Source organism: Petromyzon marinus, chromosome 79 (genome assembly GCF_048934315.1).
Source record: "Petromyzon marinus isolate PM22_M1 ecotype Great Lakes invasive population chromosome 79, UKy_Petmar_22M1.pri1.0, whole genome shotgun sequence".
Lineage (NCBI taxonomy): Eukaryota > Metazoa > Chordata > Hyperoartia > Petromyzontiformes > Petromyzontidae > Petromyzon > Petromyzon marinus.
Genome location: NC_133745.1, coordinates 4,207,851 through 4,279,939, shown reverse-complemented (window position 1 = coordinate 4,279,939; position 72,089 = coordinate 4,207,851).

Here is a 72,089-nt window from a genome sequence, read left to right as displayed (position 1 = left end):
AGAGATTGGCTGATGGTGTCTGGAGCTGGTTTTGATATACAGAGAGGTGAAGCAGAGGAATGTTCCAGAGAGATGGTGTCTTGTGATGTTATAGATTCATGATAAGGCTATATGATGGTCTATTTAATTGGTGGTGGTGTGGTGAGAAAGGTAATGTGGAGAGATGGTGTGCCAGTTTTGTAGATAATGTGTATTTGACCCCCACAGACCCCATACACACCTTTGGGGAGCGATGCTTGTAACCTTGGCCTGGGAAAGGGTCCACTTTATCCATAATGTCACCCCAGGTGGTCGACTGGCGCGACGATTCCCGGCCTGCGAAGAGCAGACAGGTAATTCAAAGGACGAGTAATGAATTAGAGAACGAAGAACATGGAGTTTCACAGAACGAATTTTAAGATCCCTGTAATTAGCTCTTTCCACACAACAGGAGCTGCTATTGAGAAATATTCATCACATGGCAGTAAAACTTTACAAGCCATGTTTTTGTGGGCATGCTGAGACCATTAATTCCATAAGCTTGAGACCCCAGTTTAAACAAAAATGGCTGAAATTCAGATATAAACCCATCGTTTCTGGAACACTCGATCATTACGTCTTCCCATCACAACCAAGCCATGTCTTCTCAAAGTAATTGATAAAGGAGCCTCCTTCTCTGTATATAAGCCACGTGATGCAGGTATCTGGGACTTACCCTCATAGTCATCCACAATCTCAGCCCACTTGATATGGCTATCCATGTTGTTGGGAAAGAGTAGATTCTGCGTGAAGTTGGATGGCCTGTGGAGTTTGGAACAACGCTAAGATTTAGCAACAATTTGAATCACTCATCCTCTAAAATATTACATATTTGGCCACTCACTGTACCAATCCCATCACTTCCATGCCTGTTGCTTTCAAGCCAACGCCCGCACTTGTTTGCCACTCATACGTGCTTCTGATCACTCACTCATCGATCCACACAAACATGTTTATTCCACCAGCCTATTACATTAAACATAATCGCCAAACTTAATGATATTTAATCCACACATGCATGTTAATGTACAGCCCATTTGCATTAATCGAATTCTTGATAAACACCCCCCCCCCTATGCCTTGTAGGTCATGAGGGTCATATGACCTTACTTAAATTATTTGTTATAAACCGAGCATGACGTCGTGGGTCACGTGATGTCAGAGACACCACCCATGTGGCTGTGACATCACAGATTAGAGACAACTGTGGCAGCAGCTGGGGTCTGAACAAGAAGGCAGACTCCTCCCCAATCTTGAATAACATTCAATACATAAAATGTAGGGCACAATTGTGCCAGCAATCAGAAAACAATAATTGGAGACATGTTATTCATACACTGAGATTTAAACAAGTTAGTTATTAATTTTAAAATGCTGACTCGCTTATGTCTAAACAGTGACAGTAAAAGCAACATATCAGGGCATGCCAAGTAACCTATCTAGCAGTCCTAATTTGATTGCAGAAAATAAAAATACCAACATATCAACAATAATGAGGCTTTAATTTGCGGTCAAAATGTAAAATAAAGATAAACAACACTCATAGTCAACAGGGACGCTCACCTCGTTGAGGATTCGCTCTCCAACGTCGTCTGCAGCTGCTCCCTCGTGCGCATTCCTCTCGACTGGCGGTGGAGGCGTGGCTATGACGTACCAGAAATGACGTCACTTCCGCGAGGCTCCGCCCCCACGCGCACAGCTGCCGCACCACGTGGTGCAGTGCGGGTGGTGGCCGTGGGTGGTGATGATGATGGGTGATGATGATGGGTGGTGGTGGTTGATGATGGTGGGTGGTGATGATGGTTATAGATGACGATGGGTGGTGATTATGATGGGTGCTGATGGCTGTTGATGATGATGGTTGATGGGTGATGATGTGTGTTGATGATGGTCGGTGGTGGTGGTGTTGATAGGTGGTTGATGATGATCGGTGGTGATGATTGTGATAGATGGTGATAATGATGGTTGGTGATGATGGTGGGTGTTCATGCTGATAATTGGTGTTAATGATGTAAGGTGGTGATCACGATGGGTGGTGATTATGATGGGTGATGATGCTGATTTGTGGTGAGGATAATGATGGGTGATGGTGATGTTGGGTGGTTGGTGGCAATGATGATGATGGTGGTCCGTGATAATGGGTGGTGGTGATGATTAGTCATGGTGATGATCATGGTTTATGGGTGGTGGTTATGATAGGTAAAAGTGATGATGGGTGGTGCTGATGATTGGTCATGGTGATAATGATGGTTGATTGGTGGTGGTTTTGATAGTTGGAAGTGATGAAGGGTGGTAGTGATGAAGGGTGGTGATCATGATGGGTGGTGATGATGGGTGATGATGATGATTGGTGGTGATTGGTGGTGATTGGAGATTGGTGGTGATTGGAGATTGGTGGTGATTGGAGATTGGTGGTGATTAGTGGTGATTGGTGATTGTTGTGATTGGTGGTGATTGGTGATGATTGGTGATTGGTGGTGATTTGTGATTGGTGGTGATTGGTGATTGGTGGTGAAAGGTGATTGGAGATTGGTGGTTATGGATGGTGTTTGGTGGTGATTGATGGTGATTGGTGATTCATGGTGATTGGTGGTGATTGATGGTGATTGGTGATTCATGATGAGTGGTGGTGATTGGTGATTGTTTTTGATTGGTGATTCGTGGTGAATGTTTGTTATTGGTGTTTGGAGATTGGTGTTGTTTGGTGGTGATTGGTGATTAACAGTGATTGGTGGTGATTGGTGTTTGGCGGTTGGTGGTTATTGGTTGTGATTGGTGATTAACGGTGATTGGTAATTTGTGGTATTTAGCGATTAGTGGTGATTGGTGGTTCTTGGGTGGCGGTTGTGGTTGCTTGGGGGTGGTGGTGGGTGGTGGTGGTTGGAGGGTGGTGGTGGGTGGGTGGTTGTGGGTGAGTGGTTGTGGGTGGTGGTGGTGGTTGGTGGTGGTGGTTGGTGATATTGGGTGATTGATCATGATGGGTGGTGGTGATGATGGGTCTGTGGTGGTGGTGATGATAGGTGATGGGTGGTTGTGATGAAGGATGCTGGTCATGATGGGTGGTGATGTGTGACGATGATGTTGGGTGGCGATGATGATGGATGATGATGATGGATGATGATTATGTGATGATGAGGGGAGGTGGTGGTTGTGGTTGGTGGTGGTTGTAGTTGCTGGTGGTTGTGGTTGGATGAGTTGGTCGTTGGTTGTGGATGGTGGTGGTTGGTGGTGATTGGTTGTGGGTGGTGGGTGGGGGTGGGTGGTGGTGGGGATGGGTGGTGGTGGGTGGTGGTGGGTGGTGGTGGTTGGTGGGTGGGGATGGGTGGTGGTGGGTGGTGGTGGTTGGTGGGTGGTGGTGGTGGTAGTGTTTGGTGGGTGGTGGTGGTTGGTGGTAGGTGGTAGTTGGTGGGTGTTTGTGGGTAGTGGTGGTTATGGTGGTTGGTGGGTGGTGGTTTGTGGGTGGTGGTTTGTGGGTGGTATTGGTGGATGGTAGTGGTTGGTGGGTGGTGCTGGTGGGTGGTGGTGGTGGTTGGTGGTAGGTGGTAGTTGGTGGGTGTTTGTGGGTAGTGGTGGTTATGGTGGTTGGTGGGTGGTGGTTTGTGGGTGGTGGTTTGTGGGTGGTGGTTGGTGGATGGTAGTGGTTGGTGGGTGGTGGTGGTGGTTGGTGGGTGATGTAGGTGGTTGGAGGGTGGTGGTGGTTTGTGGGTGGTGGTTGGTGGATGGTAGTGGTTGGTGGGTGGTTGTGGTGGTTGGTGGGTGGTGGAGGTGGTAGTGGGTGGTGGTGGGTGGTTGGTGGATGTGGGTGGTTGGTGGTTTGGTGGTGGTGGGCGGTGGGTGGTTGGTGGAGATCGGTGGTGGGTGATGGTGGGTGGTGGGTGATGGTGGGTGGTGGGTGGTGATGCGTGGTGGTGGGTGGTGCTGGGTGGTGCGTGGTGCTAGGTGGTGGTGGATGGTGGTGGGTAGTGGTGGGTGGTGGGTGGTCGTGGGTGGTGGTTAGTGGTGGTGGGTGGTGGGTGGCGGGTGGTGGTGGAGGTGCGTGGTTGGTAGTGGGTTGTCGTGGCTCGTGGTTGGTGGTGGGTGGTGGTGGGTGGTGGCTAGTGGTTGGTGGGTAGTGGGTGGTGGTGGTGGTTGGTGGTGAGTGGTGGATGGTGGAGGTGAGTGGTGGTGGGTGGTGTTGGGTGGTGGTGGGTGGTTGGTGATGATGATTTATAATTTGTGCTGTTGATGATAATGATGATTGGTGCTGGTGATGATGATTGCTGCTGGTGATGATGATGATTGGTGCTGGTGCTGGTCATAACGCTGATTCGTGCTGGTGCTGGTGATAATGATGATGATTGGTGCTGGTGATGACGACTGATGATTGGTGATGACAATGATGATTATTGGTGATGCTGGTGATGATGATTGGTGCTGGTGATGATGATTGGTAATGAAGATGATGATTGTTGCTGGTGATGATGATTGGTGCTGGTGATGAGCATGATGATGAGTGCTGGTGCTGGTTATGATGATGATGATGATGATTCGTGCTGGTGAAGATGATCATGATTGGTGCTGGTGATGATGATTATTTGTGCTGGTCATGATGATGATGGTTCGTGCTGGTCATGGTGATGATGATGATTGGTCCTGGTGCTGGGGATGATGATGATGATTGGTGCTGGCCATGATGATGATTATTGGTGCTGGTTATGATGATAATGGTTCGTGCTGGTGCTGGTGATGATTGGTGCTGGTGATGATGATTGGTAATGAAGATGATGATTGTTGCTGGTGATGATGATTGGTGCTGGTGATGAGCATGATGATGAGTGCTGGTGCTGGTTATGATGATGATGATGATGATTCGTGCTGGTGAAGATGATCATGATTGGTGCTGGTGATGATGATTATTTGTGCTGGTCATGATGATGATGGTTCGTGCTGGTCATGGTGATGATGATGATTGGTCCTGGTGCTGGGGATGATGATGATGATTGGTGCTGGCCATGATGATGATTATTGGTGCTGGTTATGATGATAATGGTTCGTGCTGGTGCTGGTGATGATTATTGGTGCTGGTGATAATGAAAGGTTGGGTTCATAATTGCCCGGTAGAATGAGTATATAATGGCCAGGTAGGGTGTGGTCACTCACCAACTCATCCACTCATCTTGTGTGTGGTGATCCACCAACCCCCGCCTAGATTTCAGGCGCCTTCCCAAAACCGCAATTCAATCACTCACACACCCACTCCTTTACTCACCCACCCCCTCATTCACTCACCCACGCACTCATTCACTCGCCCATGCACTCATCAACGTACACACCCACTCATTCACTCACCCATACACTCATCAACTTACAGACCCACTCATTCACTCGCCCACGAACTCATTCACTCACTCACCCACTCATTAACTCACCCACCCACTCATTCACTCACCCACCCACTCACTCATTCACTCACCCATACACTCATCAACTTATCCACCTACTATTTCCCTCACCCACTACTCATCCACTCACTCACCAACTCGTTCACTCACCCATTAATCATTAACTCACCCACCCACTCATTCACCCCCCCCCCCACTCATTCGCTCACCCACCCACCCACACATTCACTCACCCAACTATTCATTCACTCACCTACCCACTAATTCACTAACTCAACCACTCACCCACCCACTCATTCACTCACCCACCCACTCACTTATTCACCAACCCATCCACTCATTCACACAACTGCCCTTCTGTTCACTAACCCACCCTATCCACTCATTCACTCACCCACCCATTCACTCACCCACCCTTTCACTCACACACCCATCTACTCATTCACCATCACATCTACTCATTAACTCAACCACCCACCCATTCACTCACCCAACCACTCATCCACTCACTCATTCACCCACCCACTCATTCCTCGACATCAGGAGGAAACAAGGAGGTGGAAAGGTGCTGATGCAGGCCGTTTTAAAAGTCTTTGACGACCGCTTTTGTTGCAATCGAAACGTCGTAGTTTTTTGTTATTTTTTGCTACTTTCTCTGAACCTATCTACGTGGTGACTTCACCGAAAGACCCAAGAATACAAATACAACTTATTGGGTAGTCAGAATTCATCAGCACCAACCTGTATGTTGAACCTCTTTCGCACCGTACGTAGCCAACCGTGCAAATCTGTAGGTCTCTCTGGGTGTCTATAATGAGTGACCCATTGTTACTTAAAACAATTTTGGCAATGAAGTGATACGTGATATAATTGAATAGATTTTAAGCACTACAATTTTGAAAAAAAAAATATTGAATAAATTAAAAATAAAGAATAAAAGTAAGTACATGGTAATAAAAGCAACAGTTAAAATGTGTTGGATTTAGTAATAGCATGCCAAATTATGAGTTATTTAGCCTGAAAAATAGTGCAAATACAAATAGATTTTACAAGGAAAAGTGATTTATATTTACTAAATGTCTGAGCAATGGTAATTTAGATTTACTAAATATTTGGAGGAATCTGATTAATATTTATTAATGATCTGGCTGAAATTGATTTACATGTACTAATTGCCTGGGTGAAATTGATATAAGCTTACTAAATATCTGGTTCAATGATTTGGATTTACTAAATAAAATACTTATATTGAATGTCTGTTGCCATAACATTTATATTTCTAATCCACCCAATAGCATGCCTTCATGGTGCCACAATTCACTTACGTTAAGTCAACCGAGCACCATCAAAAAGATAAGAACTATGAAAAGGAACAGCAGATTGACATGTATTTGTGCAATTTTGTCTCAACATGTTTATCCAACATATTACAAGTACAAAAGAAAGAGGGGCTATGAAAAAACAAAGACAGAAACCATGTATCTGTACAATAGGGATACAATACCTGAAGTCTATTAATAATTTGTGGGCATTACAGGCACAGATTCCTTTTTTGGATGTGATTCAAGGTTTTAGTCTTGTTAGTGCATTTAAATTACGACAATTAAAAAAAAATATGTAAAGATACTTTCATAATATTTCTTTCTTATGTGCGCAAATTGAAATCCTAAGGGCCAATATGTTTATAAAACAGCTAAAAGAGATTAAAACATCACGTGAATTGATCCACAATCCAGGTGGACCTATCTTTTTTAACATGCACAATTACAAGCATGGCTTCCTAACAAGTAAACTAGCACAGCCTTCAGATGTTCCATGCATCTTACATCTATTCCTTTCGAAACGTCGTGAGAATTTTTATTGTTTTATATATATTTATTATTTTATTGTTTCGCTTCAACGTGACTTTACCGAAAGAGCTAAGAATATGAATTACTGCAGTCACGAAAGCTTTAAATGAAAATTTTACCGCCTCTACGGGGAGGGTTTCCACGTCACTTTAAGATCCTTCAACAAACTCCGGGATAAGAAGGCTCAGCTGATCGAGTCTCTCACCTTTCTGAAGAGATGCCGCGACTCTGGGGTAATTCCAATCGCATTTACACTGACCTCTGCTGCTGTAACTTCTTCTAATGCGAAACGAATTCTTTTCAAAACTAGCTTAGCTCTTATCTCAGAGAAAATCAGACTTATACGCACCGAACTAGATCAGTTAGACAAGACACTCTACAAATCACACTTATCATTGACGGCAACAATGTCCAGGTGACCGTCCCTCCCGCCTCTACATGGTGTGTGCGTGCATTCGTGCGAGGGGGGCGCCGCGTCAGTGCCGTCACTCCCAAGTGGCGGCGTCACGGCGGTGGGCACGGCCCCGACGGAGAGGCTCCGCTGCGGCAGCACCACAACTGTGTAGAGGCTAAACAGCGGACGTCTGCGAGAGCACCGGCCTCGGGAGAGTGGCGGGAAATCGGAGGCACCGGTGGCGGCGTCACGGCGGTGGGTATGGCCCCGACGGAGTGGCTCAGCTGTGGCAGCACCACACAGCCCCCCGAGGTGTCAGTCCTCGTCCCGGGTTGACTGGAGCACCTCGCCTGGGTTGCCCCTACAAGGTAGCGCCGCGGGGTCCGCGGGACTCGTCCGGCTCTCGTGGCTGGCCTTGGCGGTGGTGGCTCCACCTCTCAGGGTTCCGGCGGCGGTCTCCTCCTCCACTCCAGTGGTTCTCACCGGTCCTGGGTACGTGCGAGCTGGAAGACAAACTCGGTAGCGGTAGGGTGCAGGGGCCATCGTACCCGTTTCTCCTGGCTCGGGTCGGGACCCCCTGGGGCCCGGGGCTCCGTGGGGCCCATACACTGTGCAAGGCCCCCGGGTATGGGGGGGGGGGGGGTGTGGGGACCCCGGGGTATCGGGGTCCTCGAACGGCGGGGTTCTCCCTCGCTGGGGCCGCCCTCCATGGTTTTATTCGCCGGACATTGACCACCATCTCCCGGCCTCTCTCCCCCCCTTGAATCAGTACCGTCCAGGGGGAGATCTGTCGCCCCACGGTCCAGGGTCCCCGCCAGTAGGTGGTTAGCTTCCCCATCTGTCCGGCCCCGACGCGAGGGGTGTGCAGCCACACCTTGGAGCCCGCCGAGTAGAAGGGGGCTCCATCCGGGGTCGGGCGCCCTGCTCCTGCCGCTGGTGTGCGGCCTCGCCTTGCAGGTAGGCCCGGACCCTAGCTCCGCATAGGGTCGAACTCACTACCCTGGTCAGTAATGACTCGTTCGGGGATCCCGTGCTTAAGTACGTAGTGTTCCACGAATGTTCGGGCCACTATGAGGGTTGTCTTATCGGGGATGGTCACCGCTATGGGATAGCGTGTGAAGTACAACACCGCTACAAGAATATATCGGTTGCCCCGGTGGGATCGCGGGAATGGCCCCTGCAGGTCGATCCCAACCAGCTGATTCATCCGACTGACGCAGAACGGTCTCAGGGGGACCTGGTATCGCGCTGGTTTGGGCCCGCATTACTGACACGCGCGGCAGCCCTGCACCCAGGCGGCCACGTCTTGTGCTAACTTGGGCCAGAGATATTGGCGATGCAGGGTCTCCCCGTCGTGGCCCCCGAGCAGGTGGTCATGCACTAGTCTTAGCAGCTGGGGTCGCACCTGGGCGGGAACACAGATGCACCCAGGCTGGCCGGCTTCGGTGAGCTCCCGTACCACCCCGTTCTGCATGCACACCCGGGCGTACAAACCACGCCAGGGTCCTGGTAGGGTGTCCCTCTTCTCCCGTAGGGCCGCTTCCACCGCCGCCAGATCTGGATCCTCGCAGCTGGGTCCGTCTCAGCTACTCGTCGTCCAGGCCTGGGAAGGCGCAGCCGATGTTCTCCTGGATCCGATTGAGTGGGGTTAAGCGACCCGTTGGGCCCCGGGGCGTGGGCTCCGCGTCCGCCGGGTGGTCCCCCGGTTCCCTGGTTCCCCCTGCCGGGGTTTCTGTGGCACATATTGCACTCTCCCCCGCGAGGGGGGGTTTTAGTTTCGGCGCGCCCTCGGTGGTCCGCTGTTTGCTGGCAGCGTCCCCCCGTGAAGCACGGGCAGACTTCCTCCGCCCTTGTCTCGGCGCACACCGCGGGTCGCCTCGACAAGGCGTCCGCGTTTGCATGTGTACGCCCAGCTCTGTACTCGATTTGCAATTTGTACTCATGCAACTCCGCTAACCATCGGGCCATCTGCCCCCGTGGTTCCTTGAACGTAAGGAGGAAATGCAGGGCATGATGGTCGGTGCGCACCCGACATTTCCTGCCATACATATACGGTCGGAACTGTTTACACGCGAAGATCACGGCATACAGTTCTTGACGGGTCACGCAATAATTCAGCTCGGCCCCACTCAGGGTCCGACTGGCATATGCGATGACCCGCTCCGTCCCACCCTGCACCTGCGACAGCACCGCGCTCAGCCCACTGCTGCAGGCATCGGTGTCTAAAATAAAATTAGTGGTGAAATTGGGGAAAGCTAGAGTGGGGGTGTGGGCAAGGTGGTCTTTGAGGGTGGTGAAGGCCGTCTGGCAGGCCTCCGTCCACTGATAGGGTTTCTTAGGGGAGGTGAGTTGGGTGAGGGGGCATGCAATCTCGCTGAATCCCTTTACAGATCGACGATAATAGGTGGCGAGCCCCAAGAATGATCTCCGTCAGGTTCCTTGGCCGTGGCCATTCCACTACGGCGCGTACCTTCTCCGGATCGGTGCACACCCCGCCTCGCTGACTCGGTGTCCGAGGTATGCCACCTCGCACTGCGCAATGTAGCACTTACGCGGCTTGAGCTTGAGATGGGCTGCTCGCAATCGCTGGAACACCTCTCGCAGCCTGGACAAGTGTTCCGACAGATCTACTGAACACTGTCACCTCGTCCAGGTAAATCAGGCACTGTTCCCACTGCAAGCCCCGCATCACCAACTCCATCAATCGCTGGAACGTTGCGGGCGCGTTAGTGAGTCCGAACGGAAGCACTCGAAACTCGAACAGTCCAATTGGGGTGGTGAATGCGGTTTTTGGCCGATCCTCCTCTGCCATCTCCACCTGCCAGTACCCGGACCCCAGATCGAGGGTGGAAAAATACTGTGCTATTGCGAGGCTGTCAGAGGTGTCGTCGATGCACGGTATGGGGAAGGCGTCGCCGAGGGTGACTGCGTTCAACTTTCGGTAATCAACACAGAATCGGGTCGACCCATCCTTTTTCGTCACTAGCACTACCGGGGAAGACCAGGGGCTCGCCGAGGGCTGGATTATGTTATCACGTAGCATATCCGCGACTGCCTCTTTGATCTGGGTCCGATCAGGCGCGCCCACTCGGTATGCGGGGAGTTTGATGGGTCGGGCTGCACCTGTGTTAATTTGGTGCTTAACAAGGTCTGTCCGGCCCATATCTGAATCGTGCTCACTAAACACGTTGGCGTGCTCCTGCAACAATCCGCACAGTTGATCGGCCTCCCCCTTAGGTAAATCTGCCCAAGGCACATGTAACGCATCATGCAAGGGAACGATCTCGGCTCGGGGGGTCGGGCCGACTCGCCAGGCCAGATCCTGGTTGTCCTCGGGGCAGCCAGGGTCTTCCGCCCAGAGTGCAAACACCGAGTCGTTAGAATGACGCGCGTGCAGGGGGTGTATGGTGGCTACCGTGGTGCGTCGTCGTAGAATTTCCGGGGTACTGTGTGGGTTAAACACCCGCATAAACAGTCGGCCCTCATCTGCGTTTACCAGTGTGGCTGACCCCACAACTCCGTACCGGTCCGCCAGCTCCGGGTGAGGAGTTAGCATTACCTCGCCCGATGGTCGGTGTGTGGGGTCGGCGGAGGGTGTTGCTACGGGCACCAGCATCTCGGCAAGCGGGCCGATGGTGACGGCCGACACCAGGGTGGCGGCCATGGGTGTGAAGTGAGGGCGATTCCGTTCTTGTCCCAGGAGCGGGATCCTCTCCCCGCTGTCCTCCACGGTGGCGCATCGCTGGCCTGGCTAGTCGTTGAGCCCCAGTTTCTCCAGGAGGTCCGTACCCGCAATACACTCATGGCACAACACACTCGAGACATAGAATTCCTGTGTACACACCTGGTGTCCGAGACGGACCTCGAGGGAGATCCTTCCCAGCAACCCCATCCCGGCTCTGCTCGCTGTGTGCCTGCAGGCGGCTCACGTCAACCCCGAGCACGCTGCAGTGTGTGGCGCTCACGAGTGAAGCCACTGCCCCCGTGTCGAGTAGGATCCAGGTGCGCTGCCCGTTCACCTGTCCTACCAGTGATGTGGCCCCCGTGATCGCCGCCACCAGCTCCCATAGCCAGTCACCTGTCCTCACCGCGTCCTTGGGTGTTGTGGTCGGAATCTGTGCGGGGGTCACTCGCTCACCATTATTACTATCGTTGTTTTGTTTTTGGACCTCGTCGATTGCACCCTTAGGTGGTCCACTCTCTAGGGGGCGTTGGCGTTTAACCCTGGCGCCTGTCTAGTGCGGGCGATTTGAGGACAGTCTCTCACGAGGTGCCCGCGGCGGTCGCACAGGTAACACGCTCGGGGAAGGGCGGTGGCCCCGTAGGAGCTTCCCCGCACGCTCCCTCTTTCCCCTCCCGTACGCCGCTGCCCAGACTCTGCCTCTAGTCGGGCCACCCTCCCGGCTAGCCCCCCTACCGTGGAGCGCATTTCCCCCATTTCCGACTGAATGGTCTCCACTGTGGACTGTAGTTTGGTGATATGGCCACCAACTTGGGTCACCTGGCCGACTATATCACCCATGCCGGTCTGTAGCCCTGCTACCCATCCCGGGGTTGTCTCGCGGGCTACCGGGGGCTCCCTTTCCCGACCCCTTACCGTCGTGGCGAGCTCCTGTTCCTCCTCTTCCTACTCTAACGACAGGCTTGCGATGGTGCGCTCTCTTCCCAGCCCCCGGAGCTGCGCGCGTTCGCTGGAAATTCCTTCACATTTACGCGCGCGCTCGACAAGGGCGTTAAAGGGGAGACGTGTATAGCTCATGTCTGGCTGCCACCACGACGTGCGAGTCAAGTATCGCTGGATCTTCTCAGCGGCAAGCTCCTCAATCATCTCTGTCGTGTATCCCAGGTGTGCGATCTTTGTTAGCTCGCGCACATCCTCGGCATAATCACGCAGGTCCTCGCCGGGTTGGCGGTAGCGTGCCTCTAAGGCTGCTTTTGCCTACTCCTCATCACGCGTACCGAAACGCAGATCAAGTCGGCGCATCAGTTCCTCTAGCTGTGTCTGCGCGCTTGTGGGTAGGGCTTCCACAAAATTGGCTGCCCGCCCATCCAGGTTCATAATAAGTTGGCGTAACGCCTGCGCGTCCGTCCACCCATTAATCTCTTTAGCCCCTATGACGTTGCGGGCGAATGCCTTCCCGGCTGGAAAATATATGCCATATTTTTACGTGGGGTAACGCGGGGGTTCGTACCGCTTCTGACGCCAAACTGTGGGGGCTGCCGTCCCCCGCCATCACTGAATTGTCGGGGCCGTTGCCCCCTGACTCCCCCATTACATTTGTACTACTACCACCTGGCAGTTCTGTAGGGTTCGGGTTAGCGACCTCCAACTCCTCGCCCCCCGGGGCCCCTGACTTTGTTACCGACCGCGTTGGCATGGCTCAATTAGTGGGCTTGTACGCTTTACTCTTGCGGCGCGCTACGCGGGTTCAGTGGCGGCGTGCTGCGGTGAGCGCGCTCGCGAAGCAAGACTCTGTCCCGTACGTAAAAAAATGGGTACCGCGCACTGATGCGTGACTCACGTACGTAAACAAATGGGTACGGTGCGCCGACGCGTGATTTCAGTACGTAAACAAATGGGTACGGTATGCTGACGCATGACTCCCTCACACACACGCTCTACGCACCTAGGCAATAACAAACCCAACACCGCTACCTGCCCTGCCCCATACACCAATCACACGCGAGGGAGTTGGGTTCGGGGGTGAGAGGGCAGGGGTGTCTGCCATGCTCGCGCCGCTTATTGGAGGGAGTCACTCCGCTCTGATTTAAAAGGGCCGTTTAAACAGCCGCGCGTGTACGCGCACACCAGGCGCTTAGCTCTCTGCTTCACTAGAAACAACCGCGCATGCACGCGACCGCAAGACACTCCCGTAAATAGTCGCCCAGGTATGCGAACGCTAAGCACTCCCGTAAACAGTCGCACAGGTACGCAAGCGCTAAGCACTCCCGTAAACAATCGCCCAGGTACGTGAACGCTAAGCGCTCCCGTAAACAGCCGCACGGGCACGCGAATGCTAAGCACTCCCGTAAACAGTCGCCCAGGTACGCGAACGCTAAGCACTCCCGTAAACAGTCGCCCAGGCACGCGAACGCTAAGCACTCCCGTAAACAGTCGCCCAGGTACGCGAACGCTAAGCACTCCGGTAAACAGTCGCCCAGGTACGCAAACGCTAAGCACTCCCGTAAACAGTCGCCCAGGTACGCAAACGCTAAGCACTCCGGTAAACAGCCGCACGGGCACGCGAACGCTAAGCACTCCCGTAAACAGTCGCCCAGATACGCAAACGCTAAGCACTCCGGTAAACAGCCGCACGGGCACGCGAATGCTAAGCACTCCGCCTTCCTCTTCACACTCACAAAGACCACACGACACAGTTTATCCCCCTACTAGCTATTTTATTCACCGCGAGTAACCCGCTAAACTACTCGTGATTGTGTGGGTCAGCAGACTTTAGCTTATCCCTCGGGGATCCTGGGCTGAACTTATCCTGCCTGCCTCTCCGCTTTCTTCCCTCTGATCAATTAGCCCGCACTCACCTTAGTCCCAATCTGATGCTGCAGAAGCTGTGGAACGGTGATGTTCCCGCACCCCGTGCCCCCCTGTCCAATCAGAGGTCTGGATTTTCCCGCCCTCGGATCACCGCTCTGGTGACGTCACCGCAGTGGTTTATTGGACGTCCGCTTTCCGTTCTTCCAGCTATCTGCCCACTGACTCGTGTTTGTGTGTGTGTGGTTCCACTCGCGGTGGCTAAACAGCCCCTGCCATGACCATGCCATTACAATCCCAGGTCACAGCACCGCGGTGCTCTTCAGCCTCGGGGGTAGGTCGCCCAATTTCCCGGCTGCAGGAAACCATGAAGCTTGATCTCATTAGGGGTTTCTGGATAAAAACCTGTTGGCCAGGTGACCTTCCCTTCCGGCTCTACGTGGGGTGTGTGTGCATTCGTGTGATGGGCGCGCCACGTCGGCGCCGTCACTCCCCGGTGGCTGCGTCACGGCGGTGGGCACGGCCCCGATGGAGCGGCTCCGCTGCCGCGGCACCACAACCTCTGGGTCACTGAGCCGCTTCCAAACACCCCCCATGTCAAATACATAAGCAGGAACCTGTATCGTGAGCAGCAGCATTATTTGAATACTCTGCCAAAACAATTTGAATTGTGGAGTGGTGGCACAATTCCGCAATAGCTTTATCATATCTCTGGTGATAGGAAGAATTTCTACAAGACCGAGTTCTAGAGAACCCCTTTACGCGATGTTTTGGTCTACTCTTCCACACTGGGCGGATGTTTCAGTAGAGGAAGGAGTACCCACAATTTAACGCACCACATCCACGGCCCCTCTCCTAAGTGGGCGTCCCCAGCCCGAATGCTCGCAGGAAGCCCTCCCAGCCTCCCTGCTCGACGAACCAGGCCCCGCACACGTTCACCAACAAGGCGGCCACCACGTCCGTCACGGCCGACTTCTCCGCGTCGCTCAGACGTACGCAGTCCACCAGCCTCTTCGCGAGGGAGGAGCGAGCAGAGCACCACCAGGACCACCACGCGGCCCCAGCTCGCAGAGCCATCGCGGATGACTTCCCAGGCCACGTCCATGAGCAGCCGGCGGTGCCCTCGGTGCTCCACCCACTCCGTGTGAGGAACAGGTCCCCCAGGCAGTTGACCACCTCCTGCACCAGCTGTGCTGGCTAAACCTTCTGCAGCTGCTGGACCTGCAGCTGCTCCTGCACCTGCAGCTACTCCGTCTGTGTCACCAGGTGAGCCATGTAGCCGACGATCAGATCCGCTGTCAAGACGGTCAGCAGCTGCAGCACCTCCTTTTCCTCCCCCTCATCTTCTTCCTCCTCCTGCCCGTGTCTCATTCCTCCTCCCCGTGTCCCACTCCCTCCCCCTGTCTCCCTCCACCTCCCTGTGTCTCCCTCCTACTGTAATGTTTTGCTTTTGCAAAACACGTACTAATTTGTCAGTTACTCCCGAGATATATGGTATTTTAATTGTTTTAACAATCTTATCGATTTCAGCATTGTTGCTTTGCCATCGTGATTTGGCATTCAATGCTCTGTTAATTTGAGCATTATTGTAGCCATTCTGTCGTAGTGCTTCTTTAACGTGTTTAATCTCTCTCACGAGACTTTCACCATCTGACACTGCTTTAACCTGATATATCAGCGTCTTGATAAGAGAGGATGTCTGAGCTGGGTGATGATGTGATTCTGCATTCAAATAGCATCAGTGTGTGCGTTCGCTTTCTGTAAACGCTGTGTGCTATTTTACCATTTAGGCCATGTCCAAGCAAAATATCTAGGAACGGGAATGTGTTATTCACCTCCATTTCCATGGTGAACTGGATGGCCGGGTTTTGTGCATTGAGATGATTTAGAAAATCATTAAGTGTATCTTTACCATGTGGCCAGGCAACCAAAGTGTCATCCACATATCTAAACCAAAAACATGGTTTCAATGTGCTCGAGACAAGTGCTCTTGTTTCAGAGTTTTCCATGTGCATATTTGCTATAGCCGGAGATAAAGGAGAGCCCATTGCTGCTCCTTCCTTTTGTTTAAATAAATCACCTCCAAAAGAAGTAAGTGTTATTTAAACAATGATGAGCCAGTTTCAGAATATATTTTGGTAAACCTGTATTCTTTACTAGTGTATCAAGTAATTTAAGTGACTCGTTCACTGGAACCTTAGTGAATAGAGAAATCACATCAAAACTCACCAGAATATCATTAGGGTAAAGTTTAATATCTTTATTCACATTCACAAGATGTTCTGAATTTCTTATGTATGAAGATGTCCTCCCGATGTAGGGATGTAATTGTTTAGTTATATGTTTTGCTAATTTATATGTGGCAGAGCGAATTGTACTGACTATGGGTCGTAATGGGATGCCGATTTCATGAATCTTTGGTAGCCCATACAGTCTAGATGGTTTTGAGGCCTTGGAATTATTCGGTATTGCTCATTCTTAGGGATTAATGAATTTGCAATTATTGCAGTAGTCTGACGTTCTAAAGTATTAATAGGATCTCGTTTAATTTTAATGTGGGTACTTTTCTCTAGTAAATCTTTAATTGTATTATCATAATTGGCTCGTGGCATCACCACAGTAGTGCGGCCTTCATCAGCTGCCAGGATTTTAAAATCTTTATTTAAATGAATCTCTCTTAAGGCTTTTGCTTCGTTCGAGCTAATATTTATTTTTGGTACTTTGCTATTTTCAATTATTTTGGCAACCTCGTGTCTAGTCATCTCTGCCTCATTATGTGGAAGGAGTCTAACTGCTGATTCTACCTCAGCAATTATCTCATCCACTGGAATTGTGCGTGGGGTAACGGCAAATTTAAGGCCTTTAGAAAGGACAGAGATCATGTCACTGGTTAAAACAGTGTTAGTCAAGTTCATTACGGGTTTGTTTTTAAATTGTTCGTTTTTAGTGGGTATTTGTTTATTATGAAGTCTAGATAATTTATTCATTTGGCTAGTTTTGGTTAGATTAAACACATTATCAGCCGATTGTTGTGTTATGGTCTCGATTATATTCCAATAATGCATTGATCTACTTGCTTATATCTAAGTGCAACTGCCTTAGAGATTCTGAAATGTAAGATAATTCACTCCTGTTGTGCTGTATTCTCTCTATTAATAATCATTTGCTAGCTTTGTGTAGTATTTGGTTAGCTTTAGCAGACTTTGTGATGTGTTATTTTAACTGCGTTTGGTATTAACTTCGAATCTCTGCACCTTTTGAGGAACGTCAGTGAAGATATCAATTCCATCCGCTTGATGCGGAGCTTCTCCAACTTTCTGGTTTTAAGAAAAGTATCCTCCCCATAGAGGTTAGTCAGTTTAACACGTAGGCTTTCGCGACCAATATTATTCATAATAAACGTGTTTGGGTTAGATCGCGTTATTAATAAATGTGTCGTAACCCTCCACCACCCGACACGGCCAATCAGTAAAAAAGTGTCATGTTGACAAAAGACAAAATAGTTCACTACTTTAGCCCACTGGTGTGTTGAAGAGTGAATCCACAACATTTACAATTTTTTAGTATGATGTTTCGCTGGTAATTACATCCAGCATCATCGGGCAATTCGCCAGAATGGTGAAGCCCTCACTCACTCGCGGTCTTAAATAGAGCAGCAGGGTGACATCATTTAACTCATTCAGGTGCAGTGATTTGAGGCGGAGTGGGGGGTATTTTAATTATATAATAGATTAGTAATCAGTCAAATGTTATGATCAGTAATAAGTTGTAGATTAGTAATTAGGTGTAATGTGTATTATTGTAATTATATACTACGTTAGTAATCAGTTAATTAGTATGTTTCCCCACAACGAGGGTATACAGCTGCTCTGACATGGGACGACCCTGTCGTACACCTCTTCTGAAGCTGACAGGGGCAGTGAGCGTACCGTTGACTTTGATTAGACACTGGACTTCAGTGTAGAGCAGGCGGTTCAGTCCCAGGAAGCTGGTCCCAAAACCAAACGCCCTCGGTGGTCCCATTAGGTACCCGTGGTCAAACGCCTTCTCTTGGTCGAGGGAGAGAAGCGCGAGTGGGAGCCCCCTTTCTCTCGAAGAGGGTGCTGAGGTCTCTGACGAGGAAGACGCCATCATGAATTGTTCTCACTGGGACCGTGTGGGCCTGGTCACTGCCCACCACCTGAGCCAATACAGTCTTCATCTTGGAGAATAGCGCTTTGGCCAGAATTCTTCTCTCCTTATAAACGTCTATGCCTGCCCAAGATGAAATCTGGAGAGACCTACCGCGCAGTCAGGGCCGCAGTCGCGACAGCAGCTCCCTGCGTCCCGGGAGCCGGTGCGGGTTGCCGGACCGCGTCACCGGCGCCGTTCGGAGCGCCGCGGGCGCTGTGTCGGGCGGAGTGGCGCAGCGCGTGCCCGTGGTGCCGTCGCCGGGCATTGCGCGCAAGCAGCATCACGTGTCGTGCAGTCAGGGCGGCATGGGTCGGTGGGTGGGTGTGTGGGTCGGTTTGGGTGGGTGGGTCGGTTTGGGTGGGTGGGTCGGTTTGGGTCAGTGGGTGGATGGGTGGGTCGGTGTGGGTGGGTGGGTTGGTTTGGGTCGGTTGGTGGGTTGGTCGGTCGGTGTGTGGGTCGGTGGGTGGGTGGGTCGGTCGATGGGTGGGTGGCCACTCACATTGATTGACAAACATAGAAGCTGCAACCAATATCGGTGACTCTCATGTGGCCGGCCTGAGAGAGCATCACGTTGTCCTGGACGCACACGGGGAGGCAAGGGGAGGTCACGCTCAGAGGCTGCCCTGTGAGCGGTCAGCCAGCAGTGGATCGACCCACGAACAACGACAATTACAAAGGTCCCCTCGTGTAGCCGCTAGCAGGCTGTAGGGCCAAGTGCTGTTAGAAGTAGCTAGTAGCAGCACTGCCTATGCAAGCTGACAATGTGGCACACACAGAGGGAGTGGGTGGCCAGTACCACGGCCGGCCGCCTTTGTCTCCCCCATTGGGCGATGTTTACTACACACCACCGCTACAACAGGAGCGAGCGCGAGTGCGTCGTGGGCAGCGTGCGCGCCCCCAGAGTGCCCTCCGCTATCACCGGCTTTGATGACCGCGTGGACGATGCCGCGGGACTTGGTCTGGGCCAGGAAGCGGACGATTCCACTGGTGTATGACCTCAACGCGGCGTCGTTGATGCGCCAGATCACCGCTCGCTTGCTCAAGTCGTAGAGGCAATCCCGGCGGCGGCAGCAGCAGCAACGACGACGATAGAGATGATGACGGTAATGAAGATGATGATGACGATGATGATAATGACGATAATGATGACAATGACGATGGTGATAATCACGATGACGATGGTGATGATGACGATAGTGATAATGACGATAATGATGACGATAATAACAATGGTGATGATGCGTACTTCAACAGCTGCAGCACGAGGCAGTTGTGTCCGCGGAAGTGGAACGAGTGCAGGACGCGGATGACGCCGTGCAGCTCAGCACTGCCCTCCCCTGCAGCTCCGTGATCAGCTTCAGCTCCATCCTCTGCATCTCCATCTTGGTAGGGCTGCGTGCACACAGCAAGTCTGTGGGTCTCTGGGTCTCTGTGGGTCTCTGTGGGTTTCTACGTGTGTCTATGGATCTCTATGGGTGTTTGGGGGTCATAGTAGTTTTACGGAGGTTATTATTATTTTTTACTATTTTACTCATTATTTTGTAACCATGTATTTACTTCCATTATCTATTATTTTCTTCATTTATAATTATTACGACTGCGGCCGCTTTGTTAAGACCACCACCACCCACACCATTTCCAACCACACCAAAACACCACCACCCACCCACACCACCATCCCCATCACCCCTGCAACAACCCACTTGATGGGCAGTGCCAGCATCTTCACAGCCACCAGGAATCCCATCTTGTGGTCCACACACCGCAGCACTACTCCCTGCCCTTCCTCGCCAAATTATTCTCTCGCACCTCGAAGTGGTATTGGAGCTGCTCCTGGGGAATATAAAATGGAGCAGATGAGGCAGCAGCGCCGCCACAAGCCAGTCAGTCACAATCACGATGTGAATGTTTAACGCTTAGTGGTAGGAGCAGCAGTGGTAGTAGTGGTTAGTAGTAGCAGTAGTGTGTGTGTGTGTCTGTATGTGCGAGTCTCACAGGGATATAGTTGTGGGTCTCTGTGGGTGTCTCTGTGTCTGTGCGTCTCACTGGGATGTAGCTGTGGGTCTCTATTGGTGCCTCTTTGAGTCTCAATGGGTATCTGTAGATCTCTATGGGTGTCTGTGAGTCTCACAGGGATGTAGTTGTGGGTCGTTATGGGTGTATCTATGGGTGTCTCAATGGGTGTCTCAATGAGTGTGTCTATGAGTGTCTGTCTTTGTGAGCCTCACAGGGATATATTTGTGTTCTTGGTTGTCGTAGCCATCGTTGTTGATGCAACCGCGGGATTTGTCCTCGTCCATAGAGACAAAACAAACTTGACAGACGTCGGCCAGCTCCTCCTGTCGCTCGGTCAGGCGAGGCAGGAAGAGTGCCAGGATCACTGCACACCTGACAACAACTATGGGTTTTTTTTCTTTACCGACAGAACCAGAGTGTTTCTTACACACCAATAAGCCCTGTAAATTGGCACAGTAGGGGGCACAGGTGGTGCATCAGCCACTCGTCTCAGTCGGTCGACCCGTGGCACCTGTTGGGTCTGCCCCGTGACCTCCTGCCAGCGGGAGTTCGACACTTCACTTGGCTTAAAAGTGCACATAGCCTGGCACAAGCGTCGTTATGATGTCACCGCCACATAGTGGCGAATGGCGGTTGTTGTGTGTGTGTGTATATTCAATCAGGCCAAGAATGTGTGCACCACAGAGTGAATCTCACTGCGGTACAGTGGACAGGCCATGCCGCGCCGCTGCAACTCGAAGATGCAGCGGCGGCACGTGGCAAGGTGGCCGCCGTCGCCGTGAACCAACGTGCAGCTACGCGGCTCACACTGGCACACCACGCACCCACCCACAACACCACCACTACCCACACCACAACCACCACCCACAACACCACCACCACCCACAACACCACGCACCCACCCACAAGACCACCACCATCAGCCACACCAACACCACCCACACCACCAACACCACCAACCACACTTCCAGCACCACCACCCATGCCACCACCACCTATACCAACACCCGCACCAAAACCACCCACACCACCAGCACCACCCACAACAACACCACCACCCACAACACCACCACCACCCACACCACCACCCACACCAACGCCACCCGCACCACCAACACCACCAACCACACTACCAGCAGCACTACCCAGGCCACAACCACCCATGCCACCACTACCTACATCACCACCACCCACACCACCACCACCAACCACACCACCACCACCACCCACACCACGCACCCACCCACAACACCACCACCCACACCATCACCACCACCCACACCACCACCGCTACCGGCTGGAGTGTAAGAAGGAGAGGCAGTGGTGGAGGTGGTGTTGACGCTGGCACCTGCTCGCCTGTTGTCGGCTGTCACTACGGAGAATATCTTCATGAGCAGCGCTAATACTGAGTGTCTGAGATCTCTGAGTGAGAATCCCTCCACACCAAACACCTCCCCCAGGGGGTCCCCCGCCACACCTCACCAGGTACTGCCTCTCTTCATCGTAAAGTCGCCTCCGCTTGATGTACTGTTCCACGTAGTGGAACACCTGCTCCACAGTGAATGTGTCGCCCTCGGCACCGACCGACTGCAGCAGTGGAAGCATCCGAGTCACCGGCTTCAGGAGTGTTCCTCCGAGCTTGTCAGAGACATGGACAATTCCATGCACTGTATGTGTTCTGTATTTGTACGTGGATAGTAACGACAGTGGATGTACATTCACTCCGAGTCTTTACTGGGTCGTTAAACAGCATGGGGTACACAATGACGTGAAACTTAACATCTACCCTACCTCCGTGCTCCATGCCGAAAAGCCACTGCAGTGGTAATAAAACTGCAACGTATTTTATTCATCAACCTGCATTTTCTTATTTTTCCCAAATTTTAACCCGGGTTGGGCTGTCGCCATCCTGCCCTGGAACCAATTATTCATTCGTGTCTCTAGCAGACCATTGCAAGCCTTGTGTTAGAGAATGGCTCACTGAAGCTGATATCACAGAGCTACTTCTGAGTACCCTTCAAGTGCCCTCTGGTCCACAGTAAAGAGCAGCACCCTCCCACCTGTCCTTTAAGTAGGAGTAACGTTGGTCATAACAATGTTCTTTTCGTTGAAATTTATCCAAATTAAGTGCAGAACCACATTGCAGCAATGTGATGGTTTATTTTGTGCTGTCAATGACGACAAGGCTGAGATAATTTACTCGCTAGACTTGAGAACCCGTTTTAATCACTTGCGGGTGCCTGTATTCAAACCCAAGTACTCCGTGGTGCCAGTTCCGTGCTATGACCTCTTGGCCACTGGGCCGCCTCTAAACACCCCCCATGTCAAATACATAAGCAGCAACCTGTACCGTGAGCAGCAGCATTCTTTGAATACTCTGCCAAAATAATTTTTATCGTGGAGTGCTGACACAATTCCTCTCCTCAGTGGGCGTCCCCAGCCCAAATGCTCGCAGGAAGCGCCCCCAGCCTCCCTGCTCGACGAGCCAGTTCCCGCACGCGTTCACCAGCAGGGCGGCCACCGCGTCCGTCACGGCCGACGTCTCCTCCGCGTTGCTCAGACGTACGCATTCCACCAGCCTCTTCGCGAGGGAGGAGCGAGCAGACCACCGCCAGGACCACCACGCGGCCCCAGCTCGCGGAGCCATCGCGGAGGACCTCCCAGGCCACGTCCACGAGCAGCCGGCGGGGCCCTCGGTGCTCCACCCGCTCCTCCGTGTAGCTCACCAAGTCCAGAACGGAGTCTCTGAACCGCGCGAGGGACAGGTCTCCCAGGCAGTTGACCACCTCCTGCACCAGCTGCGTTGGCTGAACCTCCTGCAGCTGCTGAACCTTCTGCACCTTCTGCAGCTGCTCCTGCACCTGCAGCCACTCCGTCTGTGTCGCTAGGTGAGCCATGAAGCCGGCGACCAGATTCGCTGGCAAGACGGTCAGCAGCTGCAGCGCCTCCTTCTCTTCCTCCCCCTCGTCTTCCTCCTCCACCTCATCATCTTCCTCCTCCCCCTCCTTAGACTCCTTCTCCTCTGTCTCCCTCTAACTCCCTGTGTGACCCTCCTCCCCCGGTCTCCTTCCTCGTCCCCGTGCGTCCCTCCTCCTTCCCCCGTCTCCCTCTTCCCTGTGTCTCCCTCTTTTTTCTTTTTGCTGATGAAGTTTTTTTTTTATTTCCACAAGGTGTAAACGCCGTATCCCTTATTTTGTAATTGTAATTCTGGGCCAAAGAGGTCCCACAAACGTAAACGTTTTGTATTTAAAATATAACACAACAACAATGAATGGCTTAGTGGGTAAAGTAAGACGCACGCCAAAACGGGTGAGTTAAATAAATCCAATCTCTCCTACCGGATTATAGGACGCAAACCAAACTTTGTTGTAACAAGAACATAAAAAAACTGATTCTCTTAATCAGGTGAATACGGTAAAGGGGCTGAGTCTGTGGTTGCCGGTGTGGTGAGTCTGTGGGTCTCTGTGTGGTGACGATGTCTATGGGTCTCTGTGGTGATGGCAATGTCGGGTGGTGGCGGGTTTAACCACACAACATTTATATATTCACGCGATCTAACCCAAACAAAACCTGTACTACGGAGTCAACAACAACGACGTGAGGGCTCTCCGACGCGCGTCTCGGTTGGGGTGAGGGTGCTTTCTGTTGTATATGTAGGTTATGAAAATTTGATGTAAATAATAAAAATTAAATGAAATTTGCATAATAATCCGACATTATGCTAATTGATGTAAGTGCATAGACTATGCTAATTCGAGAGATAATCGTATTAATTTTTGCTAGTGTATGTGTGATTATGCTACTGCGAGCCGTTATGATAATTAGACCCCGCCTCGTTGACGAGGGTCGTTTATCAATCGGGATAATGCAATTAATCGTATGCAGTTATGCAGGTACTGTGAGCATGTCACATTAAACTCGGCTGTGTTGTTTAACTTCGTATTATCGATGGGTATAATACAATTATTCTCGCTTTAACATTTACTGAGTATGTGTTAGTGTGTTCAGCCAGGTCTCCAAGTTCAGATCTCAGCACAGAATACAGTTCTTATGCATAAATTTCAGGAAAGAACACACAACACTTCCGTGTTAATAAATTTTAATGACGATAGTGATAATGACGATAATGATGACGATGGTGATAATGATGACGATGGTGATAATGATGACGATAATAACAATGGTGATGATGCGTACTTCAACAGCTCCAGCACGAGACAGTTGTGTCCGCGGAAGTGGAACGAGTACAGGACGCGGATGACGCCGTGCAGCTCAGCACTGCCCTCCCCCTGCAGCTCCGTGATCACCTTCAGCTCCATCCTCTGCATCTCCATCTTGGTAGGGCTGCGTGCACACAGCAATTCTTTGGGTCAGTTTAACACGTAGGCTTTCGCGACCAATATCATTCATAATAAAGGTTTTGGGTTAGATCGCGTTTATTTATAAATGTGTCGCAACCCTCCACCACCCGACACGGCCAATCAGCAAAAAAGTGTCACGTTGACAAAAGACAAACAATTCACTACTTCAGCCCACCGGTGTGTTGAAGAGTCAATCCACATTTACAGTTTGAGTACGACGTTTCGCTGGTAAATACATCCAGCATCATCAATTGCTTGATGATGGTAAATACATCCAGCATCATCAATTGCTTGATCATCAATTGCTTGATGATGCTGGATGTATTTACCAGCGAAACGTCGTACTCAAACTGTAAATGTGGATTGACTCTTAAACACACCGGTGGGCTGAAGTAGTGAATTGTTTGTCTTTTGTCAACGTGACACTTTTTTGCTGATTGGCCGTGTCGGGTGGTGGAGGGTTGCGACACATTTATAAATAAACGCGATCTAACCCAAACACCTTTATTATGAATTATTTGGGTCTCTGTGGGTCTCTATGAGTGTCTAAGGGTGTCTATGGATCTCTATGGTTGTCTCTAGTTTATAGTAGTCTTAAGAGGGTTTTTATTTTAGTGAGATAGTTTCAGTTTATATTTAGAGAGTTTTACGGAGGTTATTATCATTGCTGTTTACTATTATACTCATTATTTTGTAACCATGTTGTATTTACTACCATTTATGATCTATTATTATTTTATTCATGTATAATTATTACGACTGCTCCCACTGTGTTAAGACCACCACCACCCACACCATTTCCAACCACGCCACATCACCACTACCCACCCACCCCCCCACCAACCCCATCACCCCTGCCCCAACCCACTTTCCGTGCAGTACCAGCATCTTGACAGCCACCAGGAATCCCATCTTGTGGTCCACGCACTGCAGCACCACACCCTGCCCTCTCTAGCCAATCTTCTCTTGCACCTCGAAGCCCTATTGGTGCTGATCCTGGGGTATCTAAAAAGCAGCCGAAGCAGCAGCAGCGCCGCCACAGCCAGTCAGAGTCACAATCACGATGGGAATATTTAACGCTTAGTGGTAGGAGCAGCAGTGGTCGTAGTGGTTAGTAGTTAGTAGTAGCAGTAGTGCCTGTGTGTCTGTGTGCCTTTGTGTGTGTGCCTGTGTTTGTGTGTCTGTCTGTGCGAGTCTCACAGGGATATAGTTGTGGGTCTCTGTGGGTATCTCTGTGTCTGTGCATCTCACTGATATATAGCTGTGGGTCTCGATTGGTGCCTCTGTGAGTCTCTATGAGTGTCTCTGTGGATCTCTATGGGTGTCTGAATGGGCTCTGTGGGTGTCTCTGTGAGCCTCACAGGGATGTAGTTTTGGGTCGTTATGGGTGTTATCTATGGGTCTCTATAGGTGTCTCGATGGGTGTATCTATGGATGTCTGGGTCTCTGTGAGCCTCACAGGGATGTATTTGTTTTCTTGGTCGTCGTAGCCATCGTTGCAGATGCCACCGCGGGATTTGCCCTCGTACATAGAGAAAAACCAAACTTGACAGACGTCGGCCAGCTCCTCCTCCTGGCGCTCGGTCAGGCGAGGCTCGAAGAGAGCCAGGATCGCTGCAGACGTGACAACAACAACTTAAATCATTAACTATGTTTTTTTTCTTTACCGAAACAACCAAAGAGTGTTTTTACACACACCAAAAAGCCCAGCAAGTTGGCGGTTGTTGTGTGTCTGTGTGTGTGTCTGTGTGTGTGTTCTGTAGCGGTTAGCGCGCTGCGCTATGAACCTGGCGACCCGGGTTTGATTCCCGCTCACGGCCAACACCAGTGACGATTTTCTGAACCGGTCCCGGGCTTCCCCTAGGTCGACTCAGCCTCAAATGAGTACCTGGTGCGGTGTGTAAACATTGCCACTGGGGAGACAAAGGCGGTCGGGCGTGGTGCTGGCCACCCACCCCCTCGTGTACCGTTCCGGCCTTCATAGGTGCTCGCTAACAGCACTTGCCCCTACAGTCTGTTAAGGCTATATGGGGATCTTTATCTTTGTGTTCTGTCAGAACAGGAATGTGTGCACCACAGAGTGAATCTCCCTGCGGCACAGGGGACAGGCCATGCCGCGCCGCTGCAACTCGAAGACGCAGTGGCGGCATGTGGCAAGGTTTTCGCTGTCGCCGTGAACCAACGTGCAGCTACGTGGCTCACACCGGCACACCACGCACCCACCCACAACACCACCACCACCCACAACACCACCCACAACACCACCAGCAACCACCACCCATGCCACCACTACCTACACCACCACCAACCACACCACCCACACCATCACCATCCACCACCGCTACCGGCTGGAGTGTAAGAAGGAGAGGCAGTGGTGGAGGTGGTGTTGACGCTGGCACCGGCTCGCCTGTTGTCGGCCGTCACTACGGAGAATAACTTAATGAGCAGCGCTGCCACCGAGTGTCTGAGATCTCTGAGTGAGAATCCCTCCAGACAAAACACCTCCTCCAGGGGGTCCCTGCCACACCTCACCAGGTACTGCCTCTCTTCATCGTAAAGTCGCCTCCGCTTGATGTACTGTTCCACGTAGTGGAACACCTGTACCACCGTGAATGTGTCGCCCTAGGCACCGACCGAATGCAGCAGAGGAATCATCCGAGGCACCGGCTTCAGGAGAATGTTCCTGCGAGCTTGTCAGAGACATGGACAATTCCATGCACTGTATGTGTTCTGTATTTGTACGTGGATAGTAACGAGAGTGGATGTGCATTCACTCCGAGTCTTTACTGTGTCGTTAAACAGCATGGGGTACACAATGACGTGAAACTTTACATCTACCCTACCTCTGTGCTCCATGCCGAAAAGCCACTGCAGTGGTAATAAAACTGCAACGCATTTTATTCATCAACCTGCATTTTCTTATTTTTCCCAAATTTTAACCTGGGTTGGGCTGTCGCCATCCTGCCCTGGAACCAATTATTAATTCGTGTCTCTAGCAGACCATTGCAGGCCTTGTGTTAGAGAATGGCTCACTGAAGCTGATATCACAGAGCTACTTCTAATTACCCTTCAAACGCCCTCTGGTCCACAGTAAAGAGCAGCACCCTCCCACCTGTCCTTTAAGTAGGAGTAACGTTGGTCATAACAACGTTCTTTTCGATGAAATTTATCCAAATTAAGTGCAGAACCACATTTCAGCCATGTAATGGTTTATTTTGTGCTGTCAATGACGACTGGGCTGAGATCATTAGCTCGCTAGAATTGAGAACCTGCTTTGATCACAGGCGGTGTGGATTCAAACCCAAGTACTCCGTGGTGCCTGGTCAGTGCTATGACCTCTGGGTCACTTAGCCGCCTCCAAACACCCCCCATGTCAAATACATAAGCAGCAACCTGTATCGTGGGCAGCAGCATTCTTTGAATACTCTGTCAAAAAATGTTTATTGTGGAGTGGTGGCACAATTCCGCAATTGCTTTCTCATACCTCTGGTGACAGGAATAATTTCTACAAGACGGAGTTCTAGAGAACCCCTTTACTCGATGTTTTGGTCTACTCTTCCACACCGGGACAGATGAAGAGGAAGTAGTACCTACACTTTAACACACCGCATCCGCAGCCCCTCTCCTAAGTGGGCGTCCCCAGCCCGAATGCTCGCAGGAAGCCCTCCTAGCCTCCCTGCTCGACGAGCCAGGCCCCGCACGCGTTCACCAGCAGGGCGTCCACCGCGTCCATCACGGCCGCCGTCTTCTCCGCGTCGCGCAGACGTATGCAGTCGACCAGCCTCTTTGCGAGGGAGGAGCGAGCAGAGCACCACCAGGACCACCACGCGGCTCCAGCTCGCAGAGCCGTCGTGGAGGACTTCCCAGGCCACGTCCACGAGCAGCCGGCGGGGCCCTCGGTGCTCCACCCGCTCCTCCGCGTGGCTCACCAGAACGGAGTTTCTGAACCGCGCGAGGAACAGGTCTCCCAGGCAGTTGACCACCTCCTGCGCCAGCTGTGCTGGCTGAACCTTCTGCAGCTGCTGGAGCTGCAGCTGCTCCTGCACCTGCAGCTACTCCTGCACCTACATCTACTCCGTCTGTGTCGCCATGTGAGCCATGTAGCCGGCGATCAGATTCGCTATCAAGACGCTCAACAGCTGCAGCGCCTCCTTCTTTTCCTCACCTTCCTCCTCCCCCTCGTTTTCCTCCTCCCCCTCCTCCTCCTCCTCCCCCTCCTCCTCCACTTTCAAAAAAAAGAGTGAGGACATAATATCAATAACCCGGGAATTTTATAGTGACCTCTTCTTTCCTGATAAAACGTCTATGCCTGCCCAGAATTTCCTAAAGAGCTCGGTGAAAGTACTGTCCTCCAGCAGGGCGTTGTTGAAGTGCCAGTAGGCCTCACCACTTGGTGTTCCACGCAGCCTGAGGTCCAGCAGGATCAGGCTGTGGTCTGTTAGTGATGCAGCCCCTGATGTCAGCAGTCAGAATGCTCGAGACAAGACTTCTGGAGATGTAGAAACGGTCGATCCTGGACTGTGTAGCTGGTTCATTGCCCCGTGTCCGCGTGAAGGTGAAGCTTCGCCGCCTAGGGCGGTGAAGCCGCCACACGTCCTCCAGATCGGAGGCGTCCAGAAGGGCTTGGAGCTCTCCCCGGAGATTGGCGTTGCAGTGCCCCTTCCCTGTGTGGTCGAGAGCATCCAGCGTGCAGTTGTAGTCACCTCCCGTGACCACAAACTCGTCCCCTGGAATGCCACCGAGGTGGTTCCGCAGAAGTTGCAGGAACCCGGGTCTCTCACTGTCAGTGGTGGGAGCGTACACGTTGACGAGGTGGATGGCGGTGACGCCGACCTGCACCGTGAGGTCCAGGATCCTCCCCTTGATCACCTCCACCTGGCTGACGGTGTCGGGGGAAAAGTTTGGTGACAGCACGGTTGCTACTCCTGAGGAGGTGTTGCTGAAGTGGCTGATGAAGGGCTTCGCTCTCCACTCCGTCCTCCAGGCAACGTCATTGTCCATGGCGAGATGGGTCTCCTGCACGAACAGCACGGAGACCTTATGCTGCTTTGCAAGGTATCCTACGTAGTATATTCTCAGCGCCCCTCTGCACCCATTCATGTTCAGGGAGGCGTTGCGCAACGTCATTGTGAGTGAGTCGCCCGCCTGTTCCAATGAGTCACCTTGCTGAGGAGGCTCCTTACCCTGGACGTCTCCAGGTCTCTCGATTGTTTTCCTTCCTGCTGGAGCTCTGTGAGGATGCGTCAGAGGGAGACGTCTATGGCGTCTGGCTCGCCATCTTGTCAAGGCCTCCATCACCTTGTTTGGTTTCCTGGGGGTCTCTTTGAAGAATCTCCACAGGTCTTCCTGGCAGAAGATGGGTGCCCGCGAAGATGACCTCTTTGAGACCTGGTTGGTTTCGCTACCCACATGGAGGTCATCATCCGAGTCCCCCTTCTTGCTTCCATGCCCTGCATGTGGGGGCCAAGAGTCGGGGGCCCATGGTTGGCTCCATGTGGCCTCCCCCAGGGGCCGTGGCAGGTGGAATGCTACCGCACGCCTCTTCCACATTAGCAGGGCACTCTGCGAGGCTTGCAGGGTGTCCTTATTCTGTCTTTTTAATTCTGGGCCAAAGAGGTCCCATAAACGTAAACGTGTTGTATTTAAAATATAACACAAACAACAGCAATGAATGGCTTAGTGGGTAAAGTAAGACGCACCCCAAAACCGGTGAGTTAAATAAATCTGATCTTTCCTATTACCGGATTATAGGACGCAAACCAAACTTTGTTGTAACAAGAACATAGAAAAAACTGAGTCTCTTAATCAGGTGAATACGGTAAAGGGGCTGAGTCTGTGGGTGTCAGTGTGGTGAGTCTGTGGGTCTCTGTGTGGTGAGTCTGTGGGTCTCTGTGTGGTGATGGCCATGTCGGGTGGTGGCGGGTTTAACGACACAAAATTAATATATTCACGCGATCTAACCCAAACAAAGCCTGTACTACGGATTCAACAACAATGACATGAGGGTTCTCCGACGCGCGTCTCGGTTGGGGTGAGGGTGCGGTCGCGCCGTCTCCTCCGTACGGATTGTTTCTTCCTTTCCCAACTGCGATGTTCTCGCTCTCTCCTCTCTTTTTGTCTCCACCGTCGCCAACCGTCGGAGCTCGGCATCCGCGGCCCCTCTCCTAGGTGGGCGTCCCCAGCCCGAATTCTCGCAGGAAGCCCTCCCAGCCTCCCTGCTCGACGAACCAGGCCCAGCACGCGTTCACCAGCAGGGCGGCCACCACGTCCGTCACTGCCGCCGTCTTCTCCGCGTCACTCAGACGTACGCAGTCCACCAGCCTCTTCGCGAGGGAGGAGCGAGCAGAGCACCACCAGGACCACCACGCGGCCCCAGCTCGCGAAGACGTCACGGAGGACCTCCCAGGCCACGTCCACGAGCAGCCGGCGGGGCCCTCGGTGCTCCACGCGCTCCTCCGCGTGGCTCACCAGAACAGAGTCTCTGAACCGCGCGAGGAACAGGTCCCCAGGCAGTTGACCACCTCCTGCACCAGCTGTGCTGGCTGAACCTTCTGCAGCTGCTGGACCTGCAGCTGCTCCTGCAACTGCAGCTACTCTGTCTGTTTCGCTAGGTGAGCCATGAAGCCCGCGATCAGATTCGCTGTCAAGACAGTCAACAGCTGCAGCGCCTCCTTTTTCTTCCTCCCCCTCACCTTCTTCTTCCTCCTCCTCCACTCATAAAACAAAGAGTGAGAACATAATATCAATAACCTGGGAATTTTATAGTGACCTCTTCTCTCCTGATAAAACGTCTATGCCTGCCCAGAATTTCCTAAAGAGGTCGGTGAACGTACTGTCCTCCAGCAGGGCGTTGTTGAAGTGCCAGTAGGCCGCAGCACTTGGTGTTCCACGCAGCCTAAGGTCCAGCAGGATCAGGCTGTGGTCTGTTAGTGGTGCAGCCCTGATGTCAGCAGGCAGAATGCTCGAGACAAGACTTCTGGAGATATAGAAGCGGTCGATCCTGGACTGGGTAGCTGGTTCATTGCCCCTTGTCCTCGTGTAGGTGAAGCTTCGCCGCCTCGGGTGGTGAAGCTGCCACACGTCCACCAGATCGGAGGGGTCCAGAAGGGCTTGGAGCTCTCCCCAGAGCTTGGCGTTGCAGTGACCCTTCCCTGTACGGTCGAGAGCATCCAGCGTGCAGTTGTAGTCACCTCCCATGACCACAAACTCGTCCTCTGGAATGCCACCGAGGTGGTTCCGCAGAAGTTGCAGGAACCCGGGTCTCTCACTGTCAGTGGTGGGAGCGTACACGTTGACGAGGTGGATGGCGGTGTTGCCGACCTGCGCCCGGACGTCCAGGACCCTCCCCTTGATCACCTCCACCTGGCTGACGGTGTCAGGAGTGAAGTTTGGTGACAGCACGGTTGCTACTCCTGAGGAGGTGTTGCTGAAGTGGCTGAAAAAAGGCTCCCATTTTCCACTCCGTCCTCCAGGCAACCTCATCGTCCATGGCGAGATGGGTCTCCTGCACGAACAGCCCAGAGACATTATGCTGCTTTGCAAGGGACGCTGCGTAGTATCTTCTCAGCGCCTCTCGGCACCCATTCATGTTCAGGGAGGCGATGCGCAGTGTCATTGTGAGCGAGTGGCCCGCCTGTTCCAATCAGTCACCTTGCTGAGAAGGCTCCTTACCCTGGACCTCTCCAGGTCTCTCGATTGTTGTCCTTCCTGCTGGAGCTCCCCTAGGATGCGTCTGAGGGAGACTTCTATGGCGTCTGGCTCGCCATCCTGACAAGGCCTCCATCACCTTGTTTGGTTTCCTGTGGGTCTCTTAGAAGAATCTCCACAGGTCTTCCTGGCAGAAGATGGTGCCCGCGAAGATGACCTCTTTGAGACCTGGCTGGTTTCGCTACCCACACGGAGGTCATAATCCGAGTCCCCCTTCTTGCTTCCATGCCCTGCATGTGGGGGCCAAGAGTCGGGTGCCCATGGTTGGCTCCATGTGGCCTCTGTTGTATATGTGGGTGTGTGAAAATTGATGAAAAATAATTAAAATTAAATGAAATTCGAAATTTGCATAATTAATCCGAAATTATGCTAATTTGTGTACTTATGCGTGTAACTATGCTAATTAGAGAGGTAATCGTATCAATTTATACGAGTGGGTGTGGCTGTGTTAATGATAGCCTTTATGATAATCAGGCCCCGCCTTGTTGACGAGGTTGGGTTATCAATCAGGATAACGCATATCAATCGTGTGCCGTTACGCTAGTGTCAATTCGGCCTCGTTGTCTAACTTCGTATTATTGATCAGCATAATACAATGATTCTCGCTTTAACACTCCCCGAGTGTTCATATTTTAGGTCCCATGTTCACATCGTTCGTTTTAGTTTAATGAGTGTGGATTGGTGTGTTTATAGTTTAGGTTCCCGAGTTCATATCTCGTCGCAGGATACAGATCTTATGCAAAAACTTCAGGAAAGAATCACACGACCACTTCTGTATTAATCAATTTATTTTCTAATTAAACCTTAACTATAATATGTATGTGACTCTCAATCTCGGAACTTCAAAACGGTATCCACAAGGTATCAAGACAGATTCATCAACGACTGTACGATTTCACTTTGATAATACATGGACCCCGCATAAAGCGATTGCTGTTAGTGAGAGAGAGAGTCAGAATATGCAAATGCTATGTTACACAAAAGCTTATACATTATAATATGAACGATCATTATGCTTGAAATAGTCAGCACATTATCACAGGCGACTGATTAACATGCAACGGTATTCATATAAAAAAGACAATCAAACAGTTATTATTTCCAAAGGCATGAATGTAACAACAGATCCACCGGACAGACTATAAGATTATCGAAATGGCTTAGTGTGAGGGTATGCGGCGGAATGTGTTATCTCACGGGAGATTAATTAATTAATTCGTGAATAAGAATGTATGATCAGAAAATCGGTTTAGCACGATTCCTCCCCGGGAGCGTAGCTCCGTGGCGAAGGTGCCAAGGGTTAATTCGTATTGATGGATCGGTTGGTAACTTATGCGCTTAGAAGTACAGTCCAAAACAAAATATTAAAGAGGGAAATTATGAATATACTTATAAATGACGGACTGTTATCACACGATCGATGCTTCCACAGCCAGATGGTTCACGGACTTGAGTGTTCGCTTCTGGTTAAGGACCTGTGTATGTTTGAGTGATATGAATTGTTTTGAATAGTCAGTGTTTGGAATTAATTATTTGCGTTGCCATATGCTGAAGTTGGCATCGCTTGTAGGAGAAGTAGCCTCGCTCCCTTTAGAGCGGTGAGGTGTGTGGGAGTGCATCATACGAATCGCCGCCCTCCTCCACGCAGCAGCCAGCCTCTGTCCACGGGGGAGAGTTGCTTGATCGCTCTCAGTTCTGCTCAGTGGACACCTCTCTCCACTGCTGGATGAGCTGCGCGATCACGCTCGTGCTGGTTCGCTGACAGCAGTTTCTCTCCGCTGTTGGATGAGCTGCATCGGCACGCTCCCTCTCTCTGGGTGGAGAACTCGAACGTGCTCGTTGCTGGTTTGCTGAAAGCAGGTTTTTCTCCACTGCTGGATGACTCAAGTCGCACGTGCTCTTGCTCTGGTTTGCAGAAGCTCTTGCTTGGTGCGTCGGTCGCTCTGCAGCTGGACTCAATGTAGAATAATCTTTCAGCAATACTCTGTCTTTCAGCTCTTGGAAATCACACTAGGTGACGCCTCACTACCTTGCGAGTCTTGCCAACGTCAGTGGGTAGCGACGGGGCCACTTTGGCTTCTGCTCGCCGCCTCCTGCTCTGCAGCTCGCCGGCTGGCGAACTGTTGCTCTCGTTCCCGATTGGAACTGCTCCTGAGCCGGCCCACTGGTCGAACTCCCCGCGTTCCGACCTCCTCCGATTCGAACTCCCCGAGTTCCGATCCCCCTGGTAGAACTCCCCGAGTTCCGACCCCTCCGAGTCGAACTGTCTCCCGAGAGTCGACCCCCCCCGGTCGAACTCTGGTGAGCCAACCCCCCCCGGGTCGAACTCTTCCGAGTTGCTCCTCCGAGGCGAACTGTCTCCCGAGAGTCGACCCCCCGGTCGAACTCTGGTGAGCCGACCCCCCCCCCCCCCCCCCAGTCGAACTGAGGTTTCAATGCTCAGGATCCTCTTTTTATGCCCAAAAATCCTGCCCACAAGGCGAGGTTTCTTTCGATTTTTGCTGTGTCAGGGTTTGTCCGTATGTATCTGCGTCCGTGTGTGTGTCCGTACATGTGTCAGTGTGTGTCCTTGTGTGGATCACCCACGGTATATTCCGTTGTCATACTCCTACCATAAAACCCACAATTAAAACAATCAAATGTTATAAATTGTCTCGAAGGCGCCTCTCTGTCTGGGTGCACAACCTGAGGGAGGGGCGATATTCCCTCCGACTTTCACCGACGCACAAAGAAATGGTTAAAAAGTTTTAAGTTAACATTTCATTTCATCAGAGTTCCATAGTTATGATTCTGTATTAATCCAAGGTCTGAGTCAGCTTCTCGTTGTGGTGTTTGACTCGTGTTTCCCCAAGCGTATACACACTCCTACCCCGCGCTGCAGGGATACAAAGACGGTCGGGATTTGTCTTTCTCTCCGACCCTGGGTTTAACATCACCCTTTGCTTACGTTGCAGTTTTGCTGTGCGCTTGCATTTCTTTTCCTCTCTACTCTTACTTTAACCCTGCATATTATTTGCGTATGGGTGGAGGCTAGAGCATTTATGTTGACTTAGGAAAACCTGATTGTTATAGGCTTCGGGTCAAGTCGTATAGACATTATTAAAATATGGAAATACATTTCATATTAAATTAATAGACGGGTGATGGTTACATTGACGTAGCTTGTGGCAGGGTTCAATTGAAGTGGGTGTGAAGATCAATAACTTTAGCCTACCCTGTCGTTAAATTCCGACTTTAAGTTACTTTAATAGTAATGCAGAACCAATTAGCTTTTTTTAACTTAACTAGATCTAGGCTAACGCAACCTCCCAGTGACCCTGGCTTTGTGTTTACGTCAGCCCTTTGCAATCCACTGCGCTCTGCTCTCTATCTGCTCCCTCTGACCCTGGGAGGGCTCTGAACGTCAAAATCGTGTTAGTGGGTCAAGGTAAATATGACCCCCACATGCCATGCTGAGGCCTGGTTTGGTGTTTTTATTCATTATTAAAATTAAAAGAAACAATAGAAATATGTATCTATATGTATTGAAAAATTACTTGTTAATATTAAGATGGAAAAGGTGCCTAGATACAACATTCCGCCCTTTAAAAAATGATCGGTGGTCAATTGGCCACGGGTCATTTTTAAAACAAAGAATCTATGTACTTTTCCATCATGAATCATCAATATTACTCAAGTAATTTTTCCTTACAACGCGCGCACGTCACAACTTATGATTACATTTGAAATAAGAAAAGAAATACTAAAAGGAAGGTAAAACAAGGGGAAATTGTTTAACTGGCTACATGTTATAGGAGATGTCGTTATTCCATGTACCCACGTTCAATACTGTCCGCAATCGAAATACATTTTCGGGTTTGACCAGTGGGAAATTCAACAAAAATCCCACCTGTCCGGTCTGGGAGTCCCCATGTATGGGTGTGGCTGTACCCATTTTAAAGTCAATTTGTACCTGTGTTGTACTGATTGTTTCCAGGGATGCTAATGGTATCACATTTTTTTTTAGTGTTGGAGTTACCAGATATGAAGGAAATTGTCCTTGGAGAAGATCACTGATGCTGCCGCTGGTGCAATGCAACAAGTCTTTGGATCAACTATTGAATTTGCTGTCGAGTATTCTCTTCTTCGAACAGATCTCGGATTGCGAAACCCAATTCTTGGATTGTTAAGTTAACCATGGCGGAGTGCAGGTTAACGAGAACCACGGTGTCTCTCTGACTTTCTCATGTTACCTCTCTGCCACCTTGTACCAAGTCATTGATAACCTGACTGACTCTTTTAGTCACGAGTGTATCATATCTCTCATGGCCAGGTATCTTAGAGTTACCGATGACCCTTCCATGCAACATCACAACATCATCGTCCCGGCTCATCGTCGTGATGGCTTTGGCCTAATGAACATGGCTCACTGGTTCGTATCGGTAATGTATTTTATCACTCCCTTTCCACGTGAGATTGTGTGGCGTGAAGTTATGCTGTGCGTAACCAGGATCAACATACACCACGAGTTTCCGTACTCGACTGTTGGGGTCATTTGTATTCTCCGCAGCCCTGTGCACATCTGCTGCCTCTGGGAGTCGATTTGACTCTGGGCCACGATTCCCTTCTGCGCTACGATTCGATTCCGTGCCACGATTCGATTCTGGGTCACGATTCGATTCCGTGCTTTTGAGTATGCTGTGTTTCAACACAATTCCCGATCCGTCACGGATATTCTTCTCCTCCACTTCAACACTCTGATCTCCATCCCTCCTTAGTGTGCCCGAGCACAATTTAACATCCAAAGGCTGATGTCTGCATTCATCTGCCTCTTCCACAGTACACTCACGCACTTCCGCGACACAAGGGATGGCATTTATATTTACCAGACAATCAGGTTTTCCTTCCCCTCCCTGCGGTTGGTTATCATCTCCTGTAGGATCACACTTTAATGCAGTTATGTTTCCCTGCTCGATAGGTGTGTCAATTACGGGAGCAACACTTGCGCTCTCCACCACATTATCAGAACTGGTGCCCGACGCATTTATTGTTTCCCAATCATTGGGACCCTCCTGGTTTACCTTGTCAACCGCAGCCTTCTTAATTTTTTTAACGGGTCCATAATTTCCCTGCAGCTCCACGGACACCACTCTCACTGAAAGCTCCCTCTCAACCAATGTGATTGATTCATCACGTGCCCGTGTCATTTTTTGTGTCTCAGCCAAGCTCACGCCTGTCTCCCTATTCCTCATGCCTCTGCTCTCTCCTGGTAAAACTGGTGGGGGAATCGATCGGAAGTGGGCCGATTGTGTTTGATCCCTCGTGTGTCGTGGCATTGGGACCCGGCATGATTCTGCTCTTGGTCTACACACACCGCGATTCTCGCAAATATGCGTCCCTGCACACTGCGATCGCTCCCAGCCTGCGGGCCATTGCCTCGCTGGTGGTGCTGTGTTTCTGCTCACGTGATTTTTATTTCCCTCTGAAACGCTGGTTACATCATCCCTCTCTCTGGGTGTCGTAGAACTATTGTCTTTAGCTCTGTACAGCCAAGCTCTGTGCGCCTTATCCTCTATATGGTGTAAGGAGGCTGTTTCTGGATTCAATACCATTCCCACAATTTCTGTAATCTCTGGACTCAAAGACCCGAAAAACATAACTTTGAACCTTTTGTCACCTTCGTGATACTGATCCACATCACCCGCGTAGTACGCTCTTTTAAACCGTAGGAGGTAATCTCGCGGATCCTCGTCTGCGCACTGGGTCATAGATTTTGCAGCATTAAATCCCTCAGACCATGTTAAATATTCTCCAAACTTCCGGCTCACTGCCAGGCTCAGCTTTTTGAAATCGTTCCGAACCTTGTATGAAAGCGACTTTACCCATGGTATAGACTGCTCGTGCAAGCTTCGTCTCAGTAAACTGGCTTTCTCATTCGTTTTCCTCAAACCCCTGATCACTGCTTCTGCTTCTACCGTTGCGATGTGAGCGTGTATGTCTCTGTTCCTATCGTGTGGATCAAAGTAGGGAATTCTGACGAGAGCCTTGTCCATCAATTTCAGAGTTTTACTACTGAATGAGTATTCGGACAGTTGATCATCGTCAGAGGCGTCTGTTCCTGAGGAGTGCTCACTCGAGCTGTCACCATCACGGTGGCGCTGCTTAACATAACTTTTGTAGTGCCTTTTGCACCTGTAACGTGAGTCAACTTTGCTCGGTGACTCCTGCTTATCCCATGGCTCATGCTTGTGTGATGTGCGTCTTTCTGGAAAGTAATCTCTGCCATAGGTTCCACGTCGGTCGTGCTTGCGTGGAATGTGTCTACCAAATGAGCTGTCTCTGTCATGTCGCTCGTCTTGCCCCAGCTCCGCCCTTTTTTGCTCGATCAGTACAGAATATCCTGCTGACTTAGTGTTAATATTTTTTTCCTCTCTACCCTCGAAGTTGTCAGTCCTATGTTTTCCTATTTTCATCCGTATCTCTCCCTCCCCTCTCTCGAGTCGCGAGGGGGAATCTCTGTCAAAACCACTTTGATTGGTAGCCACACCTCCTGTGTGACCTGTCTCTGGTTTACGTCCGCGTGGCTCGGAGTGTGGTAAACTGTTACTCCCGTATGTGTTATGTGTATCAACATCTGGGGGTTTCGCTGGTGCATTCAGCGCCGACTCTTTTTCTCTCACGAGGGCGTGCAGACGCTCAACCTCCTCTATTAGGGACAGTTTCTCCTTCCTTTCCCTGTCAAATTTTTCCCCAGTCCATAATCTTTCTCTGTATGTCTGTGTGAGGAGATACGAGTCTAACCTTGCTATTTCTGCAATTTTTACGTCACGTTTGGCTTTGCTACATTTCATCACATCCTTAAGTAGTTTCCTCCTATGTGCCTTAACATCTTCTATATGTCTCCCCTCCCATACGTCTCTCTGCTCTGTCTGCTGTCTAGCAGTCCGTCCAGTACGTTTTAACACAAATTCACGATATTGTTTTTCCATAGATTCTATCTCCTCCTCGAAGGTCCATTCTGTATCAGTGTTATGCGTTGGGATGTCACCCTCAGAACGTTGCGGGTCATGTGCCATCTCTATTACGTAGTGTAGTTAATAGACCTAAGAGTGTATCTTAACTCTAGTCTCTTATGTGTGGCGTGAGTTACTCTGGAATTCCACTTCAGAGTACATATAAAAACATTCGTATCACAGGATGTGTTGGTTCAACTCGAGCAAATAATCTTACCCCCACTGTCTTTGTTATCCACTGCTACTCTGGTATTTTCCTTCAGAGTGCGTTTTTTTGTTTGTTTACACCGTTTACAGTCACAGGGCAATGTTAGTTCACAATACCTTGATTAATACAACAGTGATTCGTTCCTTAATTTAAGCATAAACTGTCTGCGAGAGATCCCGGATACGAGCCCCCAATTTGTTGTATATGTGGGTGTGTGAAAATTGATGAAAAATAATTAAAATTAAATGAAATTCGAAATTTGCATAATTAATCCGAAATTATGCTAATTTGTGTACTTATGCGTGTAACTATGCTAATTAGAGAGGTAATCGTATTAATTTATACGAGTGGGTGTGGTTGTGTTAATGATAGCCTTTATGATAATCAGGCCCCGTCTCGTTGACGAGGTTGGGTTATCAATCAGGATAACGCAATCAATCGTGTGCCGTTACGCTAGTGTCAATTCGGCCTCGTTGTCTAACTTCGTATTATTGATCAGCATAATACAATGATTCTCGCTTTAACACTCCCCGAGTGTTCATATTTTAGGTCCCATGTTCACATCGTTCGCATTAGTTTAATGAGTGTGGATTGGTGTGTTTATAGTTTAGGTTCCCGAGTTCATATCTCGTCGCAGGATACGGATCTTATGCAAAAACTTCAGGAAAGAATCACACGACCACTTCTGTATTAATCAATTTATTTTCTAATTAAACCTTAACTATAATATGTATGTGACTCTCAATCTCGGAACTTCAACACGGTATCCACACGGTATCAAGACAGTATCATCAACGACTGTACGATTTCACTTTGATAACACATGGACCCCGCATAAAGCGATTGCTGTTAGTGAGAGAGAGAGAGTCAGAACATGCAAATGCTATGTTACACAAAAGCTTATACATTATAATATGAACGATCATTATGCTTGAAATGGTCAGCACATTATCACAGGCGACTGATTAACATGCAACGGTATTCATATAAAAAGACAATCAAACAGTTATTATTTCCAAAGGCATAAATGTAACAACAGATCCACCGGACAGACTATAAGATTACCGAAATGGCTTAGTGTGAGGGTATGCGGCGGAACGTGTTATCTCACGGGAGATTAATTAATTAATTCGTGAATAAGAATGTATGATCAGAAAATCGGTTTAGCACGATTCCTCCCCGGGACCGTAGCTCCGTGGCGAAGGTGCCAAGGGTTAATTCGTATTGATAGATCGGTTGGTAACTTATGCGATTAGAAGTACAGTCCAAAACAAAATATTAAAGAGGGAAATTATGAATATACTTATAAATGACGGACTGTTATCACACGATCGATGCTTCCACAGCCAGATGGTTCACGGACTTGAGTGTTCGCTTCTGGTTAAGGACCTGTGTATGTTTGAGTGATATGAATTGTTTTGAATAGTCAGTGTTTGGAATTAATTATTTGCGTTGCCATATGCTGAAGTTGGCATCGCTTGTAGGAGAAGTAGCCTCGCTCCCTTTAGAGCGGTGAGGTGTGTGGGAGTGCATCATACGAATCGCCGCCCTCCTCCACGCAGCAGCCAGCCTCTGTCCACGGGGGAGAGTTGCTTGATCGCTCTCAGTTCTGTTCAGTGGACACCTCTCTCCACTGCTGGATGAGCTGCGCGATCACGCTCGTGCTGGTTCGCTGACAGCAGTTTCTCTCCGCTGTTGGATGAGCTGCATCGGCACGCTCCCTCTCTCTGGGTGGAGAACTTGAACGTGCTCGTTGCTGGTTTGCTGAAAGCAGGTTTTTCTCCACTGCTGGATGACTCAAGTCGCACGTGCTCTTGCTCTGGTTTGCAGAAGCTCTTGCTTGGTGCGTCGGTCGCTCTGCAGCTGGACTCAATGTAGAATAATCTTTCAGCAATACTCTGTCTTTCAGCTCTTGGAAATCACACTAGGTGACGCCTCACTACCTTGCGAGTCTTGCCAACGTCAGTGGGTAGCGACGGGGCCACTTTGGCTTCTGCTCGCCGCCCCCTGCTCTGCAGCTCGCCGGCTGGCGACCTGTTGCTCTCGTTCCCGATTGGAACTGCTCCTGAGCCGGCCCACTGGTCGAACTCCCCGCGTTCCGACCTCCTCCGATTCGAACTCCCCGAGTTCCGACCCCCCTGGTAGAACTCCTCGAGTTCCGACCCCTCCGAGTCGAACTGTCTCCCGAGAGTCGACCCCCCCCGGTCGAACTCTGGTGAGCCGACCCCCCCCGGGTCGAACTCTTCCGAGTTGCTCCTCCGAGTCGAACTGTCTCCCGAGAGTCGACCCCCCGGTCGAACTCTGGTGAGCCGACCCCCCCCCCCAAGTCGAACTGAGGTTTCAATGCTCAGGATCCTCTTTTTATGCCCAAAAATCCTTTCACTCGGATCCTGCCCACAAGGCGAGGTTTCTTTCGATTTTTGCTGTGTAAGGATTTGTCCGTATGTATCTGCGTCCGTGTGTGTGTGTCCGTACATGTGTCAGTGTGTGTCCTTGTGTAGATCACCCACGGTATATTCCGTTGTCATACTCCTACCATAAAACCCACAAGTAAAACAATCAAATGTTATAAATTGTCTCGAAGGCGCCTCTCTGTCTGGGTGCACAACCTGGAGGGAGGGGTGATATTCCCTCCGACTTTCACCGACGCACAAAGAAATGGTTAAAAAGTTTTAAGTTAACATTTCATTTCATCAGAGTTCCATAGTTATGATTCTGTATTAATCCAAGGTCTGAGTCAGCTTCTCGTTGTGGTGTTTGACTCGTGTTTCCCCAAGCGTATACACACTCCTACCCCGCGCTGCAGGGATACAAAGACGGCCGGGATTTCCCTTTCTCTCCGACCCTGGGTTTAACATCGCCCTTTGCTTACGTTGCAGTTTTGCTGTGCGCTTGCATTTCTTTTCCTCTCTACTCTTACTTTAACCCTGCTTATTATTTGCGTATGGGTGGAGGCTAGAGCATTTATGTTGACTTAGGAAAACCTGATTGTTATAGGCTTCGGGTCAAGTCGTATAGACATTATTAAAATATGGAAATACATTTCATATTAAATTAATAGACGGGTGATGGTTACATTGACGTAGCTTGTGGCAGGGTTGAATTGAAGTGGGTGTGAAGATCAATAACTTTTGCCTACCCTGTCGTTAAATTCCGACTTTAAGTTGCTTTAATAGTAATGCAGCACCAATTAGCTTTTTTTACTTAACTAGATCTAGGCTAACGCAACCTCCCAGTGACCCTGGCTTTGTGTTTACGTCAGCCCTTTGCAATCCACTGCGCTCTGCTCTCTATCTGCTCCCTCTGACCCTGGGAGGGCTCTGAACGTCAAAATCGTGTTAGTGGGTCAAGGTAAATATGACCCCCACATGCCATGCTGAGGCCTGGTTTGGTGTTTTTATTCATTATTAAAATTAAAAGAAACAATAGAAATATGTATCTATATGTATTGAAAAAATACTTGTTAATATTAAGATGGAAAAGGGGCCTAGATACAACACCTCCCCCAGGGGCCGTGGCAGGTGGAATGCTACCACACGCCTCTTCCACAGTAGCAGAGCACTCTGCGAGGCTTGCAGTGTGTCCTTATTCTGTCTTTTTAATTCTGGGCCAAAGAGGTCCCATAAACGTAAACGTGTTGTATTTAAAATATAACACAAACATAACAACAATGAATAGCTTAGTGGGTAAAGTAAGACGCACCCCAAAACGGGTGAGTTAAATCAATCCGATCTATCCTACTACCGGATTATAGGACGCAAACCATACTTTGTTGTAACAAGAACATAAAAAAACTGAGTCTCTTAATCAGGTGAATACGGTAAAGGGGCTGAGTCTGTGGTTGACAGTGTGGTGAGTCTGTGGGTCTCTGTGTGGTGACGATGTCTATGGGTCTCTGTGTGGTGATGGCCGTGTCGGGTGGTAGCGAGGTATAACAACACAACATTTATATATTCACGCGATCTAACCCAAACAAAACCTGTACTACGGAGTCAACAACAACGACATGAGGGCTCTCCGACACGCGTCACGGTTGGGGTGAGGTTGCGGTCTGTTGTATATGTAGGTTATGAAAATTTGATGAAAATAATACAAATTAAATCAAATTTGAAATTTGCATAATTATCCGAAAAAAATTTAATTTGCTGTAATTTATGCGCATAAACTATGCGAATGCGAGAGATAATCGTATTAATTTATGCTAGTGTATGTGTGATTATGCTACTGCGAGCCGTTATGATAATTAGGCCCCGCCTCGTTGACGAGGGTCGGTTTTCAATCGGGATAATGCAATTAATCATATGCAGTTATGCAGGTACTTGAGCATGTCAGATTAAACTCGGCTGTGTTGTTTAACTTTGTACTATCGATCAGTATAATACAATTATTCCCGCTTTAACATTTACTGAGTATGTGGTAGTGTGTTCAGCCAGGTCTCCAAGTTCAGATCTCAGCACAGAATACAGTTCTTATGCATAAATGTCACGAAAGAACACAACACTTCTGTGTTAATCAATTTTAATGACGATAGTGATAATGACGATAATGATGACGATGGTGATAATGATGATAATGATGACAATAATAACAATGGTGATGATGCGTACTTCAACAGCTCCAGCACGAGACAGTTGTGTCCGCGGAAGTGGAACGAGTGCAGGACGCGGATGACGCCGTGCAGCTCAGCACTGCCCTCCCCCTGCAGCTCCGTGATCACCTTCAACTCCATCCTCTGCATCTCCATTTTGGTAGGGCTGTGTGCACACAGCAAGTCTGTGGGTCTCTGTGGGTCTCTAGTTCATAGTAGTTTTACGACGGTTAATTTTTTAGTGAGATAGTTTCAGTTTATAGTTAGAGATAGTTTTGCAGAGGTTATTATCATTGTTGTTTACTATTATACTCATTATTTTGTAACCATGTTGTATTTACTTGCATTTATTATCTATTATTGTATTCATTTATAATTATGACCATGGCCGCTGTGTTAAGACCACCAGCACCCACCCACACCACCACCACCAACCCCATCACCCCTGCCCCAACCTACTGGATGGGCAGTGCCAGCATCTTGACAGCCACCAGGAATCCCATATTGTGGTCCACGCACCGCAGCACCACTCCCTGCCCTCCCTCGCCAATCTTCTCTCGCACCTCGAAGCGGCATTGGAGCTGCTCCTGGGGTATCTAAGAAGCAGCAGCAGCAGCGCCGCAACGGCCAGTCAGAGTCACAATCACGATGGGAATGTTTTACGCTTAGTGGTAGCAGCAGTGGTAGTACTGAGTAGTAGTTAGTAGCAGTAGTGTCTGTGTGCGCCTGTGTGCCTGTTTGTGTGCGCATCTGCGTGTGTGTGTGTCTGTCTGTGCGAGTTTCACAGGGATATTTCTGCTTGCAAGCTTTGACTTTAACATAGCCATTTCTGTGACCAGACACAAGCTAATCACTCAGCAATTTCAATGCTAAATTATCCTGTTTGATTTGTACTAGGTGCCTCTGTGGATGTGTAGGCTTTGACTTTAACATAGCCATTTCTGTGACCAGTCACAAGCTAATCACTCAGCTCTTTCAATGCTAAATTTTATGCTAATTCGTTTGTCAAGGCGCTCTGTTTCTTCTCACACAGCTTAAAGGTCGCGGTCTGAGCTTGGCTGTGTTCACTCCAGCGCTTTCCTCCAGACAGTCTCGTCCCTTCACCTGATGAAGGCCGCTTGTGTTGTGGCCGAAACGTCGTGAGAATTTTATTGTGTTATTTTATTTGATCAATGTATTATTTTATTCTCATTCTACGCTACTTTACCGAAAGAACCAAAGAAGATGAATCCTTGCAGCCAAGATAGCTTTAAATCGAAATTTAACAGAATGGTATTGAACCTTTTTCTTTACAGGGTGGCCCTGGGGCTTGCCACGTGGCAGGTGTCGTCCATTGTCCATACCAGACCCCTCCAGCTCTCTCACCCTGGGTCAGCTGCCCCTTCCATGTCCTGGAAACCATGGCAAGGTCATCCTATGAGGACTGCCTGGATGAAAACCAGCATGGAAGGGGTCCAGGGTGGGACCGGCTATGCTTTTGGGCTAGTCCCGTTTGTGTGTGGTGTGCGGTGTCTTCGTAGCAATCGTTCTCCACTGTAGTCCTGGCATCTGCTGCTCAGCTTCATTCCACAGCTGTGGTTCCAGTGGCGCGGTCTCTCCGGGGACCCATGTGGTGTGTGTGTGGGTGTGACATGTATCACGGGGTGGGTGGATAGTATCGTGATAGTGGTCATGGTAGGCACCGATCCACGACCTCCATCACCCCTACTGAGTGGTGGACATGCCACCACAAAGCAGCATGCGGCGGAGGAGTGAGGTGACCGCTCTCGCCTCACGAGCGAGGCCCTCTCGCTTCCTCTTCATTCCCTGCATCACCACCTCCATCTCCTCCTTTGTCTCATCCTCCTCCACCTCCTCTTAATCCTCCACCACCATCTTCTCCCCCTCTTCTGTTTTCTCCATTCTCTCTTCATGCTCCTCAACCTCCGAGGTGGCGTCGGTGGCATCGGTGGTGGCAGCGGAGGTGCTGGAGGTGATGGCCGTGGTGGCGGTGGCAATGGTGGTGATGGTGGCAGCGGAGGTGGCGGTGGCGGCAGCGGTAATGGCGGTGGCGCCAGCGGTGGTGGGGCGGAGGTGGCAGCGTTGGTGGTGGTGATGGTAGTAGTCCTGGCGAGGCACCGCTCTTCCTCCATGAGGCGCTTCTCCTCCTCGACGCTCTTCACGTTGGCGAGACACTTCTCCTCCACCAGATGCTTCTCTTCCGTGAAGCACTTCACTTTAACGAGGCGCTTCTTGAGGAAATAGTCTCTGAAGCAGTTCTCCTCTGTGCGGCGCTTCACCCTGGCAAGGCGCTGCACCTCAAAGAGGTGCTCCTCTACCATGTGGCGTTTCTCTGTCGCATGGTCCTTCTCCTCCTGGAGATGCTTCACCCCGCTGAGATCCTTCAACTCCCCAATTATCCTCTGTTCAAGCAAAGATAATCACATGAATATACAGACATGCAAGCAGAAATTCATTTAAGTTTTTCAGATTCATTTATTTGGTATAACCCTGTGAGCTATGTTGCTCTTGACTCGGGTGCAACCGCAACAAACAAAAACATGATCAAGGAATATCTTAAAGCGACTACACGCAACAGAAAAATCCAGGAAAAGACAGCAAAGTCTTCCAGAAAAGCACCGTATATCAACACTGTGTGCAAAAATCCCGGTGGGATGCAAGTCGAATAATAACAATCATAAGACAATTTAGATTAAAGTTATCAGGCTAACTCTGTACTACAAAAAACAAACATGGCTAAACCAAAACGTTTTCAAAATCACCAAAATAAAGCTATAAAAACAATGTAACAGTGATCATAGGAACTGTGATTCAAATTTAACAATTAACGATATATACATAACATGTACGACCAAACTTTGCAGCCATAGTAGCTGGCTGTATGAGTCACTCCATAACAGCAGGATTATGAGTCGCAGTATGTAAAAAAATATTCAATACACCTTTAAAGATCAGCACACTATTCAAGTGTACATCTATGGTACAATTTATTGAAAATAAGTTTTGGGAACAGAAACTTATTTCTTTTAAACAACAGACAAATATTAACAAGCACTGTTTATTACATTAACTTTGTTTAACTTTTTTGGTCCCAGTTGAGACATTCAGAACTATGACAAAACAAATAATTGTGCACTGATCTAATGTGCAATCTGTGGCATATGAATTTGTTAAGGTGATGTTGTCCGGTCCTGTACATATCAAGTACAGTGAGGGAAAAAAAATATTTGATCCCCTGCTGATTTTGTACATTTGCCCACTGACAAAGAAATGAACAGAATATAATTTTAATGGTAGGTTTATTTGAACAGTGAGAGGCAGAATAACAACAAAAACATCCAGAAAAACATGTCAAAAATGTTATAATTTGATTTCCATTATCCTCCTAGCGAGGCCACGCTAGGAGGATAAAAGGGGACCCCGGGCAAAGGTTTGGGGCTGTTGCTTGGAGTGGAATCTCGTCGGACTGCTGGAGTCATCGTCACCATCTGCATTTTCTCGGCGGTGTCAGACAGGCAGTCTGTTAGCTCTCTTGACTGAAAGTGTAGTGACCCCTTGTACCCTGTGAAGGCTATAATAAATAGAGTACCTCCTGCTCCTCGTGTCTCTGCGTGTATCGCTAGACGTGGATCATAACGACAGTAGATGTACACTCACTCTGAGTTTTTACTCAATGACGTTAAACTTCACATCTACCCTACCTCCATGCTACATGCCGACAACCCACTGCTTTGGTAACCAAACTGCAACGTATTTTATTAGTAAACCTGCATTTTCTAATTTTACCCAAATCTTAACCTCGATTGGATGTTGCCATCCTGCCGTGGAAACAACGAATCATTCGTGTCTCGAGCAGAAGATTGCAAGCCTTGTGTTAGAGAATGGCCCACTGAAGCTGTAATCACGGAGCTACTTCTGAGTACATTTCAAGTGCCCTCTCATCCACGTAATAAAGAGCAGGATCCTCCCTCCTGTAACGTTGGTCGTAACAATGTTCTTACTTCTTTGTGCTGTCAAGGACAACCGGGCTCACCTTGGTCTGTCTCACTGTCACACTCACCTCTATTCGTACACTCACTCATCTGGGTCTGTCTCACTGTCATACTCACCTCATCCACACGCACTGACGTAGGTCTGTCTCACTGTCACACTCACATCACTAGTCACACTCACCCACCTGGGTCTGTCTCACTGTTACACTCACCTCTCTACCACACTCACCTGGGTTTGTCTTACTTTAACACCACATTCCACAGACACTTACATTGGTCTGTCTCAATGTCACACTCACCTCTACCCACACACACTCACCAGAGTCTGTTTCACTCTCTCACTCATTTGTCTTCCTACACTCACTCACTTGGGTCTGTCTTACTGTCACACTCACCACTCTACCCACACTAACCTGGGTCTCACTGTCTCACCTCTCTTCAAAAACACTGAATTCCTGCTGAACAACACGCGGTTCAACCCACAAGCACTTGGGAGAGCTACAGGGCTCACATGCCATGTCCTTCACAGTCCTGTAATTCGTTTTATTATTATTGCCATAATTGAGTTTGGCAAAAGCCTGTGCGAGACTTTGAACAATGTACACACAGGACCGTCCATAAGGGTGCTAGGCCAGGGGAAAATCCCAGCATGTGGGCCTCCGACGCGTTCAAATTCCACCGCAAGTATTACATCTGACACCCCCGTGACATTGAAGCGCAGGGCCCCCCCAATGCCCGCGGACCTGGGCGGTCGCTCCGATTCTCCGTATCCAAGGGGCGATTCTATGTGCACAATGCAGACCTTCTTGTAAAAACATGGTTTTACGAGGGCCTCCTCACGCAAATTAAGTAGAGAACCACATTACTGCCATGTGATGGTTTATGTTTCGCAGTCATTGACGACCAGGCTGAGATCATGAACTCGCTAGACTTGACAACCCACTTTGATCACAGGCGGGTGCCTGGATTCAGACCCAGTTACTCCGTGGTCCCACTTCAGTGCTCTGACCTCTCGGTCACTGGGCCGCCTCTAAACACCCCCCATGTTAAATACATAAGTAGCAAACCTGTATCGTGAGCAGCAGCATTCTTTGAATACTCTGCCAAAACAATTTGAATTGTGGAGTGTTGACCCAATTTCGCAATTGCTTTATCATACCTCTGGTTGCAGGAATAATTTCTACAAGACCGAGTTCTAGAGAGCCCCTTTACACGATGTTTTGTTCTACTCTTCCACACTGAGCAGATATTTTAGAAGATGGAGTACCCACACTTTAACACACCACATGCACCTTGCTGCTCGATTGTGGCTTACCCATTTCTACTGATTGGTGGACAGAGGCAGGGGGGGTTAAGAAACTCAAACGTTTGTTTCAACTGCTGTTACAGAAGGGGAACAGATGGGCAGTGGAGCAGGGAGGTAGAGGGGCAGTGGAGTAGAAGGGCAGTGGAGCATTTGAGTAGTTGAGCAGTAGGGCAATTGAGCAGATGGGCAGTGGGACAGCGGAGCAGAAGAGCAGTGGGCCAAATGGGTAGTAGGGCAGTGGAGTAGTGGAGCAAAGGGACAGTGGGGCAATGGATCAATTGAGCAGTGGGACAGTGGGACAGTGGGGCAGTGGAGCAGTGGATCAGTGGGGCAGTGGAGTAGAGTGGCAGTGTTGTGAAGGAGGCGAATCACCTGAATATCTTTTCCCACCGACATTTGTATGTGCTCTAAAGAAGGACCATCTCTCAAAACGGCGATCATTCTATATTTGTCCTTGTACCTCCACACACAGCTGGAAAACCGCACACCTGAGCCAAGGCACATTTAACCAACTCAGGCAGCACTTGCAAGCAATTCAAATATATTTTTTGTCATCATGGGTTTATTTCAAAGAGTTTATAGTACCAATAAGAACAATGGTATTTAACCGTATTATTTGCAGGGTGGCCCTGGGGCTTGCCATGTGGCAGGTGTCGTCCATTGGCCGATCCAGACCCCTCCAGCTCTCTCACCCTGGCTTTTCTGCCCCTTCCATGTCCTGGAAACCATAGCAAGGTCATCCCATGAGGACTGCCTGGATAAAAACCAGCATGGAAGGGGCCCAGAGTGGGGCCGGCTATGCTTTTGGGCTAGTCCCGTGTGTGTGTGGTGTGCGTGGTGTCTTGGTAGCAATCGTTCTCCACTTCAACAGCTGTGGTCCCACTGGCAACGTTTCTCTGGGGAACCGTGTGGTAAGTGTGTTTCATGTATCACGGGGTGGGTGGGTGTGGCATGTATCACAGGGTGGGTGGGTAGTATGGTGATAGTGGTCATGGTTGGCACCAATCCACGACCACCACCATCACCCCTACTGAGTGGTTGACATGCTACCACAAAGCAGCACGCGGCGGAGGAGTGAGGTGATCGCTCTTGCAACGCGAGCGAGGCCCCCTCGCTTCCTCTTCTTTCCCTGCATCACCACCTCCACCACCTGCACCTCTTCCATCTCCTGCTCCTTTGTCTCGTCCTCCATTTCATCTTCATCCTCCACCACCATCGTATCCCCCTTCTCTGTTTTCTCAATTCTCTCCTCATCCTCCTCAACCTCCTCGTCCTCGGAGGTGGCAGAAGTGGTGGCAGTGGTGTCGGTGGTGGTGGTGTTGGCTGAGGTGGCAGTGCTGGTGATGTCAGTGGCGGTGGTGGTGGTGGTGGCGGTAGTGGTGGTGTTGGTTGCGTTGGTAGCGGCAGAGGTGGTGGTTGCCATGGTGGTGGCAGTGGTGGTGGCGTTAGCGGCAGGGCGGTCGGTGGTGATGATGGCGGTGGACGTGGTGGAGTTGGTGGAGGTGGTTGCGGTAGCGTCAAAGGTGTCGGTGGTGGCGGTGGCAGCAGTGGTGGTGGCGCTGGCAGTGGAGTAAGTTGTGGTGGTGGCAGAGGTGGTGGTTGCCGCGGTGGTGGCGGTGACGGTGACGGTGGCGGTGGTGGCAGTCGTGTCAGTGGTGGCAGTGATGGCGGGGGTGGCAGCGGTGGTGGTGGTTGCAGCGTTGCTGGCAGTGGTGGTGATGGCAGCGGTCCTGACGGGGCACTGCTCCTCCTCAAGGTACTTCTCATCCTCCTCCAGACGCTTCTCCTCAAGATGCTTCATCTCACGAAGTCGCTTCTCCTCCGCGAAGCACTGCACTATAACGAGTCGCTTCTTGAGGAGATGGTCTCTGAAGCAATGCTCCTTTGTGCGGCACTTTTCCCTGGCCAGGCGCTGCACCTCAAAGAGGCGCTCCTCTACCAGGAGGCGTTTCAGCGTCCCAAGGTCCTTCTCCTGAAGACGCTTCACCCCGCTGAAGTCTTTTAACTCCCCAATTATCCTCTGTTCAAGCAAAGATCACCACATTAATATTCAGACATGCACATGCAAACAAAAATTAATACCCACATGCATGCAAACATAAACGTGCACATAAACCCAACACAAATGCATACTCACACATCTTTGTACAGATGCAGACATCCACGTTCACTCATTCAAACTCGCTTTTTACACTTGCATGAATATACACAGTCAAGAAAATTTCAAATCAAGATTGAATATATAAAATCACCTGATAACATAACACCTTATCCATCAATACTTTTATCACATTGTACGTGTAGCCCTAACCCTTAATAATCCCAACCCCTACATAATCAAAATACATGTTACATCCTCATATATCCTCACACACCCCATACATGCACTTAAGTCTGTGATCGACTGGGAATATTTCATAGCAATTGTTGGCAACAATCATCACTGGCAATAGTTTCCACAGAATGTTACATTATAAAGATCTCGTAGCCCATAATCTCGACAAATTTCACGCAGTGCCCATAGTGGGCAACTGGAATGGCTACTTCCAATCAACTGAACTAGCAGACGTAATTAATGTGACTGATTTATATCATTTCGTCCTCAATGGTAATAAATGACCAATGCATGAGTGGGATGGTGGAGCGATTGGCTGATGGTGTCTGGAGCTGGTTTTGATATACAGAGAGGTGAAGCAGAGGAATGTTCCAGAGAGATGGTGTCTTGTGATGTTATAGATTCATGATAAGGCTATATGATGGTCTATTTAATTGGTGGTGGTGTGGTGAGAAAGGTAATGTGGAGAGATGGTGTGCCAGTTTTGTAGATAATGTGTATTTGACCCCCACAGACCCCATACACACCTTTGGGGAGCGATGCTTGTAACCTTGGCCTGGGAAAGGGTCCACTTTATCCATAATGTCACCCCAGGTGGTCGACTGGCGCGACGATTCCCGGCCTGCGAAGAGCAGACAGGTAATTCAAAGGACGAGTAATGAATTAGAGAACGAAGAACATGGAGTTTCACAGAACGAATTTTAAGATCCCTGTAATTAGCTCTTTCCACACAACAGGAGCTGCTATTGAGAAATATTCATCACATGGCGGTAAAACTTTACAAGCCATGTTTTTGTGGGCATGCTGAGACCATTAATTCCATAAGCTTGAGACCCCAGTTTAAACAAAAATGGCTGAAATTCAGATATAAACCCATCATTTCTGGAACACTCGATCATTACGTCTTCCCATCACAACCAAGCCATGTCTTCTCAAAGTAATTAATAAAGGAGCCTCCTTCTCTGTATATAAGCCACGTGATGCAGGTATCTGGGACTTACCCTCATAGTCATCCACAATCTCAGCCCACTTGATATGGCTATCCATGTTGTTGGGAAAGAGTAGATTCTGCGTGAAGTTGGATGGCCTGTGGAGTTTGGAACAACGCTAAGATTTAGCAACAATTTGAATCACTCATCCTCTAAAATATTACATATTTGGCCACTCACTGTACCAATCCCATCACTTCCATGCCTGTTGCTTTCAAGCCAACGCCCGCACTTGTTTGCCACTCATACGTGCTTCTGATCACTCACTCATCGATCCACACAAACATGTTTATTCCACCAGCCTATTACATTAAACATAATCGCCAAACTTAATGATATTTAATCCACACATGCATGTTAATGTACAGCCCATTTGCATTAATCGAATTCTTGATAAACACCCCCCCCCCCTATGCCTTGTAGGTCATGAGGGTCATATGACCTTACTTAAATTATTTGTTATAAACCGAGCATGACGTCGTGGGTCACGTGATGTCAGAGACACCACCCATGTGGCTGTGACATCACAGATTAGAGACAACTATGGCAGCAGCTGGGGTCTGAACAAGAAGGCAGACTCCTCCCCAATGTTGAATAACATTCAATACATAAAATGTAGGGCACAATTGTGCCAGCAATCAGAAAACAATAATTGTAGACATGTTATTCATACTCTGAGATTTAAACAAGTTAGTTATTAATTTTAAAATGCTGACTCGCTTATGTCTAAACAGTGACAGTAAAAGCAACATATCAGGGCATGCCAAGTAACCTATCTAGCAGTCCTAATTTGATTGCAGAAAATAAAAATACCAACATATTAACAATAATGAGGCTTTAATTTGCGGTCAAAATGTAAAATAAAGATAAACAACACTCATAGTCAACAGGGACGCTCACCTCGTTGAGGATTCGCTCTCCAACGTCGTCTGCAGCTGCTCCCTCGTGCGCATTCCTCTCGACTGGCGGTGGAGGCGTGGCTATGACGTACCAGAAATGACGTCACTTCCGCGAGGCTCCGCCCCCACGCGCACAGCTGCCGCACCACGTGGTGCAGTGCGGGTGGTGGCCGTGGGTGGTGATGATGATGGGTGATGATGATGGGTGGTGGTGGTTGATGATGGTGGGTGGTGATGATGGTTATAGATGACGATGGGTGGTGATTATGATGGGTGCTGATGGCTGTTGATGATGATGGTTGATGGGTGATGATGTGTGTTGATGATGGTCGGTGGTGGTGGTGTTGATAGGTGGTTGATGATGATCGGTGGTGATGATTGTGATAGATGGTGATAATGATGGTTGGTGATGATGGTGGGTGTTCATGCTGATAATTGGTGTTAATGATGTAAGGTGGTGATCACGATGGGTGGTGATTATGATGGGTGATGATGCTGATTTGTGGTGAGGATAATGATGGGTGATGGTGATGTTGGGTGGTTGGTGGCAATGATGATGATGGTGGTCCGTGATAATGGGTGGTGGTGATGATTAGTCATGGTGATGATCATGGTTTATGGGTGGTGGTTATGATAGGTAAAAGTGATGATGGGTGGTGCTGATGATTGGTCATGGTGATAATGATGGTTGATTGGTGGTGGTTTTGATAGTTGGAAGTGATGAAGGGTGGTAGTGATGAAGGGTGGTGATCATGATGGGTGGTGATGATGGGTGATGATGATGATTGGTGGTGATTGGTGGTGATTGGAGATTGGTGGTGATTGGAGATTGGTGGTGATTGGAGATTGGTGGTGATTAGTGGTGATTGGTGATTGTTGTGATTGGTGGTGATTGGTGATGATTGGTGATTGGTGGTGATTTGTGATTGGTGGTGATTGGTGATTGGTGGTGAAAGGTGATTGGAGATTGGTGGTTATGGATGGTGTTTGGTGGTGATTGATGGTGATTGGTGATTCATGGTGATTGGTGGTGATTGATGGTGATTGGTGATTCATGATGAGTGGTGGTGATTGGTGATTGTTTTTGATTGGTGATTCGTGGTGAATGTTTGTTATTGGTGTTTGGAGATTGGTGTTGTTTGGTGGTGATTGGTGATTAACAGTGATTGGTGGTGATTGGTGTTTGGCGGTTGGTGGTTATTGGTTGTGATTGGTGATTAACGGTGATTGGTAATTTGTGGTATTTAGCGATTAGTGGTGATTGGTGGTTCTTGGGTGGCGGTTGTGGTTGCTTGGGGGTGGTGGTGGGTGGTGGTGGTTGGAGGGTGGTGGTGGGTGGGTGGTTGTGGGTGAGTGGTTGTGGGTGGTGGTGGTGGTTGGTGGTGGTGGTGGTTGGTGATATTGGGTGATTGATCATGATGGGTGGTGGTGATGATGGGTCTGTGGTGGTGGTGATGATAGGTGATGGGTGGTTGTGATGAAGGATGCTGGTCATGATGGGTGGTGATGTGTGACGATGATGTTGGGTGGCGATGATGATGGATGATGATGATGGATGATGATTATGTGATGATGAGGGGAGGTGGTGGTTGTGGTTGGTGGTGGTTGTAGTTGCTGGTGGTTGTGGTTGGATGAGTTGGTCGTTGGTTGTGGATGGTGGTGGTTGGTGGTGATTGGTTGTGGGTGGTGGGTGGGGGTGGGTGGTGGTGGGGATGGGTGGTGGTGGGTGGTGGTGGGTGGTGGTGGTTGGTGGGTGGGGATGGGTGGTGGTGGGTGGTGGTGGTTGGTGGGTGGTGGTGGTGGTAGTGTTTGGTGGGTGGTGGTGGTTGGTGGTAGGTGGTAGTTGGTGGGTGTTTGTGGGTAGTGGTGGTTATGGTGGTTGGTGGGTGGTGGTTTGTGGGTGGTGGTTTGTGGGTGGTGTTGGTGGATGGTAGTGGTTGGTGGGTGGTGGTGGTGGGTGGTGGTGGTTGGTGGTAGGTGGTAGTTGGTGGGTGTTTGTGGGTAGTGGTGGTTATGGTGGTTGGTGGGTGGTGGTTTGTGGGTGGTGGTTTGTGGGTGGTGGTTGGTGGATGGTAGTGGTTGGTGGGTGGTGGTGGTGGTTGGTGGGTGAGGGAGGTGGTTGGAGGGTGGTGGTGGTGGTTTGTGGGTGGTGGTTGGTGGATGGTAGTGGTTGGTGGGTGGTTGTGGTGGTTGGTGGGTGGTGGAGGTGGTAGTGGGTGGTGGTGGGTGGTTGGTGGATGTGGGTGGTTGGTGGTTTGGTGGTGGTGGGCGGTGGGTGGTTGGTGGAGATCGGTGGTGGGTGATGGTGGGTGATGGTGGGTGGTGGGTGGTGATGCGTGGTGGTGGGTGGTGCTGGGTGGTGCGTGGTGCTAGGTGGTGGTGGATGGTGGTGGGTAGTGGTGGGTGGTGGGTGGTCGTGGGTGGTGGTTAGTGGTGGTGGGTGGTGGGTGGCGGGTGGTGGTGGAGATGCGTGGTTGGTAGTGGGTTGTCGTGGCTCGTGGTTGGTGGTGGGTGGTGGTGGGTGGTGGCTAGTGGTTGGTGGGTAGTGGGTGGTGGTGGTGGTTGGTGGTGAGTGGTGGATGGTGGAGGTGAGTGGTGGTGGGTGGTGTTGGGTGGTGGTGGGTGGTTGGTGATGATGATTTATAATTGGTGCTGTTGATGATAATGATGATTGGTGCTGGTGATGATGATTGCTGCTGGTGATGATGATGATTGGTGCTGGTGCTGGTCATAACGCTGATTCGTGCTGGTGCTAATGATGATGATTGGTGCTGGTGATGACGACTGATGATTGGTGATGACAATGATGATTATTGGTGATGCTGGTGATGATGATTGGTGCTGGTGATGATGATTGGTAATGAAGATGATGATTGTTGCTGGTGATGATGATTGGTGCTGGTGATGAGCATGATGATGAGTGCTGGTGCTGGTTATGATGATGATGATGATGATTCGTGCTGGTGAAGATGATCATGATTGGTGCTGGTGATGATGATTATTTGTGCTGGTCATGATGATGATGGTTCGTGCTGGTCATGGTGATGATGATGATTGGTCCTGGTGCTGGGGATGATGATGATGATTGGTGCTGGCCATGATGATGATTATTGGTGCTGGTTATAATGATAATGGTTCGTGCTGGTGCTGGTGATGATTATTGGTGCTGGTGATAATGAAAGGTTGGGTTCATAATTGCCCGGTAGAATGAGTATATAATGGCCAGGTAGGGTGGGGTCACTCACCAACTCATCCACTCATCTTGTGTGTGGTGATCCACCAACCCCCGCCTAGATTTCAGGCGCCTTCCCAAAACCGCAATTCAATCACTCACGCACCCACTCCTTTACTCACCCACCCCCTCATTCACTCACCCACGCACTCATTCACTCGCCCATGCACTCATCAACGTACACACCCACTCATTCACTCACCCATACACTCATCAACTTACAGACCCACTCATTCACTCGCCCATGAACTCATTCACTCACTCACCCACTCATTAACTCACCCACCCACTCATTCACTCACCCACCCACTCACTCATTCACTCACCCATACACACATCAACTTATCCACCTACTATTTCACTCACCCACTACTCATCCACTCACTCACCAACTCGTTCACTCACCCATTAATCATTAACTCACCCACCCACTCATTCACCCCCCCCCCCCCACTCATTCGCTCACCCACCCACCCACACATTCACTCACCCAACTATTCATTCACTCACCTACCCACTCATTCACTAACTCAACCACTCACCCACCCACTCATTCACTCACCCACCCACTCACTTATTCACCAACCCATCCACTCATTCACACAACTGCCCTTCTGTTCACTAACCCACCCTATCCACTCATTCACTCACCCACCCATTCACTCACCCACCCTTTCACTTACACACCCATCTACTCATTCACCATCACATCTACTCATTAACTCAACCACCCACCCATTCACTCACCCAACCACTCATCCACTCACTCATTCACCCACCCACTCATTCCTCGACATCAGGAGGAAACAAGGAGGTGGAAAGGTGCTGATGCAGGCCGTTTTAAAAGTCTTTGACGACCGCTTTTGTTGCAATCGAAACGTCGTAGTTTTTTGTTATTTTTTGCTACTTTCTCTGAACCTATCTACGTGGTGACTTTACCGAAAGACCCAAGAATACAAATACAACTTATTGGGTAGTCAGAATTCATCAGCACCAACCTGTATGTTGAACCTCTTTCGCACCGTACGTAGCCAACCGTGCAAATCTGTAGGTCTCTCTGGGTGTCTATAATGAGTGACCCATTGTTACTTAAAACAATTTTGGCAATGAAGTGATACGTGATATAATTGAATAGATTTTAAGCACTACAATTTTGAAAAAAAAAATATTGAATAAATTAAAAATAAAGAATAAAAGTAAGTACATGGTAATAAAAGCAACAGTTAAAATGTGTTGGATTTAGTAATAGCATGCCAAATGATGAGTTATTTAGCCTGAAAAATAGTGCAAATACAAATAGATTTTACAAGGAAAAGTGATTTATATTTACTAAATGTCTGAGCAATGGTAATTTAGATTTACTAAATATTTGGAGGAATCTGATTAATATTTATTAATGATCTGGCTGAAATTGATTTACATGTACTAATTGCCTGGGTGAAATTGATATAAGCTTACTAAATATCTGGTTCAATGATTTGGATTTACTAAATAAAATACTTATATTGAATGTCTGTTGCCATAACATTTATATTTCTAATCCACCCAATAGCATGCCTTCATGGTGCCACAATTCACTTACGTTAAGTCAACCGAGCACCATCAAAAAGATAAGAACTATGAAAAGGAACAGCAGATTGACATGTATTTGTGCAATTTTGTCTCAACATGTTTATCCAACATATTACAAGTACAAAAGAAAGAGGGGCTATGAAAAAACAAAGACAGAAACCATGTATCTGTACAATAGGGATACAATACCTGAAGTCTATTAATAATTTGTGGGCATTACAGGCACAGATTCCTTTTTTGGATGTGATTCAAGGTTTTAGTCTTGTTAGTGCATTTAAATTACGACAATTAAAAAAAAATATGTAAAGATACTTTCATAATATTTCTTTCTTATGTGCGCAAATTGAAATCCTAAGGGCCAATATGTTTATAAAACAGCTAAAAGAGATTAAAACATCACGTGAATTGATCCACAATCCAGGTGGACCTATCTTTTTTAACATGCACAATTACAAGCATGGCTTCCTAACAAGTAAACTAGCACAGCCTTCAGATGTTCCATGCATCTTACATCTATTCCTTTCGAAACGTCGTGAGAATTTTAATTGTTTTATATATATTTATTATTTTATTGTTTCCCTTCAACGTGACTTTACCGAAAGAGCTAAGAATATGAATTACTGCAGTCACGAAAGCTTTAAATGAAAATTTTACCGCCTCTACGGGGAGGGTTTCCACGTCACTTTAAGATCCTTCAACAAACTCCGGGATAAGAAGGCTCAGCTGATCGAGTCTCTCACCTTTCTGAAGAGATGCCGCGACTCTGGGGTAATTCCAATCGCATTTACACTGACCTCTGCTGCTGTAACTTCTTCTAATGCGAAACTAATTCTTTTCAAAACTAGCTTAGCTCTTATCTCAGAGAAAATCAGACTTATACGCACCGAACTAGATCAGTTAGACAAGACACTCTACAAATCACACTTATCATTGACGGCAACAATGTCCAGGTGACCGTCCCTCCCGCCTCTACATGGTGTGTGCGTGCATTCGTGCGAGGGGGGCGCCGCGTCGGCGCCGTCACTCCCAAGTGGCGGCGTCACGGCGGTGGGCACGGCCCCGACGGAGAGGCTCCGCTGCGGCAGCACCACAACTGTGTAGAGGCTAAACAGCGGACGTCTGCGAGAGCACCGGCCTCGGGAGAGTGGCGGGAAATCCGAGGCACCGGTGGCGGCGTCACGGCGGTGGGTATGGCCCCGACGGAGTGGCTCAGCTGTGGCAGCACCACACAGCCCCCCGAGGTATCAGTCCTCGTCCCGGGTTGACTGGAGCACCTCGCCTGGGTTGCCCCTACAAGGTAGCGCCGCGGGGTCCGCGGGACTCGTCCGGCTCTCGTGGCTGGCCTTGGCGGTGGTGGCTCCACCTCTCGGGGTTCCGGCGGCGGTCTCCTCCTCCACTCCAGTGGTTCTCACCGGTCCTGGGTACGTGCGAGCTGGAAGACAAACTCGGTAGCGGTAGGGTGCAGGGGCCATCGTACCCGTCTCTCCTGGCTCGGGTCGGGACCCCCTGGGGCCCGGGGCTCCGTGGGGCCCATACACTGTGCAAGGCCCCCGGGTATGGGGGGGGGGGGGTGTGGGGACCCCGGGGTATCGGGGTCCTCGAACGGCGGGGTTCTCCCTCGCTGGGGCCGCCCTCCATGGTTTTATTCGCCGGACATTGACCACCATCTCCCGGCCTCTCTCCCCCCCTTGAATCAGTACCGTCCAGGGGGAGATCTGTCGCCCCACGGTCCAGGGTCCCCGCCAGTAGGTGGTTAGCTTCCCCATCTGTCCGGCCCCGACGCGAGGGGTGTGCAGCCACACCTTGGAGCCCGCCGAGTAGAAGGGGGCTCCATCCGGGGTCGGGCGCCCTGCTCCTGCCGCTGGTGTGCGGCCTCGCCTTGCAGGTAGGCCCGGACCCTAGCTCCGCATAGGGTCGAACTCACTACCCTGGTCAGTAATGACTCGTTCGGGGATCCCGTGCTTAAGTACGTAGTGTTCCACGAATGTTCGGGCCACTATGAGGGTTGTCTTATCGGGGATGGCCACCGCTATGGGATAGCGTGTGAAGTACAACACCGCTACAAGAATATATCGGTTGCCCCGGTGGGATCGCGGGAATGGCCCCTGCAGGTCGATCCCAACCAGCTGATTCGTCCGACTGACGCGGAACGGTCTCAGGGGGACCTGGTATCGCGCTGGTTTGGGCCCGCATTACTGACACGCGCGGCAGCCCTGCACCCAGGCGGCCACGTCTTGTGCTAACTTGGGCCAGAGATATTGGCGATGCAGGGTCTCCCCGTCGTGGCCCCCGAGCAGGTGGTCATGCACTAGTCTTAGCAGCTGGGGTCGCACCTGGGCGGGAACACAGATGCACCCAGGCTGGCCGGCTTCGGTGAGCTCCCGTACCACCCCGTTCTGCATGCACAACCGGGCGTACAAACCACGCCAGGGTCCTGGTAGGGTGTCCCTCTTCTCCCGTAGGGCCGCTTCCACCGCCGCCAGATCTGGATCCTCGCAGCTGGGTCCGTCTCAGCTACTCGTCGTCCAGGCCTGGGAAGGCACAGCCGATGTTCTCCTGGATCCGATTGGGTGGGGTTAAGCGACCCGTTGGGCCCCGGGGCGTGGGCTCCGCGTCCGCCGGGTGGTCCCCCGGTTCCCTGGTTCCCCCTGCCGGGGTTTCTGTGGCACATATTGCACTCTCCCCCGCGAGGGGGGGTTTTAGTTTCGGCGCGCCCTCGGTGGTCCGCTGTTTGCTGGCAGCGTCCTCCCGTGAAGCACGGGCAGACTTCCTCCGCCCTTGTCTCGGCGCACACCGCGGGTCGCCTCGACAAGGCGTCCGCGTTTGCATGTGTACGCCCAGCTCTGTACTCGATTTGCAATTTGTACTCATGCAACTCCGCTAACCATCGGGCCATCTGCCCCCGTGGTTCCTTGAACGTAAGGAGGAAATGCAGGACATGATGGTCGGTGCGCACCCGACATTTCCTGCCATACATATACGGTCGGAACTGTTTACACGCGAAGATCACGGCATACAGTTCTTGACGGGTCACGCAATAATTCAGCTCAGCCCCACTCACGGTCCGACTGGCATATGCGATGACCCGCTCCGTCCCACCCTGCACCTGCGACAGCACCGCGCTCAGCCCACTGCTGCAGGCATCGGTGTCTAAAATAAAATTAGTGGTGAAATTGGGGAAAGCTAGAGTGGGGGTGTGGGCGAGGTGGTCTTTGAGGGTGGTGAAGGCCGTCTGGCAGGCCTCCGTCCACTGATAGGGGTTCTTAGGGGAGGTGAGTTGGGTGAGGGGGCATGCAATCTCGCTGAATCCCTTTACAGATCGACGATAATAGGTGGCGAGCCCCAAGAATGATCTCCGTCAGGTTCCTTGGCCGTGGCCATTCCACTACGGCGCGTACCTTCTCCGGATCGGTGCACACCCCGCCTCGCTGACTCGGTGTCCGAGGTATGCCACCTCGCACTGCGCAATGTAGCACTTACGCGGCTTGAGCTTGAGATGGGCTGCTCGCAATCGCTGGAACACCTCTCGCAGCCTGGACCAGTGTTCCGACAGATCTACTGAACACTGTCACCTCGTCCAGGTAAATCAGGCACTGTTCCCACTGCAAGCCCCGCATCACCAACTCCATCAATCGCTGGAACGTTGCGGGCGCGTTAGTGAGTCCGAACGGAAGCACTCGAAACTCGAACAGTCCAATTGGGGTGGTGAATGCGGTTTTTGGCCGATCCTCCTCTGCCATCTCCACCTGCCAGTACCCGGACCCCAGATCGAGGGTGGAAAAATACTGTGCTATTGCGAGGCTGTCAGAGGTGTCGTCGATGCACGGTATGGGGAAGGCGTCGCCGAGGGTAACTGCGTTCAACTTTCGGTAATCAACACAGAATCGGGTCGACCCATCCTTTTTCGTCACTAGCACTACCTGGGAAGACCAGGGGCTCGCCGAGGGCTGGATTATGTTATCACGTAGCATATCCGCGACTGCCTCTTTGATCTGGGTCCGATCAGGCGCGCCCACTCGGTATGCGGGGAGTTTGATGGGTCGGGCTGCACCTGTGTTAATTTGGTGCTTAACAAGGTCTGTCCGGCCCATATCTGAATCGTGCTCACTAAACACGTTGGCGTGCTCCTGCAACAATCCGCACAGTTGATCGGCCTCCCCCTTAGGTAAATCTGCCCAAGGCACATGTAACGCATCATGCAAGGGAACGATCTCGGCTCGGGGGGTCGGGCCGACTCGCCAGGCCAGATCCTGGTTGTCCTCAGGGCAGCCAGGGTCTTCCGCCCAGAGTGCAAACACCGAGTCGTTAGAATGGCGCGCGTGCAGGGGGTGTATGGTGGCTACCGTGGTGCGTCGTCGTAGAATTTCCGGGGTACTGTGTGGGTTAAACACCCGCATAAACAGTCGGCCCTTATCTGCGTTTACCAGTGTGGCTGACCCCACAACTCCGTACGGGTCCGCCAGCTCCGGGTGAGGAGTTAGCATTACCTCGCCCGATGGTCGGTGTGTGGGGTCGGCGGAGGGTGTTGCTACGGGCACCAGCATCTCGGCAAGCGGGCCGATGGTGACGGCCGACACCAGGGTGGCGGCCATGGGTGTGAAGTGAGGGCGATTCCGTTCTTGTCCCAGGAGCGGGATCCTCTCCCCGCTGTCCTCCACGGTGGCGCATCGCTGGCCTGGCTAGTCGTTGAGGCCCAGTTTCTCCAGGAGGTCCGTACCCGCAATACACTCATGGCACAACACACTCGAGACATAGAATTCCTGTGTACACACCTGGTGTCCGAGACGGACCTCGAGGGAGATCCTTCCCAGCAACCCCATCCCGGCTCTGCTCGCTGTGTGCCTGCAGGCGGCTCACGTCAACCCCGAGCACGCTGCAGTGTGTGGCGCTCACGAGTGAAGCCACTGCCCCCGTGTCGAGTAGGATCCAGGTGCGCTGCCCGTTCACCTGTCCTACCAGTGATGTGGCCCCCGTGATCGCCGCCACCAGCTCCCATAGCCAGTCACCTGTCCTCACCGCGTCCTTGGGTGTTGTGGTCGGAATCTGTGCGGGGGTCACTCGCTCACCATTAGTACTATCGTTGTTTTGTTTTGGGACCTCGTCGATTGCACCCTTAGGTGGTCCACTCTCTAGGGGGCGTTGGCGTTTAACCCTGGCGCCTGTCTAGTGCGGGCGATTTGAGGACAGTCTCTCACGAGGTGCCCGCGGCGGTCGCACAGGTAACACGCTCGGGGAAGGGCGGTGGCCCCGTAGGAGCTTCCCCGCACGCTCCCTCTTTCCCCTCCCGTACGCCGCTGCCCAGACTCTGCCTCTAGTCGGGCCACCCTCCCGGCTAGCCCCCCTACTGTGGAGCGCATTTCCCCCATTTCCGACTGAATGGTCTCCACTGTGGACTGTAGTTTGGTGATATGGCCACCAACTTGGGTCACCTGGCCGACTATATCACCCATGCCGGTCTGTAGCCCTGCTACCCATCCCGGGGTTGTCTCGCGGGCTACCGGGGGCTCCCTTTCCCGACCCCTTACCGTCGTGGCGAGCTCCTGTTCCTCCTCTTCCTACTCTAACGACAGGCTTGCGATGGTGCGCTCTCTTCCCAGCCCCCGGAGCTGCGCGCGTTCGCTGGAAATTCCTTCACATTTACGCGCGTGCTCGACAAGGGCGTTAAAGGGGAGACGTGTATAGCTCATGTCTGGCTGCCACCACGACGTGCGAGTCAAGTATCGCTGGATCTTCTCAGCGGCAAGCTCCTCAATCATCTCTGTCGTGTATCCCAGGTGTGCGATCTTTGTTAGCTCGCGCACATCCTCGGCATAATCACGCAGGTCCTCGCCGGGTTGGCGGTAGCGTGCCTCTAAGGCTGCTTTTGCCTACTCCTCATCACGCGTACCGAAACGCAGATCAAGTGGGCGCATCAGTTCCTCTAGCTGTGTCTGCGCGCTTGTGGGTAGGGCTTCCACAAAATTGGCTGCCCGCCCATCCAGGTTCATAATAAGTTGGCGTAACGCCTGCGCGTCCGTCCACCCATTAATCTCTTTAGCCCCTATGACGTTGCGGGCGAATGCCTTCCACCAAGGAGCCCCCCGGCTGGTAAATATATGCCATATTTTTGCGTGGGGTAAAGCGGGGGTTCGTACCGCTTCTGACGCCAAACTGTGGGGGCTGCCGTCCCCCGCCATCACTGAATTGTCGGGGCCGTTGCCCCCTGACTCCCCCATTACATTTGTACTACTACCACCTGGCAGTTCTGTAGGGTTCGGGTTAGCGACCTCCAACTCCTCGCCCCCCGGGGCCCCTGACTTTGTTACCGACCGCGTTGGCATGGCTCAATTAGTGGGCTTGTACGCTTTACTCTTGCGGCGCTCTACGCGGGTTCAGTGGCGGCGTGCTGCGGTGAGCGCGCTCGCGAAGCAAGACTCTGTCCCGTACGTAAAAAAATGGGTACGGCGCACTGATGCGTGACTCACGTACGTAAACAAATGGGTACGGTGCGCCGACGCGTGATTTCAGTACGTAAACAAATGGGTACGGTATGCTGACACATGACTCCCTCACACACACGCTCTACGCGCCTAGGCAATAACAAACCCAACACCGATACCTGCCCAGCCCCATACACCAATCACACGCGAGGGAGTTGGGTTCGGGGGTGAGAGGGCAGGGGTGTCTGCCGTGCGCGCGCCGCTTATTGGAGGGAGTCACTCCGCTCTGATTTAAAAGGGCCGTTTAAACAGCCGCGCGTGTACGCGCACACCAGGCGCTTAGCTCTCTGCTTCGCTAGAAACAACCGCGCATGCACGCGACCGCAAGACACTCCCGTAAATAGTCGCCCAGGTATGCGAACGCTAAGCACTCCCGTAAACAGTCGCACAGGTACGCAAGCGCTAAGCACTCCCGTAAACAATCGCCCAGGTACGTGAACGCTAAGCGCTCCTGTAAACAGCCGCACGGGCACGCGAATGCTAAGCACTCCTGTAAACAGTCGCCCAGGTATGCGAAGGATAAGCACTCCCGTAAACAGTCGCCCAGGCACGCGAACGCTAAGCACTCCCGTAAACAGTCGCCCAGGTACGCGAACGCTAAGCACTCCGGTAAACAGTCGCCCAGGTACGCAAACGCTAAGCACTCCCGTAAACAGTCGCCCAGGTACGCAAACGCTAAGCACTCCGGTAAACAGCCGCACGGGCACGCGAACGCTAAGCACTCCCGTAAACAGTCGCCCAGGTACACAAACGCTAAGCACCCCGGTAAACAGCCGCACGGGCACGCGAATGCTAAGCACTCCGCCTTCCTCTTCACACTCACAAAGACCACACGACACAGTTTATCCCCCTACTAGCTATTTTATTCACCGCGAGTAACCCGCTAAACTACTCGTGATTGTGTGGGTCAGCAGACTTTAGCTTATCCCTCGGGGATCCTGGGCTGAACTTATCCTGCCTGCCTCTCCGCTTTCTTCCCTCTGATCAATTAGCCCGCACTCACCTTAGTCCCAATCTGATGCTGCAGAAGCTGTGGAACGGTGATGTTCCCGCACCCCGTGCCCCCCTGTCCAATCAGAGGTCTGGATTTTCCCGCCCTCGGATCACCGCTCTGGTGACGTCACCGCAGTGGTTTATTGGACGTCCGCTTTCCGTTCTTCCCGCTATCCGCCCACTGACTCGTGTTTGTGTGTGTGTGGTTCCACTCGCGGTGGCTAAACAGCCCCTGCCATGACCATGCCATTACAATCCCAGGTCACAGCACCGCGGTGCTCTTCAGCCTCGGGGGTAGGTCGCCCAATTTCCCGGCTGCAGGAAACCATGAAGCTTGATCTCATTAGGGGCTTCTGGATAAAAACCTGTTGGCCAGGTGACCTTCCCTCCCGGCTCTACGTGGGGTGTGTGTGCATTCGTGTGATGGGCGCGCCACGTCGGCGCCGTCACTCCCCGGTGGCTGCGTCACGGCGGTGGGCACGGCCCCGATGGAGCGGCTCCGCTGCCGCGGCACCACAACCTCTGGGTCACTGAGCCGCTTCCAAACACCCCCCATGTCAAATACATAAGCAGGAACCTTTATCGTGAGCAGCAGCATTATTTGAATACTCTGCCAAAACAATTTGAATTGTGGAGTGGTGGCACAATTCCGCAATAGCTTTATCATATCTCTGGTGATAGGAAGAATTTCTACAAGACCGAGTTCTAGAGAACCCCTTTACGCGATGTTTTGGTCTACTCTTCCACACTGGGCGGATGTTTCAGTAGAGGAAGGAGTACCCACAATTTAACGCACCGCATCCACGGCCCCTCTCCTAAGTGGGCGTCCCCAGCCCGAATGCTCGCAGGAAGCCCTCCCAGCCTCCCTGCTCGACGAACCAGGCCCCGCACACGTTCACCAACAAGGCGGCCACCACGTCCGTCACGGCCGACTTCTCCGCGTCGCTCAGACGTACGCAGTCCACCAGCCTCTTCGCGAGGGAGGAGCGAGCAGAGCACCACCAGGACCACCACGCGGCCCCAGCTCGCAGAGCCATCGCGGATGACTTCCCAGGCCACGTCCATGAGCAGCCGGCGGTGCCCTCGGTGCTCCACCCACTCCGTGTGAGGAACAGGTCCCCCAGGCAGTTGACCACCTCCTGCACCAGCTGTGCTGGCTAAACCTTCTGCAGCTGCTGGACCTGCAGCTGCTCCTGCACCTGCAGCTACTCCGTCTGTGTCACCAGGTGAGCCATGTAGCCGACGATCAGATCCGCTGTCAAGACGGTCAGCAGCTGCAGCACCTCCTTTTCCTCCCCCTCATCTTCTTCCTCCTCCTGCCCGTGTCTCATTCCTCCTCCCCGTGTCCCACTCCCTCCCCCTGTCTCCCTCCACCTCCCTGTGTCTCCCTCCTACTGTAATGTTTTGCTTTTGCAAAACACGTACTAATTTGTCAGTTACTCCCGAGATATATGGTATTTTAATTGTTTTAACAATCTTATCGATTTCAGCATTGTTGCTTTGCCATCGTGATTTGGCATTCAATGCTCTGTTAATTTGAGCATTATTGTAGCCATTCTGTCGTAGTGCTTCTTTAACGTGTTTAATCTCTCTCACGAGACTTTCACCATCTGACACTGCTTTAGCCTGATATATCAGCGTCTTGATAAGAGAGGATGTCTGAGCTGGGTGATGATGTGATTCTGCATTCAAATAGCATCAGTGTGTGCGTTCGCTTTCTGTAAACGCTGTGTGCTATTTTACCATTTAGGCCATGTCCAAGCAAAATATCTAGGAACGGGAATGTGTTATTCACCTCCATTTCCATGGTGAACTGGATGGCCGGGTTTTGTGCATTGAGATGATTTAGAAAATCATTAAGTGTATCTTTACCATGTGGCCAGGCAACCAAAGTGTCATCCACATATCTAAACCAAAAACATGGTTTCAATGTGCTCGAGACAAGTGCTCTTGTTTCAGAGTTTTCCATGTGCATATTTGCAATAGCCGGAGATAAAGGAGAGCCCATTGCTGCTCCTTCCTTTTGTTTAAATAAATCACCTCCAAAAGAAGTAAGTGTTATTTAAACAATGATGAGCCAGTTTCAGAATATATTTTGGTAAACCTGTATTCTTTACTAGTGTATCAAGTAATTTAAGTGACTCGTTCACTGGAACCTTAGTGAATAGAGAAATCACATCAAAACTCACCAGAATATCATTAGGGTAAAGTTTAATATCTTTATTCACATTCACAAGATGTTCTGAATTTCTTATGTATGAAGATGTCCTCCCGATGTAGGGATGTAATTGTTTAGTTATATGTTTTGCTAATTTATATGTGGCAGAGCGAATTGTACTGACTATGGGTCGTAATGGGATGCCGATTTCATGAATCTTTGGTAGCCCATACAGTCTAGATGGTTTTGAGGCCCTTGGAATTATTCGGTATTGCTCATTCTTAGGGATTAATGAATTTGCAATTATTGCAGTAGTCTGACGTTCTAAAGTATTAATAGGATCTCGTTTAACTTTAATGTGGGTACTTTTCTCTAGTAAATCTTTAATTTTATTATCATAATTGGCTCGTGGCATCACCACAGTAGTGCGGCCTTCATCAGCTGCCAGGATTTTAAAATCTTTATTTAAATGAATCTCTCTTAAGGCTTTTGCTTCGTTCGAGCTAATATTTATTTTTGGTACTTTGCTATTTTCAATTATTTTGGCAACCTCGTGTCTAGTCATCTCTGCCTCATTATGTGGAAGGAGTCTAACTGCTGATTCTACCTCAGCAATTATCTCATCCACTGGAATTGTGCGTGGGGTAACGGCAAAGTTAAGGCCTTTAGAAAGGACAGAGATCATGTCACTGGTTAAAACAGTGTTAGTCAAGTTCATTACGGGTTTGTTTTTAAATTGTTCGTTTTTAGTGGGTATTTGTTTATTATGAAGTCTAGATAATTTATTCATTTGGCTAGTTTTGGTTAGATTAAACACATTATCAGCCGATTGTTGTGTTATGGTCTCGATTATATTCCAATAATGCATTGATCTACTTGCTTATATCTAAGTGCAACTGCCTTAGAGATTCTGAAATGTAAGATAATTCACTCCTGTTGTGCTGTATTCTCTCTATTAATAATCATTTGCTAGCTTTGTGTAGTATTTGGTTAGCTTTAGCAGACTTTGTGATGTGTTATTTTAACTGCGTTTGGTATTAACTTCGAATCTCTGCACCTTTTGAGGAACGTCAGTGAAGATATCAATTCCATCCGCTTGATGCGGAGCTTCTCCAACTTTCTGGTTTTAAGAAAAGTATCCTCCCCATAGAGGTTAGTCAGTTTAACACGTAGGCTTTCGCGACCAATATTATTCATAATAAACGTGTTTGGGTTAGATCGCGTTATTAATAAATGTGTCGTAACCCTCCACCACCCGACACGGCCAATCAGTAAAAAAGTGTCATGTTGACAAAAGACAAAATAGTTCACTACTTTAGCCCACTGGTGTGTTGAAGAGTGAATCCACAACATTTACAATTTTTTAGTATGACGTTTCGCTGGTAATTACATCCAGCATCATCGGGCAATTCGCCAGAATGGTGAAGCCCTCACTCACTCGCGGTCTTAAATAGAGCAGCAGGGTGACATCATTTAACTCATTCAGGTGCAGTGATTTGAGGCGGAGTGGGGGGTATTTTAATTATATAATAGATTAGTAATCAGTCAAATGTTATGATCAGTAATAAGTTGTAGATTAGTAATTAGGTGTAATGTGTATTATTGTAATTATATACTACGTTAGTAATCAGTTAATTAGTATGTTTCCCCACAACGAGGGTATACAGCTGCTCTGACATGGGACGACCCTGTCGTACACCTCTTCTGAAGCTGACAGGGGCAGTGAGCGTACCGTTGACTTTGATTAGAAACTGGACTTCAGTGTAGAGCAGGCGGTTCAGTCCCAGGAAGCTGGTCCCAAAAACCAAACGCCCTCGGTGGTCCCATTAGGTACCCGTGGTCAAACGCCTTCTCTTGGTCGAGGGAGAGAAGCGCGAGTGGGAGCCCCCTTTCTCTCGAAGAGGGTGCTGAGGTCTCTGACGAGGAAGACGCCATCATGAATTGTTCTCACTGGGACCGTGTGGGCCTGGTCACTGCCCACCACCTGAGCCAATACAGTCTTCATCTTGGAGAATAGCGCTTTGGCCAGAATTCTTCTCTCCTTATAAACGTCTATGCCTGCCCAAGATGAAATCTGGAGAGACCTACCGCGCAGTCAGGGCCGCAGTCGCGACAGCAGCTCCCTGCGTCCCGGGAGCCGGTGCGGGTTGCCGGACCGCGTCACCGGCGCCGTTCGGAGCGCCGCGGGCGCTGTGTCGGGCGGAGTGGCGCAGCGCGTGCCCGTGGTGCCGTCGCCGGGCATTGCGCGCAAGCAGCATCACGTGTCGTGCAGTCAGGGCGGCATGGGTCGGTGGGTGGGTGTGTGGGTCGGTTTGGGTGGGTGGGTCGGTTTGGGTGGGTGGGTCGGTTTGGGTCAGTGGGTGGATGGGTGGGTCGGTGTGGGTGGGTGGGTTGGTTTGGGTCGGTGGGTGGGTTGGTCGGTCGGTGTGTGGGTCGGTGGGTGGGTGGGTCGGTCGATGGGTGGGTGGCCACTCACATTGATTGACAAACATAGAAGCTGCAACCAATATCGGTGACTCTCATGTGGCCGGCCTGAGAGAGCATCACGTTGTCCTGGACGCACACGGGGAGGCAAGGGGAGGTCACGCTCAGAGGCTGCCCTGTGAGCGGTCAGCCAGCAGTGGATCGACCCACGAACAACGACAATTACAAAGGTCCCCTCGTGTAGCCGCTAGCAGGCTGTAGGGCCAAGTGCTGTTAGAAGTAGCTAGTAGCAGCACTGCCTATGCAAGCTGACAATGTGGCACACACAGAGGGAGTGGGTGGCCAGTACCACGGCCGGCCGCCTTTGTCTCCCCCATTGGGCGATGTTTACTACACACCACCGCTACAACAGGAGCGAGCGCGAGTGCGTCGTGGGGAGCGTGCGCGCCCCCAGAGTGCCCTCCGCTATCACCGGCTTTGATGACCGCGTGGACGATGCCGCGGGACTTGGTCTGGGCCAGGAAGCGGACGATTCCACTGGTGTATGACCTCAACGCGGCGTCGTTGATGCGCAAGATCACCGCTCGCTTGCTCAAGTCGTAGAGGCAATCCCGGCGGCGGCAGCAGCAGCAACGACGACGATAGCGATGATGACGGTAATGAAGATGATGATGACGATGATGATAATGACGATAATGATGACAATGACGATGGTGATAATCACGATGACGATGGTGATGATGACGATAGTGATAATGACGATAATGATGACGATAATAACAATGGTGATGATGCGTACTTCAACAGCTGCAGCACGAGGCAGTTGTGTCCGCGGAAGTGGAACGAGTGCAGGACGCGGATGACGCCGTGCAGCTCAGCACTGCCCTCCCCTGCAGCTCCGTGATCAGCTTCAGCTCCATCCTCTGCATCTCCATCTTGGTAGGGCTGCGTGCACACAGCAAGTCTGTGGGTCTCTGGGTCTCTGTGGGTCTCTGTGGGTTTCTACGTGTGTCTATGGATCTCTATGGGTGTTTGGGGGTCATAGTAGTTTTACGGAGGTTATTATTATTTTTTACTATTTTACTCATTATTTTGTAACCATGTATTTACTTCCATTATCTATTATTTTCTTCATTTATAATTATTACGACTGCGGCCGCTTTGTTAAGACCACCACCACCCACACCATTTCCAACCACACCAAAACACCACCACCCACCCACACCACCATCCCCATCACCCCTGCAACAACCCACTTGATGGGCAGTGCCAGCATCTTCACAGCCACCAGGAATCCCATCTTGTGGTCCACACACCGCAGCACTACTCCCTGCCCTTCCTCGCCAAATTATTCTCTCGCACCTCGAAGTGGTATTGGAGCTTCTCCTGGGGAATATAAAATGGAGCAGATGAGGCAGCAGCGCCGCCACAAGCCAGTCAGTCACAATCACGATGTGAATGTTTAACGCTTAGTGGTAGGAGCAGCAGTGGTAGTAGTGGTTAGTAGTAGCAGTAGTGTGTGTGTGTCTGTA